This window comes from Miscanthus floridulus, chromosome 8 (genome assembly GCF_019320115.1).
Source record: "Miscanthus floridulus cultivar M001 chromosome 8, ASM1932011v1, whole genome shotgun sequence".
Lineage (NCBI taxonomy): Eukaryota > Viridiplantae > Streptophyta > Magnoliopsida > Poales > Poaceae > Miscanthus > Miscanthus floridulus.
The window spans coordinates 80,507,300-80,579,388 of NC_089587.1; the positions used below are offsets into that span (position 1 = coordinate 80,507,300).

Below are 72,089 nucleotides of genomic sequence, written 5' to 3' on the forward strand. Positions count from 1 at the left end.
GCTCCATTTTACATTTCCTCTGCTCCTCCTTCATCCTTGCGCGCAGCCGCCGAGCTCCTGCAACACCGAGCAGCTCCGCTGTCGCCATAGCCAACGCCAGCTCGCCCTCGTCACTTCTCTTCCACTGCAACACCTCTACCCAAGCTCCCGTGACTCACCGCCTCGGCCCGCGCTCGCTGACCGCACTTGGTAAGCAATAGCGCCATGCGCTAGCTCGCCGGAGCATCCCCGTCGCGCCCGTCACCGTGGCTGGGGCACCTCCCTCCACCATAGACCGTGCAACCTTGTGCGATAGGTTCGCTTGAGCCCATGGAAGCTCGTCTGCGCCTTTTAGTGCCTCGCCATGGTCTCCGTCGGCGTAGCGCCATTGTCTGGCTCTGCCGTGCCGCCATGAATGCCGCCACCGTACTTAGCTCCGACAATAGGCTCGGTCAAGTAGGTCACTAGGTTCGGGAGATAGTGGGGGTCATGTTGTGAAGACGTCACCACCGGCAGACTCGCCGTCGACGAGCTCCAGCCGCGCAGCGTCGAGCGGCACCGTCGTGCTCTGTTTTGTCTCGCTGACCGGTGGAGTCAACTGACCAGTGGGTCCCGCGTGTCAGCGACTCCATGTTTTAAAGCTAGTTCATTTTGAATGCAGATTTCATATGTTTTGTAATTTTTGTATCTTCGGTTTGGTAGCTTCAAAAATTATGAAATAAATTTGTTAGTGTTCCTTAGGAAGTGTAGTATTTAGGAAAAATATGTTCTTGACATTTACAGTGGAAATTTTTGGAGATTTAAATAGAGATTTGAAATGTGCTTTTGAATGCATTCAAATTTGTTTATTTTATATCTAGAGTTCCTGTGATCCAAAAATTATAAAATTTTTGTGGTAAGCTAGTCTTAGCATATATGAGCTTTGGTAAAAATTTGAAGATGAGTGCATGTGTAGATTTGTAGTTATAGATTTTTCATTTATAATTAGGAGATCTTTATGTAAATTTTTATAAATTATTTAGGAATCCAATACTCATGAAATTTGTTGGAGGATATCCTAGTAGTATATGGATGCTAAGAAAAATAGGAAATCTGTTGCTTGACACTTTTCAATAGGGTTTTCTAATTATGCTATTTCAAGCATTGCTGCCTTGTCATTTTTGTATAGGATGTTCTACTTGGCAAAATGACATGATATTTTTATAGTAGTCCTTTGATAGCATTAGTAAAGCACTGTAAATTTTTTAGAATTTATGAAGTACATCTGGTATATGTTTATTATTTAACCTAAATATCTCAGTAAAATAATATAGGCATTTAAATAAATAGTTTGGGCTTCACCATTATTATCTTAAATGTATTTGGTATGCTTAAACTGTTGGTAGATTTTATGTTGTCAAATTTTGACTGATTACATGAAATAGAAGTATTGTTACTTTGTATTGCATATTGAATAGTTTCCGGACAGATTCGGGAGTTTGATGAGTTGCATGTTGAAAATGATGTGTACTGTAAAAATGGTTAATAACAAAGTTGTAGAGAATTTGATAAGCTTTCTAGAAAGTTCAGGATCACTGGATTTGGATTAGTAGAACTCCAGTTATGAGTGAAACAAGTAGCTGCTATTTTGTGGTATAATCGATGCATTATGGAAGTAGATAATTAAATAATTGAGAAGAGATATGCACCTACTCAATAAACATGATGCACTTGTTAACATATATGCATTCGTAATACTTATGCCATATTCATGCATCTAGGATCGGAGGAAGAGATAACGTTGCTGGAATTCGAAGAAGCAGAGGAAGGGGACCAGCAGGAGAATCCGCAAGTCGCAGCTCTCGAAGGCGTGGAGCAGAATCCTGATGAGCTTCTAGAGTGTCTTGACCATTGCCCTACTTCCTTTCTACGAGGCAAGCCCCGGAGCATTCTAAGTCTCCTAGTAATTTACAACTGTTTACTTAAGTACTTATGATTGATGCATTAGGTTATAAGAGTTGAATGGAACCACTTGATGCATGTACATTCCTTGTCCAGATATTACACCTTTAACCGGTATAGGTCCAGGATCGAATATATGCTTAGCCATGCTTAGACCGGTAGAAGTCGAGTGATATCCTGTCACCTGCGAGATATAGGTAGATACCGGAGCACGGTTGGCTATATCTGCTATCGTGGAACAGAACCATGAGGTAAAAGTAAATCAAGACCGGACGGGAGGTCGATAGAGAAGCAACAAGACATGGAGGTCTTAGGTGTGGATCTATCCCCGTCTGTGTCGGTTAAGGACCGTACCGTTGTTGGAACTTCTGACAAGATTGAACGCATGCCTCTCACTTAGCTGGCCGGATAACTCGTTTCGACCGCGAAGCCGAGTAATTCAACTCAGGCCGGGACCCGTTCTGTTGTGCACTCCTTCTGAGGAACAATCAGACTAAGCTCAAGGGCAGGCTGGGCCTGAACATCTTGGCATCTGGTGTTCCAGATTATGCGGCGCGGTATGGACCCATGAAATGTGTACCTGAGTTGTACCAAAGGTGACCTAAGGCTATCGTGGCTGGTAGACCTGGGTTTGTGTTAGGAATAAATTCCCAGCTGGTTGAAATCGATTCGAATCGCCGTCTCTCCCGGATAGTGAGAAACTTGACTAGCTCCAACATCGTAGTAACTGTGTTATGAAACATGATGGTTCGGATGAATATGGAATTACAATACCTGCTATGGTTACTATTGTATGCTTCTAAATGATATACCACATGTTTGGCACAGGATAGTTACAAATCTAGAAATGAATAGTTATAATTAACTTGATAAAGGAATCGTAATTGTACAATGGGTCAATTGCCTTTTACGCAAAATGTTGTCAAGTGAGTCCACTTATACAGTCTTGCATAATCCTTGGAGTCATTTTATTTCTGGTTCATGATGGGTAAGTCTAGCTGAGTACCTTCTTGTACTCAGGGTTTTATTTCCCATTGTTGAAGATGGCACTGTGTATCATGGTTATTGCAAGAGTTGCTTCTATCCCGCCGTGGATGAGGAGTAAGCCTTGGGTAGGCTTCTTTATTAATTCCTATCTTTGCTTTTGTGGACCGTGATCCAACTTGGCACTGTATCAAACTATGTTGGAAACTTTATTTTCGAACTTAATTGCTTCCGCTTTATTTATCAAACTCGGTTTGTAATAACTTTTATTCGTACTCTGATGATGAAATGTATCTGTGAACTTTATGTAATATGTGGCATGTATGTTGAATCCTATATGATCTTGGTTGTTGTAAATCATTTATCGAGACCCGTCGTGGTACTCGACGGACTACCGGGTTTATATGGGTTCAAGTATGACAGTGCGACCGCTTGCGGGCTGCCCTTGTACTTGTACTCTTATAAATTGGTCGGTTCTGCGACAGTGCCTGGGGTGCGTTTCACCACTCCACATGATGGTCCAACCAGGGTCTATGTCGCCTGCCATCACTACCGCTCGATGGATGCCATCATCATGCCGAGACCGATGTCGGTTGCTGATGACGCTGCGAGCGTCTTGGTTCGGTTCGAGCCACTCGCGTATAGGTAGTCGGTGCGGAGCGGGTGCCAGGTCAAGCCAGGGCATAGATGCGGTCTCCTGTGCTGTGCTCGGTGGCTATAGCGGTGAGCGGGTGGAGCGATTCATTTGGTGCGTCCCCACTCCCCTGGTGGGGAGAGAGGCCGCAAGTCGGTGTCATGATGCGAAGCTCTTCACCTGTTGAACGGTGGCGGTTTCCACCAGTGCTCGGAGGTTCCGGTGGATCGCCTGTTCTTAGGGGTCGTTCGTCTCTGTGACAGAACCGCCCAATTTATACAAGATCAAGTATGGCTGTCCCCGCTTAACACGTTGACACGCGCATACTCTCACTTATATAAACCCGGTAGTCCGCCGAGTGTCACGCAGGACCTCGGTAAATCAACATCACAACCAAGATCACATGATTAAGCAAATACACATCACATACGCAGAGTTGCAGCGGAAATAATATTACAAATAGATTCATAAATAATAATACAAGTTTGGATTTCAAAACCGATTAGTGAAAACAACATTTGCTTTCGAAGGATTTCATTAATATGAGTTCCAAATACATTGCTAGCATAAGTGACATCCTCAGACAAAAGCATGTAGATGAGAAGTGAATATGGAGTCACCGAGCCCACCGGTGGTTAGCCACCATCTTCAACAGGCCTAAACCTCACCTGCAACATGGTGGGATAAACCCTGAGTACTTGAATGTACTCAGCTAGACTTACCCGTCATAACCAGAAATAAAATTGACTCCAAGGAGTATGCAAGGCTTTATAAGTGGAGGTAGCTTGACAACATTTTGCATAAAAAGCGATTAACTCAATTATACAATTATAATTCTGTCATCAAGTTAATTAGAACTATCCATCTCTAGATTAGCAACTATCCTGTGCCAAACATGTGGTATATCTTTTTAGAGCATACAATAGTAACCATAGCAGGTATAGTAATTCCATGTTTATCTGAACCATCACATTCCATAATCCAATTACTACGATGTTGGGACTAGCCAAGTTTCTCACTATCCGGGAGAGACGGCGATTCGAATCGATTTCAACCAGCTGGGAATTTATTCCTAACACAAACCCAGGCAGACCAGATCAACGGTCACCTTAGGTCACCTTTGGTACAACTCAGGTACACATTTCGCGGGTCCGTACTGCGCCGCACAATCTGGAACACCAAATGCCAGGATGCTCAGGCCAAGCCTGCCCTTGGGCTCAGTCCGATCGTTCCCCGGAAGGAGCGCACAACAAAACGGTTCCCGGCCTGAGTTGAATTACTCGGCTTCGCGGTCGGAACGAGTTATCCGGCCAGCTAAGTGAGAGGCATGCGTTCAATCTTGTCAGAAGCACCAACAACGGTACGGTCCTTAATCGACACAGACGGGGATAAATCCACACCCAAGACCTCCATGTCTTGTCGCTTCTCTATCGACTTCCCGTCCGGTCTCAATTTACTTTTACCCCATGGTTCTGTTCCACGATAGCAGATATAGCCAACCGTGCTTCGGTATCCACCTATATCTCGCAGGTGACAGGACATCACCTGACTTCTACCGGTCTAAGCATGGCTAAGCATATATATTCGATCCTGGACCTATACCGGTTAAAGGTGAAATATCTAGACAAGGAATGTACATGCATCAAGTGGTTTCATTCAACTCTTATGACCTAATGCATCAATCATAAATACGTAAGTAAACATTAGTAAATTACTGGGAGACTTATAATGCTCCGGGGCTTGCCTGGGATCCGACACAAGTCAGTTCAGTTAGCTTGCACCAACTTGGTGACATCACAGATCCTAGCACTCGCTTAGTCCTTTCATCTTCGGGACAGATCCATCAAACACCGTCTCCGGGTTTGGCTCCAACATCTCATCCTTCACGTGGTGCATCTAGCGTACCTAGATGAGATGCAATATGCAAGTGTATGAATACACGGAAGTGCAATAGACAATGCATCGCATGCAGTAAGTAAGACAAGCACAAGGTTACATTAACATGCACAAGCACTTCGCATTGCTTACTTTAAATATCGCACAATTTATAATGCCACGATAGCAAAGATGACAACACCAAGCATGACACAAGTTTCCCAAGATCTCAGGTACTCTAACTCAACCATCATCAAAGGTATGAGCCACACTTAGCAATATACAAGCAAACAACTATAATTGGAATCTGTCAATTTCTGGACATGCAAACAGCAGCTACAAGATTTAGCTATAACTGGAGTTACACCAATCCAAATGACTTGCAAGAAGACATTCTGGAAAGCTTATGAAATTTTCGACAATTGATATTTAATCATCTTAGCATGATTCTCAAGTTAACTCAGCCAAATATACCCATTTACCGAAACTGGTCTAAACAAGGCAGAGAGTAATCAATTCTATAACCCAACTTTAAACAGGCATAACTCACAAACTACTCAGCCAAATACCACCAAATTTTAACAAAATCTAGATACATGAATTATATACAACTTTGTTATTATCACCAAAAACTCATTCAAATCCTAACTAGATCAAACACTAGCATCTTTCAGATCTGCTCAGAATAAAATCAAAACTTGATAGAGGACTTAAAAGTCATGTAACTCCTAAACTATCAGGCCTATGGTCTTACAATTTGAACACAAGCAATATTACGAAATTTTCTACAACTTTTGTATTCACTACAATCATAGCAAACATCATTTACACCACGAAAATAATTGCACAAGCAAAACTGCAAATCCAGCCCAACAGCAGTGGTATAGAAAACTGATAGCATCTTCAGAGAAGCATAACTGGAGTTCTGGACCTCCAACAAATATGAACCATAACTTTGTGAAAAGCTTAGGAAGTTACCTACCACTTTCTTATTCTCATATTAAGATGATTCTACAGTTAGAAGGGTCAATTAATCCAATAATTGCATCTCTGTCCAAAACATAGACAGAAACTGACATGCCACTTTAAACAGCTATAAATGGAGTTATCCATGTCCAATAAATGTGGTTCTGGACTTTTTATAAAGCTTAGAAAATTCTAAACAACTTTGTTGTAAACACCTAAAGCTAATTCTACTAGTAAGAAGGCCCCACAGTGAGAACAAGGAAACCCTGTCTGGGTTTGGGCAGAAACAGCCACAGAGATTTAAGCAAGTATAACTCAAGATCTACTTAGCCAAAAATCATGATATTTAACTTTTTGGAAAGCTTAAGAAAAGTACTAAAACTCATGTATTGTCATCAAATCATGATTCATAACTTAACTGAGCCAATTGATTCAAACATGCAGAACTGTTCAGAATAGGAGCAAATCAAAACAGGGCATTTGTTATTTTTATAACTCTTAAACTATAAATCCTAAACTCATGAAATTTTTACCAGACAACAATAATCACCTTAGTAGCACTCCACAAAAATTTCACATTTATTTGAGCACATCAACTGCAGTTATAAAAAAAACAAGTAAGACTAGCATTCAAACCCTGACTGCACAAATCCATTTTTACAGCTAAAACTTTAAACTAAAACCTGACATATTATAGATCTAGTGCATAGAGAATTTCACAAGGATTCCAAAAAGTCCTCATTTACTATTTTACGAATTTTCTACGATTTACTATGAATTTCCAAAGTTTCACCCGATTTAAAACAAATAGGTCCCTCGAGGGTACTATTCACTTGAGTCAATGACAATGCAGTTAGGCCCTTCCCTTTAGTCGAATTCTAAGGCGAGGTCCCTGACGCGAATTTTTGAAGGGCAGCGCAGGAGCTCGCTGTTTCCGGCCGGAGGAGGCTCGTCGGCGGCGATGGGGCAGCGGCGGAGCACCAGGGGCCTCGCGCGCATCCATGGGACAACTCTTCTTGGCACGAGGCGGCTCGTGGTGGCCCGGCCACGTGCGCCGGCGGCTATGCCCGCAGCTCCACCGGCGGCAGGGCACTCCGGCGACCACGGTGGCCAGGAAAGGGGCGCAGGAGTGGCGGCTCTAGCTGGAGATGGTGATGACGCGCTCGGTTGGGACGGAGAAGGCCTGCAGCAGCGGCAACGAGCTCGGCTCGGGAGCTCCACGGCGGCGGCCATGGTGGCTCCGCTCTGGTGCAGCCAGAGCGCGAGCAAGAGAGCGAGAAGGGACGGGGCAGCACTGGCGCGCGATTATGGATGAGTGGGGCGTGCGGCAGCGCGTGGCACAGGGGGTAGGACGCGCGTCGGCCAGCTGCAGCCACGCGGCAATGGTGGGAGCGCGCCCCGGGTGCATGGCGGACGCGTTGACCTGCTGTCGAACACCTGGCGTGCGTCGGCGTGGGCAAGGTGGGGAGCCGATTTGGGCCACTTCCAGGCCGAATCATACCTTGGGCCAAAAATGAAGTTTGCTCACCTCGGCCTGCTCTACATTTCTCATTTAAGTTGCCAAGTCATTAGAGCTCTGGATCAGTGGATAATTAGTGTCCTAATAGCCAGTGTCAATGGATTGACAACGATTACCAAACTCCAAAAATCGATGGTCAAGACAAGGTCCAACGAGTGCCATCTTTATACATGCTCTTCGCCATCATGTACACTCCAACTTTTATATTTGGACCAAATTGAGTTGCTTAACAAACTTTGGAGAACGCGAGACGTCAATGCCGATGTCGATGAATCGATGAATTTCTAGACTTAGAATATTTCTAAGTGCTGAAATCAGCAGCAGGTTCCAACTTCGAGCCTCTGTTTGACTTATTTCCAAGTTGATCTAGCTCTTGGTCCAAAAACAAAGTTTGTTCTACATGATATGGACTACAACTTTCATTTAAGGTCCAACCTCAAAACTAGTATAGAACCTGCTGTTCTACTTTGACCAAAGTAGGATCACGATGAAGCTTAAATTATTCTTTTTGATCCATTGGAGCATTTTCTTGGCATTTGCCCAACATGAACCTTTCATGACTTTTGTTGTAGAGTTCATCTAGAGTCATTTTGGCAAGGTTGCAAGGTTTGGTTGATGACCTATAATTCCATTCACTTAATAAGACAATTCCGGCAAGGACATAACTTTCATTTCATGTGACTTCTTGATTCCAAACTTCATGAAACTTTTCCAATCATCCATGTGGGTGGAAATTGATGTGAGGCACATGAAAGAAGTAGATCCAACATTACTCAAGCATACTTTTTGGAAAGGGCAACATGTAAGCAATGGTGCATGGTCCAAGTTTAAGTGGTCGCTCATTTTGTAGATTTGATCTTGAAACTTTCATCACCACTTAACATGTCATGTTTGAGTTTAAACCCATTGCTTAACTGGTGATAAACACCTAGGGTGTTACAGCCCTCCCCCCTTAAAGGAATCGCGTCCCAAGATTTGGTGCAATAGACTTTTAAGAGAAGAGAAACATGTCAACCAGTTTCCAACATCAGTGATAGCATTAGGCTACTTAACTTTGGAGTATCAAAGAGGCTAATTTGGTCATGACACTTTCTGATACTTGCTCTTCGTCATAAGCTGTTGTCTGAAGAATTTCCTTCATTGGCCTTCATGAAGTATTGTTACTTTGGGAGGAATCCAAGATAGCAATGTCCTACGTACTTCGTCCAATAGAGCCTGGGACAAATCCGTTCGTGGTACCTAGGGGCACAATGATGCTGATCAAAACTAGGGACATGCTTTCTCTAGTTCTTTACTTAGCTGATACAACATCTTTCACTACATACGTGATTGTCCAAGATGGAATTGACTTGATAGCACATTTGGAGAAGAAGTAGCACTTGCATTGCAGGGCCAGGTTTGCTGTTTCCTTGATCAACATTGTTCTGTGAGATCTAGTCTTCATAGTTACCAACTAGTCGTTACCTAACTGAAGACTAACTTTCCCACTGGTAACTAATCAGTTGTCCCTCAACACTAAAAAGGTTCCAAATCTTCACTCTTAATACTAAAAATTGTGATCGAAGCATACAAATGGTCGCCATTGAAGTCAGCAGAAAGGGGTCACACCAAAGAAGGTCGGTTCGTCTACGTGATCCTTATGCACCTAAAGATTGAGAACTTGGACAGGAACTCATATATACCAGGTGACCTATTACAGCACATAATATCTTGGTCCCTTTATCATCCGACTAATAACTTGTTCAACCTTAAGTGTGGTGCACCTTTCTGATCCAATGAAAAGGACATAAGTTGCTCACTAGATGACCGACGTCATTACTGGGACAGTCACGTCGAGTAGAGTCACTTGTCTACCACCTCTTGCAGTCTGTTTATGTTCCTATTAGTGACCTGTTCTTCCAAGGTTAACCGTTGGACGACTCCAGAAGGAAGTCCTATTGCATCTACTTCAACATATAGATCTCTTGACAGGATAAGGAGAGATAACCAAGGAAGAGCTCACGTGAAAATAACACATTGGTGCAGTTCTGCAATGGATCAAGACTAGAAACCTCAATACCAGCGTGTGCCGAGCAGCACAGCCTTGTGTGTGCACCCACAGGAGGCTCTCGGTTTTGTCGCGGCACCGTAGATCGCTAATCGTGGCACCATTACTGAACATACAACCCACAAGAAATCTCACATGGCACAAATTGGGTTACATAGGAGCAAGCACTATGCGAAGGAAGGATAGCAACAAAGGTAGTTACAAGGTTAGGAGTCAACAAGAAGGGGATCCAAAGATCAAAACACAACACAAGAGAACATAGCTTAATTGCCAAAGACAACTGAGCAGGGGACTTCTTGCCGAATTTCCATATACGTCTTGTGTCCACCCAAGTGATTACCAGATAAAGATTAACATGAGATTTGGTCTTGTCGAGTAGCAACATGAGATCAAGACTGATAAATACTCAGAGACTTGAAAGGGTTGGAGACAAAACAAACAAGATTCAAGGGACAGAGTCATTGCACTAACTAGGGATTCAGTTGATAAGGTAATGATAGGATCTACGAGGAAAAAGGTTCCAAGCCAGGGTAGGTAGCGATTAGCGTTGCACCAGATCATTAGTAGGAGAAGGAGCAATGAAGTCTGACAAGGATTTTGGAACAAGGTACTTCCACACAAGAGGGGGACAACCACGACACATGCAAGCATTCAAGGGAACTAAACTTGGGCCTAAGGTCAAGCAAAGGCATGGATAAAGGTCTTCATAGCACAACGTTCAATGGCTAGAAACCACATGTACAGGCTCAGGCTCCTAAGAGAGAACTTAATTGAAAACGACAACCATGAGATTACCAAAACTTGGACGTTGTTCCAGGATAGCGCTCTTCAACACTCATATGCTTTCCGAGGACAAAAGAGTGACAGCTACGGCACTACCTAGATAACGAGCATCCACACCTACATCCTGGCCTTAAACACACCTTTCGAAACACTCAATCCAATTAGCTTAAATGACTATTATTAAGCACAAAGCTCGCACCTAACAAGTGGTCACCTACAGCAACACTACTACACATATCATGTAAAACATGGTGGTAAGGTACTATTGTCTGTTATTTCCTTTTTACTGAGTAGGTGGATATCTCTACAAAACAAGTTTTACCTACATTAAGCAATTTAGTTTTCAAAGAGGTGAACTTTTTGCTAACTATCATCTTGTCATCTATTTCCTTTGGAAGCAAACATACCAAGCAAAGCTAATCACATCCTATCTTCAAGCACAGCTATTCAAGCGACATGGTACAAGGCATTTTATCTATCTTCACATAGGGAAGATAGCAACATCACATTGATCACAAGTTACTTAGTATTAGATCAAGGTGAGGGAAGCATATTTATGCACAAGCACAATCATGATGCATGCTCGTCCTATTCGTCCTCACAAAATTGCCAGCCTAAGGTGGTAATCACGTTCTATGTCGGTGGCATAACATGTACTCTCTCTATATATAGCTAGTCGTCAGCTACATTCAATCTACGCATTCGTGGTTAGCATACCTGTAGGCAAACTCATTGCAGCCCATCCCCACAAGAGATAAATAAGCACACAATGAAAGCGGTAAACTAAGATACTCTCTATATACACATCCCCAGATGTATATACTTTGATATCCATAGCTACCCGATAAATATACCCGCAATTAAGTACCTTCATATATACATGTGTGTAACATGTAAATATTCTAGTAACCATAGCTAACTCTTCCCTAGACCGATAGTTGGACGGTCATGCTCTCACAACTCACACTTACCTGGGCGTAGAGGCAATTGATCCATACATTACCATTCAAGTGAACGGCATCCATACAATAGCACGCCGTATGGACGACGAAAGTAAAATTTGCAAGAAGTAAACCCCCACAGTTAGTACTTAGATAGCCACCTAATAGTCCTTAACTGGGCATAAAGGAGGATGTCGCTAGCATAGTTTTGCGAATAAGTTTTGACAAATTTGTCTGTAGCTAAAGTTTTAGTTAAAATAGGCTTTTTAAAACCAAAACTTGGCTTTTAAAACTATGTACACGACAGTATTATGCTTAATCTCGCTCTGATACCAGCTGTGACAGAACCGCCCAATTTATACAAGATCAAGTATGGCTGTCCCCGCTTAACACGTTGACACGCGCATACTCTCACTTATATAAACCCGGTAGTCCGCCGAGTGTCACGCAGGACCTCGGTAAATCAACATCACAACCAAGATCATGTGATTAAGCAAATACACATCACATACGCAGAGTTGCAGCGGAAATAATATTACAAATAGATTCATAAATAATAATACAAGTTTGGATTTCAAAACCGATTAGTGAAAACAACATTTGCTTTCAAAGGATTTCATTAATATGAGTTCCAAATACATTGCTAGCATAAGTGACATCCTCAGACAAAAGCATGTAGATGAGAAGTGAATATGGAGTCACCGAGCCCACCGGTGGTTAGCCACCATCTTCAACAGGCCTAAACCTCACCTGCAACATGGTGGGATAAACCCTGAGTACTTGAATGTACTCAGCTAGACTTACCCGTCATAACCAGAAATAAAATTGACTCCAAGGAGTATGCAAGGCTTTATAAGTGGAGGTAGCTTGACAACATTTTGCATAAAAAGCGATTAACTCAATTATACAATTATAATTCTGTCATCAAGTTAATTAGAACTATCCATCTCTAGATTAGCAACTATCCTGTGCCAAACATGTGGTATATCTTTTTAGAGCATACAATAGTAACCATAGCAGGTATAGTAATTCCATGTTTATCTGAACCATCACATTCCATAATCCAATTACTACGATGTTGGGACTAGCCAAGTTTCTCACTATCCGGGAGAGACGGCGATTCGAATCGATTTCAACCAGCTGGGAATTTATTCCTAACACAAACCCAGGCAGACCAGATCAACGGTCACCTTAGGTCACCTTTGGTACAACTCAGGTACACATTTCGCGGGTCCGTACTGCGCCGCACAATCTGGAACACCAAATGCCAGGATGCTCAGGCCAAGCCTGCCCTTGGGCTCAGTCTGATCGTTCCCCGGAAGGAGCGCACAACAAAACGGTTCCCGGCCTGAGTTGAATTACTCGGCTTCGCGGTCGGAACGAGTTATCCGGCCAGCTAAGTGAGAGGCATGCGTTCAATCTTGTCAGAAGCACCAACAACGGTACGGTCCTTAATCGACACAGACGGGGATAAATCCACACCCAAGACCTCCATGTCTTGTCGCTTCTCTATCGACTTCCCGTCCGGTCTCAATTTACTTTTACCCCATGGTTCTGTTCCACGATAGCAAATATAGCCAACCGTGCTTCGGTATCCACCTATATCTCGCAGGTGACAGGACATCACCTGACTTCTACCGGTCTAAGCATGGCTAAGCATATATATTCGATCCTGGACCTATACCGGTTAAAGGTGAAATATCTAGACAAGGAATGTACATGCATCAAGTGGTTTCATTCAACTCTTATGACCTAATGCATCAATCATAAATACGTAAGTAAACATTAGTAAATTACTGGGAGACTTATAATGCTCCGGGGCTTGCCTGGGATCCGACACAAGTCAGTTCAGTTAGCTTGCACCAACTTGGTGACATCACAGATCCTAGCACTCGCTTAGTCCTTTCATCTTCGGGACAGATCCATCAAACACCGTCTCCGGGTTTGGCTCCAACATCTCATCCTTCACGTGGTGCATCTAGCATACCTAGATGAGATGCAATATGCAAGTGTATGAATACACGGAAGTGCAATAGACAATGCATCGCATGCAGTAAGTAAGACAAGCACAAGGTTACATTAACATGCACAAGCACTTCGCATTGCTTACTTTAAATATCGCACAATTTATAATGCCACGATAGCAAAGATGACAACACCAAGCATGACACAAGTTTCCCAAGATCTCAGGTACTCTAACTCAACCATCATCAAAGGTATGAGCCACACTTAGCAATATACAAGCAAACAACTATAATTGGAATCTGTCAATTTCTGGACATGCAAACAGCAGCTACAAGATTTAGCTATAACTGGAGTTACACCAATCCAAATGACTTGCAAGAAGACATTCTGGAAAGCTTATGAAATTTTCGACAATTGATATTTAATCATCTTAGCATGATTCTCAAGTTAACTCAGCCAAATATACCCATTTACCGAAACTGGTCTAAACAAGGCAGAGAGTAATCAATTCTATAACCCAACTTTAAACAGGCATAACTCACAAACTACTCAGCCAAATACCACCAAATTTTAACAAAATCTAGATACATGAATTATATACAACTTTGTTATTATCACCAAAAACTCATTCAAATCCTAACTAGATCAAACACTAGCATCTTTCAGATCTGCTCAGAATAAAATCAAAACTTGATAGAGGACTTAAAAGTCATGTAACTCCTAAACTATCAGGCCTATGGTCTTACAATTTGAACACAAGCAATATTACGAAATTTTCTACAACTTTTGTATTCACTACAATCATAGCAAACATCATTTACACCACGAAAATAATTGCACAAGCAAAACTGCAAATCCAGCCCAACAGCAGTGGTATAGAAAACTGATAGCATCTTCAGAGAAGCATAACTGGAGTTCTGGACCTCCAACAAATATGAACCATAACTTTGTGAAAAGCTTAGGAAGTTACCTACCACTTTCTTATTCTCATATTAAGATGATTCTACAGTTAGAAGGGTCAATTAATCCAATAATTGCATCTCTGTCCAAAACATAGACAGAAACTGACATGCCACTTTAAACAGCTATAAATGGAGTTATCCATGTCCAATAAATGTGGTTCTGGACTTTTTATAAAGCTTAGAAAATTCTAAACAACTTTGTTGTAAACACCTAAAGCTAATTCTACTAGTAAGAAGGCCCCACAGTGAGAACAAGGAAACCCTGTCTGGGTTTGGGCAGAAACAGCCACAGAGATTTAAGCAAGTATAACTCAAGATCTACTTAGCCAAAAATCATGATATTTAACTTTTTGGAAAGCTTAAGAAAAGTACTAAAACTCATGTATTGTCATCAAATCATGATTCATAACTTAACTGAGCCAATTGATTCAAACATGCAGAACTGTTCAGAATAGGAGCAAATCAAAACAGGGCATTTGTTATTTTTATAACTCTTAAACTATAAATCCTAAACTCATGAAATTTTTACCAGACAACAACAATCACCTTAGTAGCACTCCACAAAAATTTCACATTTATTTGAGCACATCAACTGCAGTTATAAAAAAAACAAGTAAGACTAGCATTCAAACCCTGACTGCACAAATCCATTTTTACAGCTAAAACTTTAAACTAAAACCTGACATATTATAGATCTAGTGCATAGAGAATTTCACAAGGATTCCAAAAAGTCCTCATTTACTATTTTACGAATTTTCTACGATTTACTATGAATTTCCAAAGTTTCACCCGATTTAAAACAAATAGGTCCCTCGAGGTACTATTCACTTGAGTCAATGACAATGCAGTTAGGCCCTTCCCTTTAGTCGAATTCTAAGGCGAGGTCCCTGACGCGAATTTTTGAAGGGCAGCGCAGGAGCTCGCTGTTTCCGGCCGGAGGAGGCTCGTCGGCGGCGATGGGGCAGCGGCGGAGCACCAGGGGCCTCGCGCGCATCCATGGGACAACTCTTCTTGGCACGAGGCGGCTCGTGGTGGCCCGGCCACGTGCGCCGGCGGCTATGCCCGCAGCTCCACCGGCGGCAGGGCACTCCGGCGACCACGGTGGCCAGGAAAGGGGCGCAGGAGTGGCGGCTCTAGCTGGAGATGGTGATGACGCGCTCGGTTGGGACGGAGAAGGCCTGCAGCAGCGGCAACGAGCTCGGCTCGGGAGCTCCACGGCGGCGGCCATGGTGGCTCCGCTCTGGTGCAGCCAGAGCGCGAGCAAGAGAGCGAGAAGGGACGGGGCAGCACTGGCGCGCGATTATGGATGAGTGGGGCGTGCGGCAGCGCGTGGCACAGGGGGTAGGACGCGCGTCGGCCAGCTGCAGCCACGCGGCAATGGTGGGAGCGCGCCCTGGGTGCATGGCGGACGCGTTGGCCTGCTGTCGAACACCTGGCGTGCGTCGGCGTGGGCAAGGTGGGGAGCCGATTTGGGCCACTTCCAGGCCGAATCATACCTTGGGCCAAAAATGAAGTTTGCTCACCTCGGCCTGCTCTACATTTCTCATTTAAGTTGCCAAGTCATTAGAGCTCTGGATCAGCGGATAATTAGTGTCCTAATAGCCAGTGTCAATGGATTGACAACGATTACCAAACTCCAAAAATCGATGGTCAAGACAAGGTCCAACGAGTGCCATCTTTATACATGCTCTTCGCCATCATGTACACTCCAACTTTTATATTTGGACCAAATTGAGTTGCTTAACAAACTTTGGAGAACGCGAGACGTCAATGCCGATGTCGATGAATCGATGAATTTCTAGACTTAGAATATTTCTAAGTGCTGAAATCAGCAGCAGGTTCCAACTTTGAGCCTCTGTTTGACTTATTTCCAAGTTGATCTAGCTCTTGGTCCAAAAACAAAGTTTGTTCTACATGATATGGACTACAACTTTCATTTAAGGTCCAACCTCAAAACTGGTATAGAACCTGCTGTTCTACTTTGACCAAAGTAGGATCACGATGAAGCTTAAATTATTCTTTTTGATCCATTGGAGCATTTTCTTGGCATTTGCCCAACATGAACCTTTCATGACTTTTGTTGTAGAGTTCATCTAGAGTCATTTTGGCAAGGTTGCAAGGTTTGGTTGATGACCTATAATTCCATTCACTTAATAAGACAATTCCGGCAAGGACATAACTTGTCATTTCATGTGACTTCTTGATTCCAAACTTCATGAAACTTTTCCAATCATCCATGTGGGTGGAAATTGATGTGAGGCACATGAAAGAAGTAGATCCAACATTACTCAAGCATACTTTTTGGAAAGGGCAACATGTAAGCAATGGTGCATGGTCCAAGTTTAAGTGGTCGCTCATTTTGTAGATTTGATCTTGAAACTTTCATCACCACTTAACATGTCATGTTTGAGTTTAAACCCATTGCTTAACTGGTGATAAACACCTAGGGTGTTACAGTCTCAGGAAGGCCGCGCAGAAGTATTGCCGCAGCGGTGATGTTTTGGTCAGTTCGAGTGAACTGTGGGGGATCATTCTCTCCGTCCATGATGTTGCGCTAGACCTGGCGGGCATGACCCTAGGCGTCACTCGCTGGTTTATGCGCACGAGGCATAGTGCGATGCGCCGAGCACGCCGGTGCAGGTGGCAACTAGTTTTGCCACCGTTGTCATAGCTCCTCACCGTGCTCCCGTGTGAGCACAAGGGTCCCTATACGAGGGTCTAGAGGGGTGAGAGTCTACAAGGACTCTGCTACCATCGGTGGCTGTCCCAGAGCGTCTGTCATAGCGCACTCCTAGGATAGACGGTGGCTAGGTGTCACATCGCCAATGCTAGAGTTGTCACTCTCAACATCGTTATCCATGAGGTCGAGAAAGCAGTTGGGAGCATAGCTCGCCATCCCCATGAATTTGGACGTGAGAGGGGGCGGCGCCGGCATCCTTCGGAGCCCTCGAGCATACGCATCCATAGGGGACGCGAGGCCATAGGGGAATCGGTCGCATGGCGGTCATGGTAGGGACAACGGGGTCCCTCCAGATAATCGGTGGAAGATAGCAAATAGTGAGTAAATAACAGTATGTATATTACTCACAGCGGGGTTTGAGCAGAGAGTTTGGTTGGAATGAAGCACAGGCGCCTCATCGTTGAAGTTGTCATGCGTCCCAGAGCCGAGGGAGGGCGCCCCTCCGATGGGCACCAGAACAAGTGCCTCCTCGCAGAGGTGTAGTACGCCGAGTCGGTTGGCGATGTAGTCCAAGCTTCCAAAGAGGAAGGCCTAGGATGGCTCGAAGACGGGTGGAACCCGCATCCCAATAGGTGGGAGTGCGGGAAACTCTAGTGAGCCAAAGCTAGTCGTATCGCTTGAGCCCGCCATGGCGAGGGTGGCAGAAAAGTAGGCCATCCGATGACCAAAAAGTGTTGAACGTACAACGTCTTCCCCATGGACGACGCTAACTATTGGTGTAGAAAGTGACTAACACGTAAATATTTGTAGTTTTGCTGTATGTTGTGATCGGAGGTGGCCTAGCACTCAATGACACAGGGTCTATACTGGTTCAGGCAACATGCCCTACATCTAGTTTGAGTCGATCGGTGACTTTATTTCTAAGCCTAGGTGCTTGAAGTTTGCTGTGGGTTACAAACGGAAGGGAGAAAGATGAGGGGTACAAGAGGTCCGATCAAACTCTAGTCCGAAGGGCCGAGAGTGACAGGAGCCCCGCTATGTGCTAAGTGTTCGAGAGTGTGTTTGTGGTTTGAACCTAGTGGTTCTGTTGTTGTGTACTAGTGAACTGATCGATCCTCTTATTGGGAGAGAGCGCATCCCTTTTTATAGATGAAGGGGATGGCCTTACAAGTGAGATGGAGAGAGTACATATGCTACTAAGTCTTGTTGCCCACACCGATGGGTACAAGATGATGGTAGGGGCCCATAATACTGTTTAATGTCAGATACACATGGGAGGTTGCGTTGTCTTCTTCTAGTATGGCAGACATCGGTGCCTACCATACTGTTGATGCTGAGAGGCATGCAGGGGGTTTTACCATGTTCACTTGGTATGGTAAATGCCGGTGCCCACAACACTATTGATGCCCAGAGGCATGTGGGGGAGCCTTACCCTATTTGTCTGGTACGAGAGTTGATGGCGCCCACAACACTATAGGAAAAATGTCAGCGCCTACAACACTGCTTGGGTTCTGTCATGCCAAGGAGGTCGTAGAGTACTGTCCTACAGGTGTATAGGGTACATTCCTCGGTATTGTGGTTGACTTGGGTGCCCTACCCTACTTTCTCCATCTATTTCCTGGTCCTTACCGAGCGGGTGTCTCCGATCGGTTGGTCCCAGTCAGCCCTGATGCGCTAGTTGGAGAAGAGCAGTGAGCAAGGGTTTGGCGTATCCCCAGTTAGAGATGCGGGTTAGAGTCGGAAGTGGTGTTTGGCCAGGCCTTCTGGTCGGAGAGGCCATCTAGAGGCGGGCCAGAGTTGGAAGCGAGGCCTTCCAGTCGGAGAGGCAGGCCAGAGTTGGAAGCGGGTGCCATTCCTCCTCGGCCAGGCCTTCCGGTCAGAGATTGGATTGTCCTTCTAGCCTATCGTCTAAGTATCTTGGGCCGGCCCATGAGCTGCGTGTTGTTTGCAATATTGTCTGCTAGGCCAAGCCTTTGTTGGGAGGCCGGTCTATGAGGGACCCCGGGTTTATGAACCCGATAGGTACTCTCTTGTATTGCAGTACGATGGCCGATCACAAATTAACGTCAAGGTCTTGAACTTTACCAATGGCCACAAGCAGTACCCGCACGATTTCAAGGTCGGTGGTAATCAGCTCTCCCTGCCCATCACAGAGCCAAGGAGTTTTGAAGTGATCCTAAAGAAGTACCACCTCAAAGCGAAGTATCTAGTGAGCACTCGTGCGAGACGTAGAACATACCAATGATGTCGCAAGTTACCATTGTCCTCTTTGTCATTAGTCTTTTTTTGTGCGAGGGGAAGAATGTGCTAGTGGACTTCGAGCGAGCACACAACTACAAGCAGTGGTGCATCATCGAGCTATAGATGGCTGGGTAGTCCTAGTGTGTGGGCTTGGAGAGGACCTTCACGAACAAAGTCTAGCGAGTGTCGTTCAAGTATGAGTGGGGCGCCTTCTGCGCTGACAACAACCTCAATGTCGGTGGCACCTGCTTCTTTAGCGAGATCCACGTGGCCACCTATAGCAATGATGATGAGGAGGAGGAGCTAGAGGAATGGGAGGAGGAGCTGAAGGACGATGAAGCTAAGCTCAAGGTGGAGGTGCGCAAGACAAACAGGGGATGGAGGCGGTGAACTCGGCGCAAGAGTTGACACCAGCTGTATTTTGTTGTTTCATCAAAAGTATTATTCAGCATGTGAAGATTTCTTAATACCAGACTGTCTTAGGCCCTGTATGGATGGACTGCGGCTAGTTAGCCATGGCTAAAAAATAGTCAATTAGTTATTTTATTAGTCCGTACCTGTTTGTATCCTAAACTAATTGTTGGGTTCTATGGACTAGTTGGATGGCCCCTGATAGTTGTCATCACTGTACTTCATTGTTCATCGACTCACAATGATCCGACTATCTATATTTCCTAAGGTCGGACTGTCTTAGGCTTCAGAAAATTTCAACATCTATATGCCCACATCCTCTGATCAGAAAGGGCAAACATCGTTAGTATACTACAGATCAGAAAGAGAACCAGAAAGAGAACTACAGGCAAAAGCAACCAACAGGGGCTAGACAGAGTTTATCCCCACCTAATACAATGTTCAACAAAATTTAACGCAGACATAGCGATTGCGTGGGTTAAACTCTATTGAGCGTGGTGTAGATCAGGTCCTTTAGTCATTTGGTAGCCATTTTCTAGCCCCTGTTGGTCGGTTTTGCCTGCTGGTTTTTTCTGGTTCTCTTTCTGATCTATAGTATGGTAAATATACATAATGGAATACATCCAATCAAGTCTCCCATCGATCTAATGCCTAGCGGAGGAGCCACATAGCTATTCGAAGTTTACTGCACACATAAGAAAGTGCGAGCATTGTAAATCTAACCGGGCCAGACACATCTTAAGTTATATAGGGAAACCTATTTCGTACTAGTACTTTTGTTGAATCCCTAAAGGAAACAAATATAATTAAAACAAAACAACAGAAAAGCAAAAGCAACAGGAAATTAAAAGCTGTAGAATACACTATATTTAAGGACAAATTTCAAATGCCAGAATACACTATATTAAAAAAGAGTGAATTACTAATTTCTTATTCCAATTTCCTATTCGAAAAAATGGATTTCTTGGCAAAGCCTACAGTCCTCACTGCAAATACAGAGCCCTTCTTTCCCATCCATCTGCATATCCGCAGACGCAGCCTGCGCATGGAAGATCACCGCGCACCTGTGCTGGCGGCGGTAGCAACTTGCCCCACATCGTTCGGAGGACCACCTCGATGGCTAGGAGGTGGAACAACACACACTCCTTGATGATTGGCCACCTACTCATTGGACAGCGATACTTCCTCACCCTCGACCCATCTTATGTACCGCCTCACAGTGTCGTCGTCGCCGGCATTGCCATTGTGCCTATAGTGCAATAGGATGACCAGATAGGCCACTAGATTGTGCTTGCCATCAGTGGCACATACGAGATTATCGAGGCATGGTCGGGGGCTGTGCTTTTCAATGAATACAGTTTGTAACCCGATGAGGAAACAAGCCTCCGGGTTGCCTACTTGGTGTGGCAGAACCACCTCATCTAATGTCTCCTAGGAGTATTTGTCTTCCATTAGACACTAAGTACTCAAGAGAGGACACTAAACTATGTAGTTCTGTCGAGCACACCCCCAGGGAGAACTCAAAAATTCACATTTTTCCATTAGGATCATAAATGAGATAATAAAGCTTACAACATTCTTAAGTTATTTCTTACATCACTTTATTACACTACAGAATATTACCTCAATTTATTATAACAGCAGAGTATAACAATGTTATCAGAGTTTCAGAGAAAGCAAGATTAATTTAATGACATGGTGGAGCATTAACGTAGTGGACATTTTTATACAAGAGATGCTAGCAGATTTTACATCTTGTCTTATAAAAACCTTTAGCGAGGGTTATAAATAAACACTACGATCATAGCGGGAAAGGAATCCTCTCTGAGCCCACCAGGAGACTTCCACACACAAGAGTCAACTCTACATATCCTCCGGTCATCTACAACAGGGGGGATAAAACCCTTAGTACTCGATTGTACTCAGCAAGACTTATCCAACATGAGAAAAATAAAAGACTATAAGGATATGCAAGGCTATCTGTGTGGGGGTATGGCCCCCCAGTATCCATAAGATAAGACATGGGCCACACCACCAGTAGAGGTCTAGCCCATAAGATCATGGCCTATGGTGCTAGGCTCTGGTCGGCGTGCACCGCAAGGCAATCAGAAGAATCTTGAAGATAGAGAAGGATTTGTTCTGATATGATAGATATCGTATTCCTTGTAAATACTTACCATATAGCCGAATACATCTAGATCTAACCGACTTTAACCCTGCCCCCCAGACTATATAAGACGGGCAAGGACCCCCTCGAAATCATATCATATACAATACAATACACCAAAGACATAGGACGTAAGGTATTACGTCGATCAGATGACCCGAACCTGTCTAAATCGCTGTCTCTGCGCCTTGTATTACCATCTAGTTCCTGATAACGTGCACCTCTATGACAAATCTACCATTGCAGAATACCCCTCGGTGGACTGCCGATCATCTTTTGTCGACAATTGACGCGTCAGGTAGGGATGTGCGTGCTGTTTCCATGATGAACAAGATGACGTATCTCAAGATCAACATCATCCGTGGCGACACGACATCACGGCGGTGACACGACGTCACGGCATGACTCGCCGTGAATTCACAGCAGCAACGCATGAGTAGCACGACAACACTAAGCGATCTTTGCCAAGGCCCCTGGGTTTTGTTGAGATCAGAGTGACTTGGTGGGGAAAGGCACGATGATTTCAGCCGTTGCAGCATGTTTCAGATCCAATCCAAGACCTCACGCAGAGCCAGAGGGCAAGCCAATCTGCAACGCCACCTTCTCCGTCTCTTAGCAATCAAGAAGTCAATCCGACAACATGAAGACGCGTGTGTAGCAACATGCAAGCCAAACCAATCTTAGGCTTCTTGTATGTATGCTTACATCTTACAAGCATGAGCGGCACGATCGTGAAGATTCACTCCAATTAGGAATCCGCCAATACGGCCTATACAGGCTACGCGGATGCTACAAGCCACCCGCACGAGCTAAGATTGGATCATCCAGAGCAACATATTATCGAATTATCAGGGCGTCGCAATCACCAGGCAAACAACAAGGACGTATGATCTACAGCACCATGAACATGACGCAAGCAAGACCAAAAGCCATGCAAGCTAACATGCAAATTAGGCCTGCATGTACGTGCATATGCCTGAGCCATGCAAGGCGCACGCACACATTGCATTTTTTTGCTATAAGGACGACATCGCTCGGACTACTTACTCCGACCACTTACCGTGTTGTAATGATGATCACCGCGAAGAACAGCGTCATGACAACAGCGACCGCCGCCATGACGATAGTTCGGAAAGCTTGGGGGCCGAGCAATTTCATCAACGCCGACTAGATAACGCCATACGCCACCGACCAGATGTTCTGTCTAAAGCTAAGTCATGCTTTAATATTCTTCTAAATATTGTCCAATCTTCATATATCACCATGATGTTTCTCCGAACGGTTTTCTACATCAATTAAACTTAAGCCTGCCAAGGTGTGGCACGGTTTTGCTTGAAACCGAAGCTCATCACATAAGGTCCGGTTCGCTCGTTGGTTTCAATCAAAACTTATTAGTTATGTTATAGTATTTTTTTTTTTACAATAAATCAGCACCACCGAACTTTTTGTACCAGAATTCAACCGGCCGCTGTTTGACTTGACCCTTGCCATCTGTTCTCTCCCGTCCCATCCTGGTGATCTGCACTGCACGATCTTGCCAGGAGTCTGTCCGAGGCTCAGAGCCCAATATTTTTGTTCACGCACGCAGAGCGAGCGAGCGCACGTTCCCCGTGGCCACACGACCTCTTTTTGTTCTCCGCTGGCCACGTTTCCCTTTCGCAGCCGTGTCAGCTCCACCTCCACACCGTGGGGACTCGCGACCCCGCAGCTGCGAGAGCCAACTGGAGCCAGCAGCCGCGTCAGGGGTCGAGGTCGAGGGCGCAAAAGCCGCCGCCGACTGGGACGACGGCGAACCCTGTCCCACTCCCAGTCTCCCTTCGTCTCGTTTCCCCCCAAGACAACACGAACCACCCACCCGCGACTTCGCACAAGGAAACCCAAAATCACAGAACCCCACCGCATCCAGCCTGGCTCATGCCATGTCGCAGCCCGACGCCGTCGCCGTCGCCGCCGCTGCCGCGGCGACGGATCCCTCTCCAGCCCCGGCCCATGCCATGCCGCAGCCCGACGCCATCGCCGCCGCCGCCGCGGCGACGGCGGATCCCTCCCCGGCCCCACCGGTGGTCGAGTGGCCCGAGGGCGGCGCGCTGACGCGGGACTGGGTGGCGGGGCTGGAATCCACGCTGGACTGGTGCTCGCGGCACCTCCCCGCGGACCGCCTCCCGGTGGTGCTCCCGTCCGCGCTGGTCCAGCGTCTGGTCCTGGCCGCCGCCGCCATCCTGCACCGCGAGCCCAACCTCGTCCGCGTCGACCCGCGCCCCGGCCAGGCCGTCGTCGTCGTCGGGGACGTCCACGGCCAGCTCCACGACGTCATCTTCCTGCTCCGCGACGCCGGCTTCCCGTCCGAGGACCGCATCTTCGTCTTCAACGGCGACTACGTCGACCGCGGCGCCTGGGGCCTCGAGACCTTCCTCCTGCTCCTCGCCTGGAAGGTGAATTCTGCTGCGGATTTTCCAACTCGCTGTTAAGCTTCATGCGTATCTCGATTTCATTTTGTTTTGTTGGATCTGCGAGATTTATGGGAATAGATTGATACATAGCTATGCAGTTAATAGATTTTCCATAGGTAGTGCAAACTGGCTCAGTTAACTAATATTGGTGTCTCCCCTTTGTTTGGATTGGACTTAATAACAGTTATTATAAGTTTCATCATTGTGCGAGATATGCAACTAATTGAAATCAACATAGAAATTATGAGTCATGATCCACACGTTATTTTATTTTTGGGAGTACTTGTTATCGTTTCCTCGGCATTCAACGGCTGAAATATCAATGATGTGATATATATTTAGACATTTGACTGTTATTAACTCACACAAGTATATTTGGATTCCATTTTGTTTTGTTGGATCTGCTAGATTTATGGGCGTAGATTGATTGATAGCAAAGGCAGTTAATAGATTTTCCACAGGTAATGCAAACTGGCTGAGTTAATGAACAATGATGTCTCCCCTTTGTTTGGATTGGACTTATATAACAATAGATAGCTAGACAGTTAATAGATTTTCCATAGGTAATGCAAACTGGCTGAGTTGTTTTCATGGCAGTGCTGACTCTAACGAATAATGATGTCTCCCCTTTGTTTGGATCGGATTTATTAACAGTTATAAGTTTGCTCATTTTGCACAATATGCAACTAAATGAAATCAACATAGAATTGTGAGTCATGATCACACATTATTTATTTTTTGGGTACTTGTTCTCGTTTCCTCAACATTCAATGGCTGAAATATCAATGATGTTATATATTTAGACAGTTGGTGTTAACTCGCACAAGCATAAAAACTTTCAGTTTAACAACCAAACAGTGTAACGACATAAATGGTTGCTAATTTGTGGTTCTTGTTTTCTTTCAGGTGCTACTCCCAAATTGTGTGTTCCTTCTTCGGGGAAACCACGAGTCCAAGTACTGCACGTCAGTATATGGTTTCGAGAAGGAGGTAATGACTAAATACAAAGATCATGGCCCTCAAGTTTATCGGAAGTTTTTAAGATGTTTTGAGGACCTTCCTCTAGCGACAATAATAGCAGGATGCGTGTACACTGCACACGGAGGTGTCTTCCGTGGAACGATTGTAGTGCCGTTAAAGAGATCAAAAAAGGGAAAGAAGGGTCACAAACACAAAGCGGATTCCACTGTTGATCCCACTTACATGAAACTTGGATCCTTGGATGAGTTATTGAAAGCAAGGAGGACTGTTCTTGACCCTCCTTGGGAAGGCTCAAATTTGATACCTGGGGATGTGCTCTGGTCTGACCCTTCCTTGCAGATGGGTCTTTCTCCAAATAAAGAACGAGGCATCGGATTGCTTTGGGGTCCTGATATCACTCAGCAGTTTCTGCGGACAAATCATTTGAAGGTTTGTTTTGTTTCATTTATTACTTTTTCTGTTATGTTTCAAATTGTTTGATCCGTAGAGTTATTTCTTACTTAACAACTAATGCCTAGTGATAATGAAGTGTTAGGGTGCCTGTTTGTGCCTGTTTTAGTACCTAAATGCTTGCATTTTATATTACTGTGTGAATTTTAAAATTATTCTAAATTTCATCTTAAGAAAGTGTTTTGGTTGTTTGGATTACAGAGCTATAATTTTAAAATTATTCTAAATTTCATCTTAAAATTATTTTTAGAATATCCAATTGATTGAAATGTGTGGTTGGTTAGTTGAGGATTATATAGAACTTCTTAGTAGCTTCAAGCGACAAGCATGCAGTACCATCCAGTGTTTGTCTTTTTGAAAATTGGTGTGTTGGTATAGATGTCACCTAATATGTGGATGCAGTGAATGTGAGATAATACTTATTGAATTGAATTACATGATTCTAATTTCTTCTGTAGTTCTGTATTAGTGTTCAATGATATATCTTTGAACTTGGTCAGTTGGTATGTTTTGTCTTGTAGCCCGTTGAGCATTTAGTTCCATAGTATTTGAAAGTTAGCATCATGGTAGAACTATATTTATTTTAAGTTCACATGCTTACTTCATCTTTTCATTCAACAAAGCTAATCATCAGGTCACATGAAGGTCCAGACGCAAGAGACAAGCGACATGATCTCTTAGGAATGGATAATGGATTTACAATTGATCATGAAGTAGAATGTGGGAAACTAATTACTCTCTTCAGTGCACCAGACTACCCACAATTTCAGGTGATAATTTTTTTGCTGTTCATCTTCGATATCGAATCCCTTGGTTTTTGTTGTTCTGTGAGAGATTTATTCAACTTCTAAAACTTTAAAAAGGGCATACCAGCTCCCGCTCTGTGCGGGGTCTGGGGAAGGGTGTTAGTGGCAAGCCTTACCCTCGCCTGTGCAATGCGAGGAGACCGCGACTCGAACCCGGGACCTTCCGGTCACAGGCGGTAAGACTCTACCGCTTGCACCAGGCCCGCCCTTCAAACAACTTCTAAAACTTTGTGACTAATATATAAGTTCTGCCTCCTTCGCATATTATGGTGATAATGTGGTGTTAACTCTTTGTTTCTGGACCTGGTATAGGCTTCAGAGGAGCGACACAACAATCGTGGAGCATATATTGTCCTTAATCCACCTGATTTTGCTACTCCTGTTTTCCATAGCTTTGAAGCTGTAAAGCCTCGACCTGCGGTATGTGACTCAATCCTCAATAATATACTCAGGACTACTTGATTTTGTGATGTGAGACATATGGAAACAATCAATCTGGAGTGGGGGGGAACAAATCAACTGACTCGAGTATCTTTTTTCTTTTGTTTTCCTATATATGCAGGCGGCTTGGGACTGACAGGCTTTGTTGTTGTTGTTGTTCCTATATATGCAGGCCCATCCGTTCTATGATTTCGAAGAAGTGATAGACTCAGATGAAGAGTTGAATTTGGACGCCATGGACAGCGGCACGTCGAGCCTGTCATGATGACTTGTCATGTACCTTTTGTATTTATCACTCCAATTGGCAATTGTTGCCAAGGAAGCGTGGCAACAAGGTTCTTGTTGTAGCTAATGCCAACGTAGCAACGTTGCAGGTTTCTGGATGGCCACCTGTCATGCACGCCAATCTGATTTGTTGGTTCAGTTTAGGTTGATCTGTATCAAAAATTAAGTGACTCTGAAACATGGCATCGTCCAAAGATTGAATGTGGGAAACCAGTGGCTGCTAAAATCTTAATCTATAAACCTTCTTGTTGCTGAAAATGCTGATGCATTCGATCATTCAAAGGAAGAGGAAGATTTGTTGTCCATGCATCTCATGTTATCTGAAGAAGCGTATATCTGCCTTTAGAGCATACATGTGACATGCTTGTAAATAAAATAACGCATGTTTGGCCAAAACCTAATACACTGTTAGAAGTATGCTTTCCGTTTTTTTATCATTTCCATTGTTTTCCAAGAAAAACATTTCCAGCTTTTCTCGAATCGTGAAAGAAAATATTAGTCCGAAAGGATAAGCATGACTGTATGTACGAGTTAAAGAAGCCAAATGCATTTTGTGAACTCAGAAGAAGTGGCTCTGCGTTTTCCTCGATTAGTCCTCCCAACTCATCAGACAAATCTTACCGCTGCCAATCAGGCAATGTCCCCGCGGGAGCCGGAGCCGGCTTGCGCCGATCGCCGTCCTCCGTCCACCCGTGGCGCCATCACCACCAGCAGCGGCAACAGCAGGCGAGGCGACTGGTGATGGCGGCAGCGGCGAGGCGGCGGTACAGGGGGACGGTGGGGAGGGAGGCGGCGCTGGTGGAGCGGAAGATTGCGGAGGCGATGGAGGCGTGCGGGGAGCGCGGCCAGGACGACGAGGGGTGCTGCGTGGCGTGGGACGAGGTGGAGGAGGTGAGCCAGGCCAGGGCCGACCTCCGGAGCCGCATCGCCGAGGCCCCCGGCGACCCGCTCGAGCCCTTCTGCGCGCACAACCCCTCCGCCGATGACTGCGCCGTCATCTACGTCGACGACTGACTGACCGCACGCCGTCCGTGCGCGCGCCCATGACGATGGTCCGTCCGCCAACCGCAGGTCGCTACTGTACGTTCTAGTAGGGGTCTGTTCACCGTTTGCGGATTGATCGATCAGAGATTCGAGATGAAACATGTTTCAGGCTTTCAGCTTTGCGTCCAATTCAATTATCACGGACACGTTGGTAATAAAATGACATGACACGATTAGTCATCGTTAGCGTCTATTCATCAGATCAGAGAGCGCAAGCAAGAGTTTATTTCTGTCATAATTCGTCTTGTTTTTCCAACTAAAACAATATTTTTCTCTTACAGTAAATCGAACTTGTTTTTTCAGCGAAGCGAAGCGGGCATCGGCGTTTCGGGCATCGGCGTTTCAACTGCCCTGTACTACTCTGCATCTGAACCTGAACATGACGAGCATTTGTACGTGTGCGTGTGGCCTGTTCCTGAATGTGACGAGCAATTTTCTACGTGTGGCCTGCTTCAGTGGTTCTTTAATCCTGAACGATAGTGGTGTGGTTCTTTAATCCTGAACGATAGTGGTGGGTGACCGCTGGTGCTGGCGCTGAGCAACTTAGGCTGTGTTTGTGTTTATGTCAAGGGCGGTGTGCGGCAGGGACGGCAGGGACGCCGGGCCTCGACTACGGAGCTCGTACCCGCGCTCCGTGGTAAGCACGACGGGGTTATGCCCCCACGTCGCTCAACACTCGCCGGGTTTTGCCCCCAGGCTCGTGGCTTAGAGAAGAGGTAGGAGATTAGACTGAATGATTCTTGCTTAATCTCTCAATGTGTGGTTACAGGAATATATGGCCTCCGGCCCAACCACTCTTCCTAAACTTAAGGACTGCCAAAGGAAAATAACAAAAAAGGAAACAACCAATTACTCTCTTCCTTCTAATCTTAGCCACTTGACGTGATCACCGGCTGACTCAGGCGTGCTGCTCGATCAGCAGCGCGGCGCACATCGCGTGCCCTGCGATGCTGCGTGTACGTGTGCCCGTACATTACATCTCTCCCCTCCTCGAGAGGCAGCTCGTCCTCGAGCTGAAATTGGGGATATCGGGTGCGGAGCGAGTCGACATCCTCCCAGGTTGCTGAAGCTGGCGACGCCCCCTTCCACTGAACGAGGACCTGGCGCACTCCGCGCGCCAAGCGTGACTTGACAGCCCGCTCCGGCTCTGGAACGATCGCGCCATGGCGAACAGGAGGGAGGGCTGGTGGTTCCTGCGGTGGGTTGCCATGGAATTTCTTGAGCAGCCCAACGTGGAAGACATCGTGGAGGCGAGCTTGGGGAGGCAGGGCCAGGCGGACTGCGACGTCGTTGATGAGCTCGACGACGCGGTATGGCCCGTAGAAGCGAGGCTTGAGCTTTCCAGCCGATGCTTGGGGCATGGATGCAGTAGGCCGCTGACGAAGTTGAAGCAGGACCCAGTCGCCTGCCTGGTAGGTGACCTCGCGGTGGAGATGGTCGTAGTGGCGCTTCTGTATGGCCTGGGCCTGCTCGAGCCGGTGCCGAATGTCCTCCAGGAACTCCGTGCGTTCCTCCAGCGTGCGGGCCACCGCCGGCACCCTGGAGTCACCATGCGCGTAGGTGCGCAGGGATGGTGGATCGCGACCGTAGACGACGCGGAACAGCGTGTCGCGCAACGACGACTGGAAGGCGGTGTTGAAGACGTACTCCGCCCATGGAAGCCAGCGTAGCCAGTCGCGTGGACGATCACCTGTCAAGCATCGAAGGTACATGATGATGACTTTGTTAGCGGACTCCGATTGCCCATCCGACTGCGGGTGGAAAGCCATCGTCATCCGCAGCTTGGTGCCACTCAAGCGCATCAGCTCGTCCCAGAAATTGGAGGTGAACACGGAGTCGCGGTCGGAGACGATGGACTGCGGAATGCCGTGCAGCCGAACGATTTCGGAGAAGAAGGACTGGGCCACAGTCTCCGCCGAGTACGGGCGCGCCAGGGGTATAAAGTGCGCGTACTTGCTGAAACGGTCCACCACCGTCAAGATGACTGACTTGCCCCGTACGCGCGGCAGCGCCTCGACGAAGTCCATGGCGATGTCCGACCAAACACCCTGTGGCCCTGGTAGTGGCAACAGCAATCCGGCCGGGTGGAGATGTTCCGGCTTGTTGCGCTGGCACACTGTACACGCACGAACAAGGTCCTGCACCACACGTTTCATGTTAGGGAAGTGGAAGTCGCGGCGGAGTCGGTGCAGCGTGCGCTGGACGCCCTCATGGCCCTCCTCATGGACCGCCCACAGCACCTCCTGCAGCAGCGGTGAGTCAGGCGGCAGGTACAGCCGTCCGCCGTAGTGGACCAGCCCGTCGGTGAAGGCCCAGGGCTGCGACTTGGAGCCGCGGCTGATGGCGTCCTGTAGGGCAACCAGCTCCGGGTCGGAGGCATGAGCTTGGCGAAGGCGGTCGAGGAAGTCGAAGCGCGGTCCGGACAGCAGCATCACCGAGCCCTCCTCCGGAGTATCGCGGCGCGACAGGGCGTCTGCCACGGCATTTGTATGCCCCGGCTTGTACTCAACAGTGAAGTCGAAGCCGAGGAGTTTCCCGACCCAATGGTGTTGCGGGATCGTGGACAGCCTCTGATCCAACAAGTACTTGAGGCTGTAATGATCTGTCTTGACCTCGAAGCGCCGCCCCCAAAGGTAGGGCCTCCAGTGGCGCACGCCCTGGACGAGGCCGATTAGTTCGCGCTCGTACGCCGCGAGAGCTCGGTGCCGGGGAGCCACAGGCCGGCTGAAGAAGGCCATCGGGTGGCTATCCTGGACCAGCACCGCCCCGAAGCCATGCGAGGACGCGTCGCACTCGACGACGAATGTCTTGGAGAAGTCCGGCATGGCGAGCACCGGGGCCGAGGTGACCGCCGCCTTTAGCGCGGTGAACGCAGCAGCCGCGTCGGGCGACCAAGCGAACCCGTCCTTCTTGAGCAGGGCGGTGAGAGGCGCGGCGATGGTGCCGTAGTTGTGCACGAACTTCCGGTAGTACCCGGCAAGTCCCAGGAAGCCGCGCACGGCGCGCGCGGATCGTGGCTGCTGCCAGTCCCGCACAGCCTGCACCTTTGTCGGATCCATGGCGACGCCCGCGGCCGACACCACGTGGCCAAGGTACGCGACGGAAGACGCCGCGAACGCGCATTTGGAGCGCTTCACGAAGAGCTGGTGCTGCTAGAGCGCCCCGAAGACGGCGCGCAGGTGGCGTAGGTGATCCGCCCATGTACGACTGTAAATCAGAATGTCATCAAAAAACACAAGCACAAAGCGGCGGAGGAAGGGCCGAAGGATGTCATTCATCAAAGCTTGGAACGTAGCGGGGGCGTTGCACAGCCCGAACGCCATGACCAAGAACTCGTACAGGCCGTCATGAGTCCTGAACGCCGTCTTGTGTATGTCAGCCGGACGCATGCGGACTTGGTGATACCCTGAACGCAGATCGAGCTTGGTGAAGAAGCACGCCCCATGGAGCTCGTCCAGCAGCTCGTCGACGACGGGGATGGGGAACGCGTCCTTGACGGTGAGCGCGTTGAGCGCCGGTAGTCGACGCAGAAACGCCACGACCCGTCCGGTTTCTTGACGAGGAGGACCGGGGACGAGAACGCGGAATCGCTGCGCGCGCACGATGCCCTGCTCGATCATCGCGGCGCATTGCCGCTCCAATTCATCCTTGTGGGCCGCTGGGTACCTGTACGGCCGGACGGCCACCGGCAGCGCGCCCGTCTTGAGGACGATGCTGTGGTCACGTGCACGTGGCGGTGGTAGCCCGGTGGGCTCGGCGAAGAGGCCGCCGAACGCGGTCAGCAGCTCCTCCAGCAAGGCTGCCGGCGCCGTGATGTTGGAGAGGCGCGGTGCTCGCTGTGCGGCCACGTCCTCCCAGCAGATAGTGCGGCCATGGCGCGTAAAGGCCACGGTGCGCGTGGTCAAGTCCCACACCATCTTGCCCAGCGTGACCATCCACTGGGTGCCGAGGACGACGTCGTAGCCGGCGAGCGGCATCACGTAGAGGTCGACGCAGAAGTTCTCGCCAGCAATGGCGATCGAGGCCTGACGGAGGACGCCCGGGCATGCGATGCGTTCGCCATTGGCCACGGTGGCGGTGAGGCGCGGGCTGGACTAGACGGCGAGCCCTGTGCGCGCTGCAGCCGCCTCTGCGATGAAGTTGTGCGTGGAGCCGGTGTCCAGCAGGGCAGTGAGCGTCACCGCGCCCACTGTCACGCGCACCTACATGGAGTCACAAATGGGCATACCAGCCACTGCGCGAAGGGAGAACAGCGGTGCAGCGAGGTCGGCATCGGCGGCCGCCGGAGCCGCGTCCTCCAACTCGATGCTGTCAATGTAGAAGGTGCGGCGGCACACCCGATTGTGCCCTCGTGAGTATGGCTCGTTACAGTTGTAACACAGGCCAAGGCGACGTCGCTCCGCTTGTTCCTTTGTGGAGAGCCGCTCGGATGGCCCAGCCGCGCCGCGGGGTGGGGGCGCGCGGAAGGGCCAGCTGCTGCTGTGGCGCTGGGAGGGCCGGCACCGGGAGCACTTGCGGAGGGGGCGCGGCGCCCGCTGGCAGCACTGGTCGTGGAGGCGGGGCTGGCAGGATCGCCCGTGGAGCCGCCCGAGGAGGCAGTTGGCTGAGCCGGTCCAGTTCGATCAGCTCCAACGTCCTGGCCAGACTCATGGCCGCGGCCAAGGTTTCCGGCGCGTGGATGCGCACCCGATGGCTCAGCGGAGGCAGCAAACCTCCGGTGTACAGCTGTACACGCTGGCTTTCCTCCAGTCGACCAGCCCGCGGAAGAAGAGCCTGGAAACGGTTGGAGTATTCCTCCACCGATCCGGTGTGAAAGGACCTAGGATGCCGCCTAGAGGGGGGGTGAATAGGCGTTTCTGAAAAATCAACACCTTTAAAAGCGGAAACGATTAGTAATAGGAGTTTCCAAAATGGAAACTCCAAATTAGAGTAATACCACCCCTCACAAGTTAGCCACAAAGTATATAAAAGATACTAGATAAAACTAGGGAGCCAAATAGCAGCAACCAAAGAGTTGAATCAAAATGCACTAGTCTGTTAATGTCGGAAGTCCCGACGTTTGTGTCGGAAGTTCCGACGTGTCAGAAGTCCCGACGTTTGAGTCAGAACTTCCGACGCAAACAATCAGCACTTGCGACCCCTGCGGGAAATGAACTACAAGTGCTAAAATGAACTTTGTGATGCCGATAACTTACAAACCCACTTCCTAGTGGTAAGGTAAGGTGTTGGGTCACTCTCTTGACGTTGATAAGCCACCACTCCGTAAATCGAGGCCCAAACCCTAATGAATAGCTAGAGAGAGGAAGACAACCAAATACATGTAATTTCGAGCAAATCACAACAACAACAAGCACGCGGGAGACAAGAATTTATCCCGAGGTTCGGCAGCCCCACAAAGGAGCTCCTACGTCCTCGTTGTTGAGGTGACCACTTAGGTCGGAGTCTTTTCCACCTCCTTTCCTCACTCAAGGATACCACAAAGGTCACTTGAGTTTCTTCACTAGAAAACAAGGGTAATACAAACTTCCCAAGGCTCTTCCACAAGATGGAAGCGCTTGGGCGACGCCTAGCCGGCTAGGGGAAAATCCCCAAGAGTAACAAATGCAAATCAAACCGGCTTGACGAAGAAATCAAGTGCTCAAGCTTGCTCAAAGTGTTTTTCTCACTCAATCCACTCTCCAATCACTCAAACCCTTTGGGAATCAAAGTTGGAAGTAAAGGAGTGAAGAGAGGGGAGCCTAGAATGCTTGGGGGCTGTTTTGGCCGAGTGTTTGACGCAATGAAATGAGTGGGCAACGGTTAGAAGTGAGGAGAGGGGTATTTATACCCCAAGTGAAAATCGAACCGTTCAGATCTACGTCGGAAGTTCCGACGCAGATCCCGGGACTTCCGACGTATGAAGAAAACACTGTTCACAACAGGTCAGAAGTCCGTGTGTGCAAGTCAGTGTCGGAACTTCTGACAAACGTCGGGACTTCCGACGGTCATCACTTCCGACGTACGTCGGGACTTCCGACGGGCACAGTTAATCAAACAGCCAACACCGCTGAGGCCGGGACTCCCGGCTTGGGTCAGGTCAGTGTCGGAACTCCCGGCGAACGTCGGGACTTCCGACGGTCGGAACTCCCGGCGAACGTCGGGACTTCCGACGTGCACAGACAGCGAGCAGTCAGAAGAACCAACGATGCTGGGACTGCTGGCTTGGGTCGGGACTTCTGACTGTCGGGACTTCCGACACACGTCGGGACTTCCGACTGTCGGGAGTTCCGACACACGTTGGGACTTCCGACGTCCACAGTCACCGCACAGGCTGTGACTGAGAGTCAGCACTTCCGGCAAGAGTCATGACTTCCGACTGTCGGGAGTTCCGGCTTACGTCGGGACTTCCGACACCGACAGTCACAGAAAATTATTCTATGTGCTCGTGAAGTGCGAGAGTGTCTCATTATTGATTTAGTTATTATGCTTGAGCACTCTATCTTCCTCAGACCACCTAAACTTGCATCCCTCTTAATAGTACGGCATTCCTATTAACTCAAATTTAAAAGTATAAGGAAATTAAACCTTTTGAGTTGATCTCTTTGAACCGAAGCCGTGTTTTCCAATCTTCATCAAGTGAGGGTGCCAATCATATTGATATTGATCTTTTCACTTGAGCATAGCCATCTTGAGCACGTGACTTGATTCCATTCATCAAATATGAATAACTCCAAATGCATCAAGTCACTTTCAACGCTTTGTTCAATATAGGTTTGATCCTCCACATCAATATGACCGTCGCAGCTTGATTAGTACCTCAACTAAATGCAAGTACTTCCTTCTTCACCCTAGCTAGGTTCTTCGGCCGCCAAGCCGTCGCTTGCCCTTCACCCTTGCTTAGTACCTCGAAGCCTTTCCTTGCTATCTTCACCATCTCAAGCCATCAAGTCACATCTTGTGTTGAATCATCCATTCATTTGTATTGTTGTCTTTTTCATTTCAATTTAGCAAGCTTCAAATATGAGACCATTCCATATGCAATCCCTCATGTCTCATTAATTAATTCTTACTAGCTTGCTTTCACATAGATCATTGAAATCTCACAATAAATAAGCCTTTGCATGAATTCCATTTGCATTGTTGTCTTGTGCTTGAACTAGATTGTTTATACAACAATACATCATTTTGGCTTTATACAATTTCATCAAGTATCTGTGAGATAATCAATTTCCTGTCTAACACTTAGCAAACATGTTAGACCTTTAATCGTGTTGTCATTCAATCATCCAAAACTCACTAAAGGGCTAGATGCACTTTCAATCTCCCCCTTTTTGGTGATTGATGACAACCCGATTAAAGCTTACAAAAAGATATAAACAATTAGGCTTTTGGATTCAATGATTTATGAGAGGCTCCCCCTTAATGTGTGCAATATGAATTGAATTCATAACTGACCTCAAATGTCAATTTGCACATACTAAAACACATAGGAGACCCCCTTAAATCATTGATCCGTGGGGTGCAAGTGTGTGTCAAAATTAAAAACCGTGATGCATATGACATGATATTTCACACAAGACTAAACAGAAAGCATCACACCATACAAAGTCACTCTAAACCATGCATGGTCCTTATGAAGGTAAATACATCATATATATCACACACATAGCACTCATCACAAAGATTTCTCAAGTCATATCTCTTCCCTTGTCATAGCTACTCTCCTCCTTTCATAGCTAGACACAAGGTTGCACTCCTGAAGCTCTAAACATATCTCTCCCCCTTAAGCTTTCATCTCTCTCCTCCTTAAGCTTTAATCATATTTCTCCCCCTTTGTCATCTATCGCCAAAAAGGGTCACACAAAGCACAAAGGGTGCTTAAGGTTCAAACTTAGTACTAATCTCTCCCCCTTTGTATTAACCTCTCCCCCTTTGTCATCTTAAAGAGGTTGTACTTGTCACTTATTTGCAATTCAAAATAGATCAAGTACATGGGTTCACTAGCTCATGAACAAACTCATACACTAACCACTAGATCATATAATCATTCAAGCAATAGTGGTAGTCTATGAATCTAAAAATTTTCATTAGTAATGCATGATCTTATAAGCATGTACTATATGCACTAACCGCATACTAGTAAGGGATGAAAATGATCATGCACAATACAATGATACCTTTGCTATGTTGGAGAGGAAGATAGTCATATAGATTTCAATTCATTTCTCCAATAGCATCATGAAGTCCAATTATAAGCTTGGTGAAGACCAATAGATACCAATTCTTTGAATTCCTATTCTTCACCCATATGAATTGAGAATCACTAATGATCAAGTGCACTCTTCTTGTTGTGGTTGGCTTGCTTCTTCTTTGATCATTGCTTGCTTGAGAGAACTAAAAGATGCACCACTTGTAATACCACTTGAAATTTCATGATATCACTCAAAAATTCATGACTTGTTCTCTTTTGGGTGTTGCTTGCGTTCTAGACCAATATCCTGATTTTCTTGAACCAAGTACCTCAAATGTCCCTTTAGATTACCACTTCGATTTTAGCCATCCAAGCCTAGAGCGAAGTGACATCTCTCCAAAGAACCATCCTTGATACTCACTTGAAATAACTTGAAAGAAAATCACTTGATCCACTTGAAAGATTTTGTTTGATTGATCCATATTTTTGGACTTAATTTGATGAATAACTTTGAATCATTCTTTAAGTCCTTTTCTTTCTACTTGTTTAAGTCCTTTTCTTTCTATCAAAAGATCTCCAATTATCACTAGAATTTAAACTCCATCTTCATCTTGATCTTGGTCTTGATCTCTAGCTTGAGTACCAAATGTGTACTAGATACACTCTTCAAACATATTGTGTTGTACTCATCATTTGTCATGCTTCTATCTCAAACCAAAACCAAAACATAGGTACCTCAATCACTTATAGATATGATTCTAATTTGAGGACCTTTGAATCTAAGTGACTTTTGATCAATCCAATAATTGTCACTTTCCTGGCAGATTCTGTACTCTTCAAAGAATAAATCATATCTCCCAAATTACATATCCAAAAACCATGAAATTTGGTGAAGATGTGACACACTAAGTCTTCTAGTAGCTGTAAAAATTTGAGATTCTTTTGACTTCTATATTGCTACCAGATTTCACATCTTTCCACACTGCTACATGCTGAAAACTGCTGCACTATAGCTGACAAGATCTACTCCAAATCCGAAGTATCACTTATCCAAATCTCATGAAATTTGCACAGCAACTAATACCATAAGTGTAGAGCATGCAGATCAAATTTCAAGCCAATACAAATAGATTTGATTACTTAAACAGGTCTATGATCACTGCTAGCTCAGATTTTCAATATTGGACAGATTTGAATAATTGAGCTATTTTTCTCCAAATTGAACCAAACTTGAAATCAACTTGTTTGAATACTCTCACAAGACATATGTTCATTCAAACCACTTACTAGAAGAAATCTTATGAACATATCCAATCAAGCCAATTTCAAACTTGATTACTTAAGCATTTAATCCATTCAAACATCTCATAGCAAGCAACATATGCATATATATCCAATTCAATTAACTCATATGCACCCAAATAAACTTTGATCAACAAGAGATATACCTTGATAGCTTGTGATCATCTTTGCAAGCTTCAACTCCACTTATTTGCAGGCCTTCAAAGATATCAATAAATTCCCACAACTTGAATATGACACTTGTATGTTGATAGCATATGGACTTCACTCAATTTTGACTTGCCATTGGGATAGAATTGCACTAGGCTTCAATACTTGACTCAACATAAGATGAACAATAATAATTCCATTGAATCAAGTCTCCAATGCCATGGTACCTACAAACGATCATCCACTTTTCGATGGTACCCAAACTAGTTTGGGTCCTCCCATGTTAGACGCAACATACTTAGGCATAGCCTTAGTATGAATAGCGGAATATTTTTGCAAAACTAACCAATAGGGTACCATAACAAACCTTCCTAGGCATAATATTTGCATCAATTGAAATAGGCTTAGGATTCTCACTTAGGGGACATAAATTAGCCAAGAATTGATTTTCTCTTTTTTGAATATTTGGCAAATTTATGATTTTCAAAACTTGAGAGAGATTTTAGTGGGACAAAGGGATATTTGTAGACTTGAGAGAACCATGTCACATGTGATTAGGCAAATAATCAACCAAGGGTAGCAACAATCACAATATGACATGACTAGGTCACAAAGACCCAAAAACCACATGATTTTCAAAAACCACACCACCTACACATGCTAGTTAGGGATTTTGTAAAACATCTATCCTATATCACACAAATGCACACACTAGCATATAAAGGGCCTTAGATGCACTTACAATGCACGTATGTAACTACATACCTTTGCCTTGAGCCCACAATATCACCATTGAGATAATACATGGCATGACAACATCATGTTGACCTCACTTGTCAAATAATCATACCATATATGAAATCAATTTTCATCCAAAGGACTACGAATAATGCTAGATAAATTTGTTAGTCCACAATATCATCACTGAGATAATACATGGCATTACAACATCATGTTGACCTCACTTGTCAAATAATCATACCATATATGAAATCAATTTTCATCTAAAGGACTACAAATAATGCTAGATAAATTTATTAGTCCACAATGGTGCAAAATAGAAACTGAGCTCCCCCTAAATAAGTACCACAAGTAATTTGAATGACTTTCAACAAGCACTTTATTCTTTTAAGAATTTGGGAGTCAATTTTCTATTTTGACCAACACAAAGTAATTTGCCATATTTAAATTTTGTTGAGACATACTCACAACCCACTTAGGTTTGATAGATCACAAGCTTCTGAGTAAATTAAGGATATATGAAATCATATGGATCAAACCTTAATTGCATCCCAATTAGTGCTCTAGTTCCTACCATACCGGACACGTCCGGTATGTGAAGAACATAAACACTTTTCCTTTCTGTCCTGGCCATACCGGACATGTTCGGTAAATGCAGGACAGAAACAATTGAAGCGCTGCTTGTGATTCTTCATTTTAGCTCTAGTACTTCTTGTATGCCTGCATCTGAACAAATGCATTGCTCTACTAGAGAGCCATTAAAAGCATCGCATGGCAAACATGATAATTATTAAATGAAACTAATTAGCCACTTCCAATTATTTCACAAATATGCTTATTTGTGAGCCATTGAGCACTAAACACAAAGTGGCTATTCTATAAGGTTTTTAGGTACTTGTTACCAATGGTAGAGATGAAGTAAACGATATGGTCATTGATTTATCTTCGGGTCAACCATATATGAGATTATGATAAGAATTGATTGATAGATTGAGTGAATATTTTCAATTTGCTTGCTCAACCACCCCGAAGCTTTCATCTCACCACCAAGTACCTACATTATCAACCTAAGCACATTTTGGTACCCAACTCTTGTTGGGTCCTTTTGGGTTAGTCAACAAGTGCTTAGGCACCCAAATGGCCTTAGTACTAGTTTGTGGTGAACACATCACCTTGCTAGTGCTAACTCCATTTGAGGTCTTCCTAAGCATATTATCATAAACAAATGTGTTCGGCTTAGGGACGTTACCTTTTGGGCAATCATAGCTTAGATGCCCCTTTCTTCCACAAGCATAGCATATGCGACCTTTGTTTGCTCTATGCTTGTTTTGCTTGTATGGACATCCATCAACCTTGTGGCCCATCTCATTGCATCCATAGCATCTTCTTGTTGCAACTTGGGCTTCCTTTCTTGACTCTTGATATATAGGGCATTTCTTGGTAGGATGCCCCAATTTCTTGCTCATGAGACAAGCGCTTTGTCCATCACTCTTCACTTGCTTGGCCTCCTTGATTGAAACCTTTTGAGTGACGGCTTCAACCTTGTCGGCCCAATTCTTATGTGGACACGTAGCCCACTCATGTCCATACAATCCACAACCATAGCACATCCTTTTTTCATATTTCTTGCTCTTGGTTGTGTTGGCCTTGCTTGACATGTGATTCTTTTGTTGGGTTTTGGAGGAAGCAAGGTTTGAACCCTTCTCAAGCTTCTTCACCATGTTATCACGGTTATCTTGAGAAGGTTGTGCTTTCTCCTTACCCTTCAATCGAATCACATCTTTCTTTAATCTTTTCACCTCTTCTTTGAGCTCTATGTTTTCTATAAATTTTTGCTCAATCGAAGATTGGCTTGCTTGAGAAGCACACTCATTAGCACAAGAAATATTCAATTGAGATTGTGTACAAGTGAGTGTGTGAGTGGGAGGTTGAGATGATTTTACCGTTGTAATCACAACCTCATGAGCCACCTCAAGCATGATGCTTGATTCTACTAATTCTTCATGAGAGCACTTGAGATGAACATAGTTTGCTTGTAGCACATTATATTTGCTTGAGAGTTCATCTAATTTTGCCTTGAGCTCAAAGTTTTCCTTCTCTAGTTGTGAAACACTAGAAGAGGAGTTAGTAACTAAAACATGCTCAATTGATAATTTTTCATACCTCTCATTTATGGCCTTTAGCTCTTGCAATTTGGAGATGAGAAACTTTTCTTGATTTTGAAGTGATTGCTCTTGTTTCTCATTCTCTTCCTCTAGCTCATCATTCTTCTCAACTAGCTTCATGAGAATGAGCTTGTCTTTGTTGCTTAGATGATCAAGAGTGTAGCTATCTTCAATTTCAACATCACTCTCTTCTTGATCATCTACTCGTGCTATCTCCTTGGCTTGATCTTTCTTGCTAGCCTTCTTCCTGCTTTTCTTGGCCATGAGACACAAGTGATGAGTATCATGAGATACTGAGGTTGACTCATCACTTGGCCGCCACCGGGCTTGAGCCTCATCATCACGGACTGTCTGCTGTCCGGTTGCCTCGGCTTGCACCTCTTGCTCCGGCTCGGCGCTCTTGAGGTCTTGTGAGGCTTCTTCGCTGCATGAAGACATAATGGACATATTTTCCATTGACTCGACCTCAAGTGCATCATCGCATTTGGATTTTCCATATAACTCAACAAGTTTGGTCCAAATGAGATGAGCACTCTCCGGAGGTTGTTGTCCATTGAATATTGCCTCATCTTGAACCTCTGCACTCAATGTACTCAAAATGATATTAATAGCATGAGCATTGAGTTGCACGCATATCTCTTCCTCTTTTGATAAATTCTTATAGTTGCTCCAATCAACTATAGGAAGAGGTATGCTTGCAAACACAATATGCTCAACAAGAGGACTAATATCTCTAAAAGCATTGAGTACATGAATTGACCAAGGTAGAAAGTTTGAACCATTATTTTGGAGAAGCACCGGCTCCAACTCGATAGGCGTCGACATCCTTTTCTCACGGCGGTGAAGCTTTAGGTGAGAACCTCGCTCTGATACCAATTGAAAGGACCTAGGATGCCGCCTAGAGGGGGGGTGAATAGGCGTTTCTGAAAAATCAACACCTTTAAAAGCGGAAACGATTAGTAATAGGAGTTTCCAAAATGGAAACTCCAAATTAGAGTAATACCACCCCTCACAAGTTAGCCACAAAGTATATAAAAGATACTAGATAAAACTAGGGAGCCAAATAGCAGCAACCAAAGAGTTGAATCAAAATGCACTAGTCTGTTAATGTCGGAAGTCCCGACGTTTGTGTCGGAAGTTCCGACGTGTCAGAAGTCCCGACGTTTGAGTCAGAACTTCCGACGCAAACAATCAGCACTTGCGACCCCTGCGGGAAATGAACTACAAGTGCTAAAATGAACTTTGTGATGCCGATAACTTACAAACCCACTTCCTAGTGGTAAGGTAAGGTGTTGGGTCACTCTCTTGACGTTGATAAGCCACCACTCCGTAAATCGAGGCCCAAACCCTAATGAATAGCTAGAGAGAGGAAGACAACCAAATACATGTAATTTCGAGCAAATCACAACAACAACAAGCACGCGGGAGACAAGAATTTATCCCGAGGTTCGGCAGCCCCACAAAGGAGCTCCTACGTCCTCGTTGTTGAGGTGACCACTTAGGTCGGAGTCTTTTCCACCTCCTTTCCTCACTCAAGGATACCACAAAGGTCACTTGAGTTTCTTCACTAGAAAACAAGGGTAATACAAACTTCCCAAGGCTCTTCCACAAGATGGAAGCGCTTGGGCGACGCCTAGCCGGCTAGGGGAAAATCCCCAAGAGTAACAAATGCAAATCAAACCGGCTTGACGAAGAAATCAAGTGCTCAAGCTTGCTCAAAGTGTTTTTCTCACTCAATCCACTCTCCAATCACTCAAACCCTTTGGGAATCAAAGTTGGAAGTAAAGGAGTGAAGAGAGGGGAGCCTAGAATGCTTGGGGGCTGTTTTGGCCGAGTGTTTGACGCAATGAAATGAGTGGGCAACGGTTAGAAGTGAGGAGAGGGGTATTTATACCCCAAGTGAAAATCGAACCGTTCAGATCTACGTCGGAAGTTCCGACGCAGATCCCGGGACTTCCGACGTATGAAGAAAACACTGTTCACAACAGGTCAGAAGTCCGTGTGTGCAAGTCAGTGTCGGAACTTCTGACAAACGTCGGGACTTCCGACGGTCATCACTTCCGACGTACGTCGGGACTTCCGATGGGCACAGTTAATCAAACAGCCAACACCGCTGAGGCCGGGACTCCCGGCTTGGGTCAGGTCAGTGTCGGAACTCCCGGCGAACGTCGGGACTTCCGACGGTCGGAACTCCCGGCGAACGTCGGGACTTCCGACGTGCACAGACAGCGAGCAGTCAGAAGAACCAACGATGCTGGGACTGCTGGCTTGGGTCGGGACTTCTGACTGTCGGGACTTCCGACACACGTCGGGACTTCCGACTGTCGGGAGTTCCGACACACGTTGGGACTTCCGACGTCCACAGTCACCGCACAGGCTGTGACTGAGAGTCAGCACTTCCGGCAAGAGTCATGACTTCCGACTGTCGGGAGTTCCGGCTTACGTCGGGACTTCCGACACCGACAGTCACAGAAAATTATTCTATGTGCTCGTGAAGTGCGAGAGTGTCTCATTATTGATTTAGTTATTATGCTTGAGCACTCTATCTTCCTCAGACCACCTAAACTTGCATCCCTCTTAATAGTACGGCATTCCTATTAACTCAAATTTAAAAGTATAAGGAAATTAAACCTTTTGAGTTGATCTCTTTGAACCGAAGCCGTGTTTTCCAATCTTCATCAAGTGAGGGTGCCAATCATATTGATATTGATCTTTTCACTTGAGCATAGCCATCTTGAGCACGTGACTTGATTCCATTCATCAAATATGAATAACTCCAAATGCATCAAGTCACTTTCAACGCTTTGTTCAATATAGGTTTGATCCTCCACATCAATATGACCGTCGCAGCTTGATTAGTACCTCAACTAAATGCAAGTACTTCCTTCTTCACCCTAGCTAGGTTCTTCGGCCGCCAAGCCGTCGCTTGCCCTTCACCCTTGCTTAGTACCTCGAAGCCTTTCCTTGCTATCTTCACCATCTCAAGCCATCAAGTCACATCTTGTGTTGAATCATCCATTCATTTGTATTGTTGTCTTTTTCATTTCAATTTAGCAAGCTTCAAATATGAGACCATTCCATATGCAATCCCTCATGTCTCATTAATTAATTCTTACTAGCTTGCTTTCACATAGATCATTGAAATCTCACAATAAATAAGCCTTTGCATGAATTCCATTTGCATTGTTGTCTTGTGCTTGAACTAGATTGTTTATACAACAATACATCATTTTGGCTTTATACAATTTCATCAAGTATCTGTGAGATAATCAATTTCCTGTCTAACACTTAGCAAACATGTTAGACCTTTAATCGTGTTGTCATTCAATCATCCAAAACTCACTAAAGGGCTAGATGCACTTTCACGGTGCGTCGGCACTCCGTGAGCTCGAACAGCGGCGCGGATCGCAGCGCCGGGCCGAACCGAAGATTGAGGAGCTCCTTGAAGCGCCCCCACGGCGGCGTGCCTTCATCCTCCTGGAGTTGGAGGAACCACAATTGGGCCACATCCTCTAGGTTGTACGACGCCATCCACACCTTCTCCTCCGGCATGGTGCGCTGCTGACGGAAATAAGACTCACACCGATTCAGGAAGATCAGTGGGTCGGACTTGCCGTCGAATCGCGGGAAGTCCATCTTCTGGAATCGCGGAGGGCGATCCGGTGGGTGCTGGTCGTGGGAGTGGACGCTGGAGTCGGCGGAAGAGCCGATCTTCTCCTGCATGGTCGCCATGTCGTTTTGCATCTTGGACATATCGGTGGTGAGTGTCTGGAGCAGCTTCATCACGTCGGCAATGGAGGGCTGATCGCCCATGGCTGGCGATGAAGAGGTGGCTGTGGACGGGGAAGGAGGAGATGGTGGCGGCTGGTGGGCTGGTTGTGCGGCGGCTGTGGAGGATTGGTTGGATGTGGTGGGAGAGGATCGACGAGACTGTGATACCAGGTTGTCAAGGGCGGTGTGCGGCAGGGACGCCGGGCCTCGACTACGGAGCTCGTACCCGTGCTCCGTGGTAAACACGGCGGGGTTATGCCCCCACGTCGCTCAACACTCGCCGGGTTTTGCCCCCAGGCTCGTGGCTTAGAGAAGAGGTAGGAGATTAGACTGAATGATTCTTGCTTAATCTCTCAATGTGCGGTTACAGGAATATATGGCCTCCGGCCCAACCACTCTTCCTAAACTTAAGGACTGCCAAAGGAAAATAACAAAAAAGGAAACAACCAATTACTCTCTTCCTTCTAATCTTAGCCACTTGACGTGATCACCGGCTGACTCAGGCGTGCTGCTCGATCAGCAGCGCGGCGCACATCGCGTGCCCTGCGATGCCGCGTGTACGTGTGCCCGTACATTACAGTTTAGTTCGCGAAATGAAAATTTTTGGATATCATATTAGATATTTCGGGGATGTCGGAAGGAGTTTTTGGATACTAATAAAAAAAACTAATTACATAGCTCGCCTGGAAACTGCGAGACGAATTTATTAAGCCTAATTAATCCATCATTAGCGCATGTTAGTTACTGTAGCACTTATGGCTAATCATGGACTAATTAGTCTTAAAACATTCGTCTCGCAATTTCCAACCAAACTGTGCAATTAGTTTTTTTTTGTCTATATTTAATACTCCATGCATGCGCTGCAAGATTCGATGTGATACTTTGAGGTGAAAATTTTTTGGAACTCGACCAGACCTTACAAAAAAAAAACAGGGACAGAAACAATAGGCTTGTTGTTCCTTGTTGGGCATCGTCGTCACTCGCCTTGTTGGGCAACTACATAAAATTTGTGGAGCTGATGATGATACATGGGAACATTCTTTGCTTTTCCGCACAATGTCCAAATGTGTTTGGGCTCTGCTGGATGAGGAGGTAACAGATTTAATTGCTCATTTGGGTACCTCTGACCCAAAGCAATGGGTTACCTTTATGTGCTACACAATATTCCTCGAGCTGATGGGATACGAATCCTTGTTACTTGTTGGGCAATATGGCAGGCAAGAAGGAAGGCAATTCACGAGGGAGTCTTTCAGAGCCCTTTCTCCATAATGGTTATGATCAATCGACTGATTGAAGAGCTGGAATGGTAAGGGCAATGGAGCTTAAGAGAGGGAACCAACTTCAATCTAAACAAAAAAAAAACTCAGCGTTCGAAAGCACCAGAGCAAGGTAAATGCAAAATAGATGCTGCTACAGACCGAAGGAATGGCCTGCTTGGAGGCACTAGCTCTTGTTGAAGATTGTGGTATTCGAAGGATTATAGTGGGCATCAGATTGCCTAAACATTGTGAGGAACATTAATGAAATGCCTCTTTGTGCTTATGTGATGATCCTCAAGGATATTCAGGAATGGGCAAAATCCTTTGATTGTGTGTGTTTTGCATATGAAGGTAGGGAATGCAATAGGGAGGCTGATTGTCTAGCTAAATATGCATGTTCTCTTGGAGCTGGCCGGCATGTGTGGCTTAGCTCTCCTGTATTTTCTGAATATAAACATGTGAATTGAGCAATAAAAGCCCTATCTTTCGCTAAAAACGGACTTGCTAGCGTCCGGACGTCAGATCCGGACGCTACCCGCATAGGGAGCGAACGAGCGCCTAGCACATCGGGCTCGCGAGGGAGCGCACCAATAGTGGTCCAACGCCGCTGGCCGCTTCTCACGCGCATTCCATATGCAACACATGTTCTACTTTTAAAACATTCAGATGCAATAGTTATAACATACAAAAGAAGACAGATGAAACACTTGAAACAAAGCGTCTAAAACACTTTCGAAAACTCTAGAAAAACATTTGAAAACCATTTCAAACACATGCAACATCTGGATGAAACACTTGCAAACATACGTATGAAAACACTTGAAACATATGCTTGCAACATGCATGTATATGCAACATTTGCAACATTCGTCTGGAACATATGAAACATTTGGAACATACACTTGAAACATAAGTGTATAGCTATTACAACATGTGCAATATCCCGATATACTTGTGCACTATCGACATACAACACTTGCAACATACCTCGGAAAATATCCAAAATACTTGAAACATACTATTGCAACATGCACTTTCAGCGTAGCATCTGCTTGCTGCTTGGACGAATAGAGGCTCGTCGACGCGAGCTTGACGCCGGCACGAAGCTCGAAGCCGCAGAATGGCGCGGAGGTCGCCGGTGTGGAGCTCGTCGACGGCACGGACCTTGGCAGGGGCAGGGGCAAGCGGATGGAGCATAGCCGCGACGGGAGGCGTAAGTCCAGGAGCGAGCTAGCGAGTGCTTAGCACGTCGGGCTCGCCGTGCGCGGCACGGGCAGGCGGCGGGGGCACGAGCGAGGGCAGGGTCCATCCCGCGAGTAGAGCGAGCGGGTGACACGGGGCGGGAGTGGCGTGGGCGAGTGCCGGATCCACCTGGATGGCGGACGCCACATAAGTAGGGTTTCCGCTTAAAAAAAGGGCAACGGAGCAAACCGACTGAGTTTAGATGGGTCGTTGGGCTTAGATGGGCTGACTATCGTGCGGCCTACTAACCGAGTTTCAGAAGCTGCCGTTGGATGGGAGCGGACGGTCGGATGCCCTGACTGCAGCAGGCCGACGTCGCCCCGGGCGAAGTGACGATTTCGTTCCCATCGAAGGCCTCCGAGACCATCTCCTCCGCCGCCGCAGCCGCGATGCCGACGGTGAGCGTCGGCCGGGACCGTCTCTTCGCCGCCCTCGGCCGGACCTACAGTAAGTTTGTATTCCTTTACTCAGTTCCTCCCCAAAACCCCAGCTCTCCCTTCCGCGACAACTCGTAACCCATCCTCCTGGCAACAGCACAGGAGGAGTTCAAGGCGCTCTGCTTCGAGTTCGGCATCGAGCTCGAGTGCTCGACGACGTGGTGAGCATCTCTCTTTGCCGTATCCCCTCCCATTCTCTGTGCTGAGAGTGGCGTTTTCTGAATTTTGAGTGTTTTGGGGTGCGTGTGCAGACGACGGAGAAGGCTATTATCAGGAAGGAGAAGCACCTCGAGGACGACGGCGAGGTGGACGACGATGACGAGGTCATCTACAAGATAGAGGTTGCCGCCAACAGTTCAGCAAATCTTGTTTTCGTCAATTGAATCGATGTTACTACAATACTAGGTAGGTATACAGGATTTTGGAAACCCGGTGAAAACTTGGAACAATGTATGCAAATATGATTTGCTATGTCTTGAAGGATTAGCAAGAGCTCTCCGTGTTTTCACGGGGACTGAAGGAAGCCCTGTATTCCAAGTTTCATCTATCCCTCGTGGTTCAATTCTTCAGATGCATGTTAAACCAGAGGTAAGTTCATGTTCTTTGGTCTCGCAGTGCATTTCAAATAATTTCGTAGAAGAAAAAGCTAGATTTCTTCAGTTTTCCTTCTCTAGGTTGTAGAGAAAATTGTACAGCAGCATTGTTTGGTGTATGTTATAACCTGGCGATGCTCTTGAACCAGTTGATTCTTTTTGGGATTTTGCATTGGATATGGAATGTTGTGTCTCCGGAGTAATGGAGAAATGATGTGTGAAACTGTCGTTTTTGAAGGAAAAAAAGAAGCAATACCCTACTGACATTTTCCATGCCATTAAATATGTATAGTTTTTTGGTGCATGCTCTTTGTAATGTTTTATTATTGTCATGAAAGCGATTATAGCTTGAAGCTGGCGCTAAATGTTAAGACATTAACATATTCATGATTTTGATATTTGAGCTCTCTGCACTGGGTACGCCTGTTATTACTAATTCTAAAAGCTATGTATTAATGGATTAGTGTTGTATTTGCTAATGTTGATGCTGATCGTATTCTCCAGAATGGTATTATTTATGTTCTTATTTTCTTCCAATGTAAGCCTTCATTTGCTGTTTTTTTTTCAGACTTCAAAAATTAGACCATACGTAGTTTGTGCTGTCCTAAGGGGGGTAACTTTTGATGAAGCAAGATACAACAGCTTCATTGATCTTCAAGACAAACTCCACCAAAATATCTGCCGGTATAGCTTATCTTATTGCTTTTTGCTTTTCATTGTATTGATATCAGGATCGTACTCAATACAATGATTAATTAACTCAGACTACTCCATGATGGATAACAGGAAGAGAACTCTTGTTGCTATTGGCACCCATGATCTGGACACTCTGCAAGGACCCTTCTCATATGAGGTAAAATTATCACAGTGCTGCAATAAGCTAATTTTGTAGCTCAATCTTGGGTATTATCTTATTCACCCTGCGTTCATGGCAATCTCTGTCATAGACTTGCACACTGTTCCTATGTTTATTGGCTATATATATACTATATAGTATACACAATAAAGCAAGCATCATGACTACATTATTGGCTAGTTCATTTCTGCAATGTTCCACATCTACACATATACACAAAATAGCAGATTAGCAGTACAGCACCTTAGGATGGAGTACCAGCAAGCAGGCAGAGTAGCAGAGGGGCAGCACAGCAAGCAATCAGACTAGCAGAGGGGCAGCAGCACAGCAAGCAAGGAGACGGCATTAGCACTGCAGATTGAGAGATAGGGGAGGAGGGAAAGGGCACACTCACAATCAGCGTAGTCATCACGTAGAAGGGTGGTGGCTTCACCACAGGAACGGTGTTGGACAAAGAATAGCACGCAGGAGACGAAGAATGGTGTGTGGGCGAGGAATTGCGGCATCGTGGGAGAAGGAAATCAGTGCTGACTCCGTTCTCTGTGTTTTTGGTGACGTCCAGACACACTTATGCTAACCTAACGGGCCAAATGGGCAGCCCAATAGCACACCTCTAAGCCCAGTTGAGCAGGCCCGTGAATAGGACAGCCAGCCACATGATCCAGCTCGGACGACTAGGTTTCTAGTCGAGCTAGTCGCCTCAGTAACCCTGATTGACCTCCAGAGGCCGACTAGGCCGATTAATCGCGACTAATCGTGATTAGTCGGATGACTTGTAAACAACTGCTACTCCCTATGCTTTCGAGTTTATATTTGTTCAGAATGCATGACAGCATGTATACATGAAAGTATTAACTAGTTTTTTCTCATAAAAGGGATAAGAAATTGTTATTTTAATAACCTTTTGACTCGGAAAAGTAATAACCATCGGTGTATACTGCAGTCTGAATATCCAAACCAACTGTTATAAAGAAACTATTATTTAGCTTCTAGCATGGAGGAACCTTAAACAGTTTTAACTTAAGATTTGTGGCATTATAACTAACTTACAGCTGAATAATTTATTTATGTTGGTCAATATTTTTGGTGGAGAAGATAGATTTCTTAGGAATTGGTTGACTATGTTATATTTTGTACCATGCATATATGAACAAGCCTCTTAAATATAACATTTTTTGTTGTTAACCAAAGATATAACCATTGCTGACATGTGGCTATATAAATGAACTTTGTATCATCCTTTATATCTGACATTTGATTTTTTTTTTCTCTCCCTAGGCTCTACCACCACATGAAATCAACTTTGTCCCATTAAAGCAGGTAAAAGTAATTTATTTAGTTCAATCAGATGATTTTTATGTTATATTACTTGTTGTTTTCTGATCATCATTACAATTTTTAGTAGGTTGCTGAGAAGGCAACATTTTTGGACTCACTGTTCTAACTTTTGTTAAACTGATGAAATTCTATAAAGTAAGTAGCTACATCAGAGTGTTTGTTGTGTCATTGTACACTAAATTGGGCCATGTATCAGGATGGAAACTGTTAATTTCTCAAGCTTGACGCTTAATATCATAGGTTCTAGATCTTAATATATTCTTTTAGGTGCTATGTTCCTTGTATATTTTTATTACTGACATCTCTTGCTTTGTGGCAGTCAGACATGAAACTGAAGAAGTTCTTGCATATAATTGAGAATTCTCCAGTGTACCCTGTTATCTATGATAGCAACAGGTAAAATAATGACATGCTCTTATCATTTCATTTGTTGACCTCTTTCTTTCAAGGCCTATGATCTTTTCGAAAAAGACTAATAATTACTAGAGAGGACAACAATAATTAAATCGAAAGATTTCTGTTGGCACAGCTCTCTAGAAATTTGTCCATCTAGTTAAACTTCAAAAAACATTGTTCATTTTTCAAGGAAAAGCTGTTCTCTTAAATATATTCATTTTACTGATAAAGTGGCCCATGTTTCGTCATGAGTGCCATCCTTTCTTTAACGTTTATGATATAGAAACTGTTAATACTGGTGTCGCTGCACAGCTGACATTGCAATACTTTGCAGGACTGTATTATCATTACCTCCTATCATCAATGGTGCACACTCAGCTATCACCCTTGCAACAAGGAATATCTTTATTGAATGTACAGCTACTGACCTTACCAAAGCAAATATAGTGCTGAATACAATGGTGGGTGATTTTATGCTGTATTTTAGATGGGAACATGTCCTCTAGTTTAAGAAGTTGAAACTTATTGTATTGATGCGCTTGTTACTTATATTTCTAGGTTACCATGTTCTCTGAGTATTGTGAGACTAAATTTGAAGTGGAACCTGTTGAAGTGGTACATTATGATGGCAGGAAAACAGTTTACCCTGATCTTTCATGTTACAAAATGGATGTTTCATTATAGGGACAATTGTCTGTTGGACATCCAAAGTGATGGTCCTTTGCTGACGGACACCTATTTTGGAGCATTTTGCTAGAAGACACTCTGGTTCGGTGAAATTAGGCCACAGGACACCACGGGCCGGTTGCAGCCGGTTGAGGAGAGGGAACAACGGTGAAATGACATTCTTGCCCTGCCGCTTTCTTCTTCCTCTCTCCCTTTTCTCTTTTTTTTGTTTCCATCCAAACCAGAAGTCAGCCTCATACCCGACAGGAGAAAAATCCAGAAGTCAGCCGTACGTGCCTGATCTTCAGCGGGGTTCGCGCCAGCCATAGGGCGGATTTGGCCGACCGGCGAGGACGACACCACACCACAGCTTCGTTCGGGAATTGGAATGGACCGGCCGGCGACGCAGCAACGCATGGAGGCCGCGAATAAATTCACCCACTGCAGGACGAAGATGCGCTGAATCAAGCCAGTTGGTCAGCAGGCCTCGCCGGCGCCACCACTCCCGAGCCCGGCTGGCCGCACGGCAAGGTCGACCCGGTGGCCGACGTGGAGACGCCGGGTCCGTGGAGGCACGAGCAGATGGCGCGCGACCTACGACCTGCGGGCGAGCACAAGCGGACAGCGGCGACCTGAGAGCGAGCGCGAGCGGACGCACAGTCGTAGGTACAAGTGGACAGAGCAGGCGAGAGCAAGTGACGCGAGCAATGCGGGCACGACTCGGTGGCGCCGCGGCGCCGCCGCGGAGTAGACACGAGCGGACGAGTGCCGCCACCGTCGACGGCAGCACGCAGAGGCAGTCGGGCTTCACGAGGAAGTAGCCCTCGGTGCGCAGGGCCGGGCGCTCGGAGTCCCCCACTACCGCATCCTCGCCGGCCGGTGCCGCGTGCGCCCACCCAGCCGTGAGTTCCGACGCCGCCGCCGGTGCGTGCTTTGCCAGTGAGACAAGGGAGGGAGAAAAAAGGTGCTCCTTCACTATATTTCAGCGACAGCGGGTGCGGGAGGCGGAGAGGGTGGCGGGGACAGGAAACAGGAAAAAAAAAAGAGAAAGGGAGAGAGAGAGGAAGAAGAAAGCGGCAGGGGCAAGAATGTTATTTCATCACTATTCTCTCTCCTCAACCGGCTGCAACTAGTCCACGGTGTCCTGTGGCCTAATTTCACCGAACCAGAGTGTCATCTGGCAAAATGCTCCAAAGTGGATGTCCGCCAGCAAAGGGTCATCACTTTGGATGTCCAACGGACAATTATCCCTTCATTATATGACATTCTTGGGCCTATTGGCATCTCCCAGGACGAGAAACAGGTACCTGCAAGTTCCTGAAAGTTTTAGCAAGGATGTTTTCAATCTGAATTAACAACTGTGCATCTGAAACTGTAGGTTGTCTGTCTTTTGAATAAAATGCAACTGCAAGCTGAAAGTCACTCATTGAAGGGGGAGCCTCGCATTTCAGTGTCTGTTCCTCCAACAAGAAGTGATATTCTGCATGCCCGTGATTTGTTGGAGGTATATTTGCTATTATCTAGCTGTTTCAACTGTTTTTGTAGGTATTTGTTTGCTGTCATTGTTAACTGGTTTAATTTGTGTTTGGCTTCTACAAAGGACGTTGCTATAGCTTATGGATTCAACAATGTGCCAAAATCAAAGCCCAAGTGTATGACAATAGGAGGAAGGCAACCATTAAACAGGTTCTCAGATAAAATTCGTGCTGAGGTACTTTAGGTATTCGTTGTCTTTGTGGCATCTTGCTGATATTTGATGTCTTTGTGTTTCTTTTTCTTGTGTTTTTAACTTTTTATCTGTTAATCAGTTGATCTTTACTGAAAAATCCTTTGTGGCCAGGTTGCAAGAGCTGGTTATATGGAGGTGCTCACATTTATCTTGTTTTCACACGAAGAAAACTTTGACATGTTAAACAGAGCAGATGACAAAAGTAAAGCAGTCATTATCGCAAACCCTCGCACTTCTGAATTTGAGGTAAATTTTCCCCGATTTTATCGTCAACCACCCCAGTACTTGGTGCAGCCATCAGTCAGCTCTCCTATGTGCTCTCAATTAACTATAGTGCGAACAATAGTGTAAATTTTTGGTTGATTGATGCCTTTCTTGCAAAACCAAAAAAAGTTAATTCATAAACTAATTGCAGGATAATCATCTTTGCTGCGTTTATTTACTGATGCATCTTGCTGGTGTATCATGATTCTGTGTTTTCTGTTATTCTGTGACTTCTAGGTGCAATTAGCCGTACATTCTTGTAATCCTATTATTTAACTTTTGATTGTTCCTCATCTGACTTCTCAGCCTTATCTTTCATTTTAGTTCTGCATGTTCTACACAGGCAACTAGGGACAAGCATAATTGACCAAACCTGAGAAACAGAACCGAACTAACCCAGACCGAATCCGAAATGACAGGAACTGATTTTCTTTTTTTGTCTCTAATTCGGCCTCAAGAACTAACTAACTGAATTAAGTCCCGGTTTATTCGGTCTTAACCCGGTAACTGAAGAACCTGAAAAAAAAACAGCACTGCACATAGAAGCTGAGTAATACATTTGTCCTAGCCCAATAACCCTTCCCAACCCTCTCTATATAAGAGATATCTCACTCTGATTCCTCACCACCTGCCCCCAATCCGTCCACTTCCTCCTGGTCACCCACAACACCCCACCTGTCCTCTCTAGCATCGTGGCACATAGCGATGAGTCAGAGGCGCCTGCATGGCTACGCCCCCCTCCTCCTCCTGACTCGACCACTCGGTAGTGCCTCAGCGGGTGTGGTCTGCCTTCTCCTGCCTGTGGCCCGCGCCTTCTCTCACATATGTAGAGCTGTTGATAGGCGGCTGACCAGGGAGATGAGGTTGCCCTCCGAGCTGCAGCGACGGTTGGCGACCTCCTCCCCAGTCCCCGAGGACCAAGCCAGTGATCACGTCTAGCTGCCGCTGGCTGAGGCAGCCACCCGATGTCAAACCTAGCTGACGGCAACGGTTCCTCCCTGCTGAAGGCAGATGATTTATGCTTCATCCTTTGTTGATCTGTGTTTCATCATGCTCATTTGTGTTCACTTACAAAATCTACCATTGTATTACATAGGTGATTTTGTGATTTATTTTTCGATGTGTATTGCTAGCTTGGTTAGTTCAGTCATGGCCGAGACCAAACCGAACTAACCGAGACCAAATTTGCTACATCTTGATAATTTTTAGGAACCAATCAGTACCCAGTTTTTTATACCTGAAATTTGAGGAAAACCGATGAACCGAACCCATTGATTTGGTCTGACCGAATGCCCACCTACTGACAACTCATTTTCTCTCCATATTTGATTGCCAAGGAAATAAACATTGTTCTACAATGTCATTCATTTGCTATAATCATTCTTTTACTTGTTATCTTGTTGGTTTGTTATAATCATTTTTTTCCTTGTTACCTTGCAGGTTGTTAGAACTAGTCTGATGTCGTGTTTATTGAAAACACTGAAACATAATATAGACCATCCAAGACCTATAAAGGTACTTTTTGAAAAGAAGCAATATTTATATTTGCTATATAAGTCCAAAGGGCTATTAAGGAGAAGAAAGAGTGCTATCTGCTTGTATCATGACAGTAGTGTGGACAACATAGAGAAGTACAAGGGTGCAAAGAAGACTGCAAAGTGAGCTGTAAGTGTGGCAAAGGGTAGAGCGTATGAGGATCTTTACCAACGTTTGAGTACGAAGGAAGGAGAGAAGGACATTTATAGGATGGCTAGGGTTCGTGAGAGAAAGACAAGGGACTTCAACCAAGTTAAGTGCATTAAGGATGAAATGGAGCATCTCTTGGTGAATGAGGATGAGATCCGACATCGATGGCAAGAGTATTTTGACAAATTGTTCAATGGTGAGAATATAGACATAACCTTTCAGTTGGATGACTCTTTTGATGACACCAATAGGCGCTTTGTGCGGAGAATCCAAGAATCTGAGGTCAGAAGCGTTGAAAAGGATGAAAAGAGGTAAGGCGATGGGACCGGATGGTATCCCAATCGAGGTGTGGAGATGCCTCGGGACATAGCTATAGTATGGCTAACCAAGTTGTTTAACCATATTTTTCGATCGAACAAGATACCTGATGAGTGGAGGAGAAGTATATTGGTACCGATCTACAAGAATAAAGGGGATATTCAAAGTTGTACTAATTACCGGAGAATTAAGTTGATTAGCCATACTATGAAGCTATGGGAGAGAGTTATCGAGCATCGCTTGAGAGCAATAACGCGGGTCTCTATAAACCAATTTGGTTTCATGCCCGGAAGGTCAACCATGGAAGCCATTTTCTTAATAAGATAAATTATGGAGCGGTATAGGGAGAAGAAGGACCTACACATGGTTTTTATTGACTTGGAGAAGGCTTATGATAAAATACCAAGGGATGTTATGTGGTGGGCTTTGGACAAACATAAAGTCCCAACGAAGTACGTCGGGCTCATTAAGGACATGTACAACAATGTTGTGACTAGAGTTCGAACAAGTGATGGAGACACGGATGACTTCTCGATTAGGATAGGACTACATCAAGGGTCAGCTTTGAGCCTTATTTGTTTGTCTTAGTGATGGATGAGGTCACAAGGGACATATAAGGGGACATCCCTTGGTGTATGCTTTTCGCGGACGATGTAGTGCTAGTTGATGAAAGCCGGACAGGAGTGAATCAGAAACTGGAGTTATGACGGGAGACTTTGGAGTCCAAAGGTTTTAGACTCAGTAGAACTAAAACTGAGTATATGAGATGTGACTTCGGCACTACTACTCGGGAGGAGGAAGATATTAGTTTGGAAGGTCAAGTAGTACCTAGGAAGGATACCTTTCGATATTTAGGATCAATGCTACAGAGAGACGGGGATATTGATGAAGATGTTAGCCATAGAATCAAAGCAGGGTGGATGAAGTGGCGACAAGCATCTGGTGTCCTATGTGACAAAAGGGTACCATAAAAGCTAAAAGGCAAGTTTTATAGGACGGCGATTAGACTTGTTATGTTGTATGGTGCAGAATGTTGGCCTACGAAAAGACGACATATTCAACAGATAAGTGTCGCGTAAATGCGTATGTTGCGTTGGATTTGTGGTCATACAAGAAGGGATCAAGTTCAGAACGACGATATATGTGATAGATTAGGGGTAGCACCAATTGAAGAAAAGCTTGTCCAACACCGGTTGAGATGGTTTGGACATGTCCAACGGAGACCTCCAAAGGCACCGGTGCGTAGTGGAATCCTAAGCCAGGATAGTAACGTGAAGAGAGGCAGAGGAAGACCGAAGTTGACTTGGGTAGAGGCAATAAAAGGAGACTTGAAAGGATGGAATATACCCAAAGACTTAGCCTTAGATAGGAGTGCTTGGAAGACAGCTATTCACGTGCCTGAACCTTGATTGCTTCTGCTGGGTTTCAACTCTAGGCTACCCCAACTTGTTTGGGACTTAAAGGCTTTGTTGTTGTTGTTGTTGTTGTTATATAAGTGATAAGGATATTGTCTATGGAATGTTGTGTCACACATAAAACGCCAACCAAATAAAGAAGAAGCCAGGAAAAAAAAACTTCAAATTTCTCTTGCTGTCAGCAGTGTCATTTTGCCTATTGTTTTCCTTTCCCTTCCAACTTAATTGTGATTGCATGATAATACTCTCCTTCAAATTCTACATTTCAACCATAGTATAAGCCCATTTAGGATTTCTTGATCAAACCTTTTAAACATAGACAATGAATATCTAAGAAATCAAGTAGATTGGGTAACATAAGTTTTATGTTGCTAGATTAGTTAAAAAATACTTTTATAATATATAGCTCTTTCTATTTGGAACAACATGTTATTTAGAATATTACCTGCCAAAACATCTGTATAGGCATGTATTTACACAGCTTCTATGTAGGCCTATGCTAACTTGATTAAATTGTCCAGGAAATTATGGGATTGGTGGATAGTATTGTCAAAGTTGTCAGAGCTCCGCATGTCAACTTTGGCGAGAATTACTATGTACCTACAGATGTAAGAGTAACTTCATAAATTGTCTTGTCTTTTGCTGTTGTCAACATTTATATACTGATTTCATTTCTTTAGGAACCTGAGTTCTTCCCGAAAAGACAATGTAAAATTGTTACAAGTGATGGCAAGCAAGTTGGCTACTTAGGAATTGTCCATGCTGAGGTACTTACTCTGCCTCGCTTTTGAATGCTGTTATAACCTGTGTGCTGCTTAAGTACCAGTAGTTTAGCTGCCATAGGAATGAAGATTTCTGAGGATAAAATGAATAAAGTTAGCACCATATTAGGTAGCACAATCTTATACGCTTGAATTATGAGCTACTCCAATTCCATAGGTGATCTATACTAAGAGTAAGAGATGTACTGGCAGAAATAAGAACTTAGGAACACAAATGATATTATCCGAGAACAAGAAAATCATAACATGGATACACGTGATTTGTTTTGCCAAATTTATAGCACTATTCCTTGAGTTCTGCTAGTGCTTGCAGGTGCTAAGGAAATTTGGCATTCCGGATCCCTGCACTTTCGCTGAGATGGACCTCGAAGCACTGTTGTAATGCGCGTCAACCTGAAACAAAGAAATGCTTGAAGCTGATGCCTGCCACATATCGGTTTTGTTCAGTAAAAATGCATGGGGTACCAGCAAGAAGTGCATATTACCCAAGCTGGAATGTCTCAGTGTGCTTCTCAATTGCACTGGCGCCTTGTTTAGATTACCTCCAAATTCTAAGTTTTTTCACTCTCTCTCCATCACATCAATTTTTGGATGCATGTATAGAGCATTAAATGTAGATAAAAAAATAACTAATTGCACAGTTTGGTTGTAAATCACGAGACGAATCTTTTGAGCCTAGTTAGTTTATAATCAGACAAAATTTGTTAAATACAAATGAAACGTGCTACGGTGTCCAGATTGCAAAATTTTGCAATCTAAACGAGGCCTGGATTTTGCTATGGGAAAGAAGGTACGACGATACGGTACATACCCTGCCTAAAATTTGTTAGGGCCTTTCAATCAAAGGTGTACCTTATATCCTTTGGTAAACCATCGGGCGTCCAAAAGTTATTTCTGCAACTCTTTGCACCTCTACATGAGATGAGCATGATGTAAAGCAGCCTCAGAATATTAGACTTGCAACATCTCCTTGTTGAAACACATTGGGCAAGGTTCCAATGAAAACCATCTCTTGTGATCGTGAATGACATCAAAATTTGGTATTGTGTGTTTACATTGCAACTTTTGACGAATCCATGAGTCCATGGCATTTCATCTGCCCTTTACTCTGAAACCAAGCCTGTCAGAATGTGAGGAGCATTTCTGTTTCTGGCACTGACCCTGAATTGTGCGAATCCTCAACGGCAGTGGTGGGTGACTGACGACTGCGGAGCAACTCAGGCCCCGTTTAATTTCAACCCAAAAACCAAAAATTTTCAAGATTCCCCGTCACATTGAATCTTGCGGCACATGCATGAAGTACTAAATGTAGACAAAAAAAAAAACTAACTACACAGTTGGCCGAGAAATCGTGAGACGAATCTTTTAAGCCTAAATAGTCCATAATTGGATAATTTTTGTCAAATACAAACGAAAGTGCTACAGTAGCTAAAAGCCAAAAAATTTCGGAACTAAACGGGGCCTCAGAGAAACCACAAACCAACCAGTTGCAGAAACAATAGTGCTTTGTTGGGTATCGTTTTCAGCTGGAGCACTCACTCACGTTTCCAAAGCGATCATGTATACCCTCCCCTCCCCAAAATTAGGACATTGTCCATGCATGTGCATCGATAAGTGGCTAGTTCGAATGCTCCATCAACGGCGTGCGCTTTTTAATCAGTCAGCTCATCAGAGACACAGAGAGAGGTACGTAATGTGCAGCGATCGCTGAGACCGCGATAGGCACGTGAGGTAAACACGCCCAGTGCTCCATTTTGTGCGGTGGCAGGCAAAAGTTCAAGCTAGTGGTGGTGTTGTTTTCTCCGTCACAAGGCACCGAACAAAACGATCGAGCAGGGCAGCGAGCAGTGAACCATGCCGAGGTAGCCGATTGTAGAATACTGTTCTGACTGAATTGTTGTGAGAGAAAAACACTGTTCTGTCTAAAAAAAATAAGCCGGTTTATGGGTAAGCGGGGGCCCAGTAGGCTAGATTCCAGGCGCATTAGTCGCGGTGGGCATAGCATGGCCATGGCCATGGCCGTGGCATATGCACACCACCGCCGGCCCGCCGCCACTGATTGGGTACTGTACGTAATTTGGTAGGGAGTAGTATAGTATTGGTAGGAGCGAGTATACCCCCATGCTTTGCTCGTCCTCTCGGACTCTGCAGCATGTCGTATGTATTGTTGGCTTCCATTCCATGGGACGTACTGGACGTGGATGAGGCTGCTCCGTCCAGCGTGCACAGACTGAGAGAGCGGGGAGGACGGAGCTCAGGCCTAACATGTAACATGGCCGCACCCGCAAGTACGTGCAGTTTGTTGGTCTGGCCCTGTGGGCCCTGGCGCCCCGCCCGCCGACGTAGGGGTCCCGGGCCCGGCCCGGTCCGGGGGTACGAGTACGAGCGAATCGCCTCCCTATCCAGACGTACCACGCCGCATTGAATTTCTTGCAGGCATATATAGTTGGCCCGGCCACGTGGTCGTCGCTCGGAGATGTTCAGCCCAAAAAACTGATCGTTTCTGCGGCAATCGTTTTCGCCGCGAGATAAAAATACGTTACCACGGCATTCAAATGAAAGATAACATCATTTGGAATTTCATGCCGGATGAAAAATTCACAATAGGATCGGCCTACCACGCGCAATTCATTAGATCAACGACGACCAATTTCAAACGACTGATTTGGAAAGTCTGGACGCCACCAAAATGCAAGTTCTTTGGATGGCTCGCCATCAAAACAGAATCTGGACTTCGATAGACTACAAGCGCGAGCATGGCCAAATAATGGTGTGCGTCTTCTTTGCAGAGTCCATCTCTTTCAAGACTGTCGTTACACTAGACGTATTTGGGAGGGTATTGTAATATGGCTAGGCAACGAACACATGTGACCTTCCGCCTGGGTGTTAGGAGACTCCGTACAAATTTGGTGGGACAACTTAGATCGAACACCTTCGACGGCGAGGCGAGGACTGCGCTCCATTATCATTCTTTTTGTTGGGAGGTGCGGAATGAAAGAAATGCAAGAATCTTTGAGCGCAAAGCTAGAATCCGCACCAATGCATCTCCTCCAGAAAATCAAAGAAGAGGCTGACTTGTGGGCAATGGCAGGAGCAAAGCATATCTCCAATTTATTATTGCGCGTGTGATTTGAGGCCATCTGAGGTGGGGCATGTCAGGCTTTTGCCCTTTTTACACAATTGTATATGTTTGTACATTGTCTTTTTAGGCTTTCTTCTTTTTAATACAATAGGCAGCTCTCCGTGTCGGTTTCGTTTCAAAAAAAAAAAGCTCAAACGAACAGGATGGTTTTCTTTCTTTCTTTTTTATTCGAGTTGTTCTAGCTAGGTCTGGCATTGGAAAATTTGTTGAGAACAAAATTCGTTAAAAGGAAAGGAGCCAGGATGTCAACAGGCAACAGCCAACAGGCGAGTGATTGGGGTGCTGATACCCTCTAGTAGTAGTACCCTGGCTGAGTGGATGTCTCGCCTCTCGCGTACTAGTAGCAGACTAGTAGTAATGTAGTCAGGGGAGCTCGCCAGCCTCAGCATTGAGAACGGGTCGACGCGTCGACGACGGAGGTGAAAACGAAAACGAAAACAAAGGAAATCGACTTGTCCTCGGCCGAGCTCCACGACGACCGACTCCTGCTGCAGAATCAGTAGCGGCGGAGGGGTAGGGCACTCCAGTACTCCTACTACTTGTCAACGCCCCGACCGCAGCACGAACGCAAGTTGCACAAAAAAAAGGATATATGCCCTGTCATCGGGATCAGGCAGTAGCAGTTGTAGCGCTGTAGCGGCAGAATCGTGGAGCCGTCAACGTTCAAAGGCGGAGACGGACACCGGATCGATCAATCAGAAGGGAAAAGGATGCGCATGCACTGTGCCTAGTAGTGCGTACGGCGCGACGCCGGTCGAAATGATTGCGCTACCCCAGACGCGACGGGCGCTCGCTGGGTGGGCTGGCCGGGTGATGCGGAGCGCGCGATGCCATGCCACGCCGCACAGGGATACCGACGGCGACGCGCACGGCGTAGGCATGCGATGCGCTCGCGGATGGGTCCGGTCGATTGGACACGGGACGGGATAGCCTCCATCCCCTTCGGGGACTAGAAATAGAACAAATGCACGACTCGACGACAAGTGCAATCATGTATTATTATTTGTAAATAAAAGAAGGGCATCTGGAGCGCATTATACTCCTACTAGTCCGATCCTGTCTTGTACTAATAAGAGCAAGTATAATTATGCGGTAAGCCAACTAAATGCTCAGGTAAGAGAGAGAGAGGACAAGCGAGCTATAAACTTATTATTATTTGTAAATAAAGATGGGCATCTGGAGCGCATTATACTCCTACTAGTCCGATCCTGTCTTGTACTAATAAGCTCGTGACAGTCATTGGTTAAGTAAGCACAGGGAGGTGGGTGGGAGCCCAGCCCACTTGTGCTCGGGCGGGCGTCCACGTGCCGTGCGGCCGGCCAGCACCAATCGTCTTGTCTAAGGTTTACAGCTTCTTTGGATCTGTGGGCGCTACTACTTGCTAGTTTTATTTGGCTACGATTGCCGGTTGCAAAGGATTTAAGTTCGGTGCCGTTCGCTGGTCTGGTTCAGACCAGCCGGCTTCCCGTCTCAAGTTACTATTCATCAAAACAGTCGAACAGTATTTTTCTCCCGCAATAAACTAGTCGTAACAGTATTTTTCAGCCAAGTTTCAGCCAGCCGAACGGGGCCATGTAAAGCCATGAGGAGAAAAATAGGTTTTATTAGTTATTAGTTGACAGTGAAGAACTCAGCATCACATAGACGGTTAATCATCCACCTACACCTACTAGATAAGTATTTGATATGCTCATCAATAGCGAGTTGCATGTAGTTGATTAATTAGCCTCTTAGAACAGACTTTTTTTTAAACCCGAGTATATAGCATATATGAGCGGTGTATATAGCTAGCTTTCCGTACGTGTCTTATATATATATATATATATATATATATATATATATATATATATATATATATATATATATATATATATATATATATATATATACACACACACACTAGTATATTATAGTGGTTGTTTCTTTAGTGCACATGTGATGGTCGGTAAACCGTAAACACCTCACCGGGCTAGGGCCTCGATCATGGATGTGTACCCACAGAATTGAAACAGACGTGAAAGAAATATCCGTACGGACCACTTCCGGCCGTGTACTTTTCTATTCATTCCCTGCTGGTCTGCAAAGACTTCTATCGTTGCTTTATTGTATTCATTTCACAAGGCCTTGTTTAGTTCGCGAAATTTGGATTTTGGGTCTACTGTAGCACCTTCATTTTTATTTGGCAAATAGTGTCCAAACATTGACTAATTAGGCTTAAAACGTTCGTCTCGCAATTTCCCACCAAACTGTGCAATTAGTTTTTCTTTTCGTCTACATTTAATACTCCATGCATGGGCCGCAAACATTCGATGTGACAGGTACTGTAGCAACTTTTTGGATTTTGGGGTGGAACTAAACAAGGGCTGAATCAATGATGACGATAACCATGTAGCCTTAGCACTGTACTATGTTTTTTTTCTTTATAGCTACGTGCACGACGGCACTTCACACCTTACAGCGACAGCCTGTGTCCTGTGATGGTGCCGTCCCCAAACGCCGTTAATTAAACGTTGCAAAGGCCAAGCAAGCTCTACTAGGCCCTGCTTTATGCTTACAGCACAATAGCAGATACTAGGGTACCGTTTAGTTCCCTCCCAAAATGCTAAATTTTTCAAGATTCCTCGTCACATTGAATCTTTGGACGCATGCATGAAGTATTAAATATAAATAAAAAAATAAAATTAATTACACAGTTTAGACGAAATCCACGAGACGAATCTTTTAAGCCTAATTAGACTATGATTGGACACTAATTGCCAAATAACAACAAAAACTGCTATAGTCTCGTTTTGCCAAATTTTTTGGCATCTAAACAGGCCCTAGTACTACATACTCAGTTGCTTCAATGCACCTAGTACTAGGCCTTGTTTAGTTCCCTTCAAAGTTCCAAGTTTTTTCACTCTCTCTCCATCACATCAATTTTTAGACGCTTGCATGGAGCATTAAATGTAGGTAAAAAAAATAACTAATTGCACAGTTTAGTTGGAAATCACGAGATGAATCTTTTGAGCTTAGTTGGTCCACGATTGGATAATATTTACCAAATAAGACGAAAGTGCTACTATTCATCGGGTTGAAATTTTTTTCAATCTAAACAAGGCCCTAGTATTTGCAAGGAACTGTCAACTCAGTTGTCGGAAAAAACTGAAGAATTTACTTTCCCACTTTTAGCTGGGATAAATATTTGTGCTGTTGCTTTTAACTGTGCTCGATCAGTTTCGGTAAGGAGCTGTTGTCATCTTCCTAGATGAGTACCCAGTGGTACCAAAGCGTCCAAGCGTCACTATGGGCGTGAATGGTTCCTTTCTCTGCTGAACCTGGCTCGCACGACGGAGCCAGGCCCGACGCATGCACGCGGGCTGTGATTGGCTTCCATCTGCATCCAGCCAGGATAGGAAAGCATGGTGATTGGTTGGACAGTGTACCTGCACGCCTGCTCTCTCACTCGGGCTCAACCCGCGTGCTCGCGCTGCACAAAGCCAGCCAGGCCCGGTAGGAACGGAACTCACCCGCGTTTCCAGCGAGCCTGGCTCAGCGTCGCCTCGTGCATGCAGCTGGCCTGGCCCGAGAAGCAAAACAGCCTACCAATCACTTCGTTCCTGCATGCGATGGGCCATGTACGAGTGGAAGCAGCGTACCAATCACGCCCTACGCGTGTGATGAGAATGAGGTGGTGCAATGATGCCGGAATGCCGGACAGCTTCAAAGAATGAGGTGGTGCACTGATGCCGAAATGCCGGACAGCTTCAAAGTCACTGGAAATTTCCGAATTTCCACCTTCTTTTTCGAGGAAGCTGAGACTGACAGGCAGTGGTAAACTGGTAACTAGCCTGCGCTAATATGTCTTCTCCGAAAGTTTTTTTCGTTATTAAAATCCCGTCGCGATCGCATCTGTCACGTCTGGCTTCGGCAGCGGAGCACACTCCGAACCACAGGGCAGGGCTCTCCAATTGCAAGATGCGATCCGCACCTACAATTTCAATTTACAAAGCCACCAGGGCCGTCCTGCCCTGCCCGAGAGAGAAGAAAAAGAATCGGCGCAAAATGACGAAAACGTACCTGTATGCCGGGTCGGTTTCTTCTTTTCTTTGCTTGCGTGCTTGGGCTCACTCACATCCAGAGTTGGTGAATTTTAAGCGTACGTCTGCGTCCACACGGACTCAAGCTTTGTTTATTATATCTTTACTTATATTATTCAATATAGTACATAAGAGTAATATATAGTCGACTTGTTAGCTTATATAAAATTTAAGAATAAAACTAAAACAGCCTAACTGCTTACGTAAAAATTTTAAATATAAACGTATGAACCAGAAAGTGTATGATTTTAGCTATTCATAAAAGTTTTCTAGATACTTTTTATCATATTTTCTTTATTTACCAGATACAATATTCTTTTTTGAGACGAAAGAAGAATTATATTACATTATAAGTGGCTACATCATCACGTTACTACAAGCACTCTAGAATACACTACATATATTCAGAAACTGATTTTCATCTATATTTTACCCACACTGTGAATAGCTCCAAATCTCAAATCCAAACTTGTACGACACTTCTATGGATGACCGCAGAGGCAAACACTCCGTAAAAGGGCAGAGAACATATGTCCAATGAACGACGACAAACATTCCTGCTGACAGAGTTGAGAATCTTCTTCTTTCTTGTGTCTTCCCTTTTTCTTCTTTCTGCCACCGAAGAATGAGGAAGACTGATTTGAAACTTATTCTCCCTAGTCCTTCATCGTGACCACATCTAACCACAACAAAATGGAGAAGAGACTAGGAAAAATTATTCAATGACGGCGACATCATCTCCGCCTGAATGTCACCGTTCGGAAAGAAAGTCTCCATGTCGTCATGCCGAGGAAGTTGTTGACGTCGTAGTTGTCGCGCCTCATCTTCAACAGAGCTGCCACGGAGAAAACGAATCCATTATGCCTCTTCACCGTCGCCGGAGAGGAGGAGGAGATAAATCCCCAATACCAAGAGACTTGGTATGGAGAAACACTAACCCTGAGGACTTGATCTACTCGAAAAACATGTTAAAAATGATGGATCCACACTCCCTCCGTCCTCCGGTGGGATGCCGGAGGGGATAGGGAGGGGGACCCGCGGTGGTGGAGGCGGGGGCAGGGGCAATGGCGCTAGGGCAAGTCGCGAGACTTGATTTTGATGTACTAAAGAATCAAAGATGGATACAATATATTATGAGTTATTGTTTTAACTATTTTCAAGATGTCTTTAACCCTGTAATAAAATACTATTTTCAGGATGTGAACATTTAACGCTAATTTGTCCTATAGGACGTGTCATGTGAGAAAAAAAAAGGGAGGAGAGGGGGACATGTTATAGTAAAAGAAGTATTCCAATCCCTCCATTCTAAAATTTCTCAAAATAAGTGTCGCTGTCGTTTTATTATCGATCAAATTTTCTTAAATTTAACTATGTTTATATAAAATATTAGCAACATTTGTATCTTCGAAGAAGTTTATTATGAAAATATATTCAGTTATCTATCTAATGATACTAATTATATATTATAAATATTATATTTTCTTTATATATATTTGGTCGAAGTTAAAAGCGTTTGACTTCTCACAAAACGAGAACAACACTTATTTTGGAACGGAGAAAGTATCAGTGTCTGCCAAATATAAATAGTATAAAAAATAATTAATCTCTGGCGAGCCGCGGAAGTCGAATCCTACTATGTTGATGCCTAAGTTTTAGACACGAGCACTGTTGTGGCATAATAATGTATGGACATGGGGTGATATGTGGCCAAAAAGTGTTCGTTTTAGCGTATAGGCAAGCTACATGTAGGCATGTAGCCGGGGTGTTGGCTCTATGCCTCTATTACGCATTCCTCTCTTTTAGGATGATGTGTGGGTTAGCTTTCAGGCTAACTATGACATCTTAGCACATGGCACAATTTGCCAATAATTGTCCCACTACTGATATAGACTATAATTTTTTTTTGGAAGTAGCAATGTGCATACCATTTATTTGGTCAACCAAACTCTTTTCTTCTGTAAGAAAAGAGGACTTTCATTAGTCCCTATAGCTTGTACTACATCACCAAGGTTTCTTTTCAAATTGTAAAAATCAAAGAAACACACTATCCATTCTAAACGGTAAGTCGTTTCAGTGGCCTAAGTCAAAACTCTCTAATTCTAGTTAAGTTTATAGGAAAAAAAAACTCAAACAACTGCAACACCAAACAAAATTCATCAGATGCACCGCAAAATATTTTGATATAATATATAAAGAAAGTGAACAGTTTATTATTAACGGGCGCGGTGTGCCAAAAGGAATCAAGATTGATGAAAAGAATCCACCAGAGAAAAGTGGCAATACTTACTCCCTGATTCAAGTCTGGACAAAGGATATATGTAGTGTCAACGTTTCTCTATAAATGAATTGTAACATCAACCACTTTGACCATCCAAATATCGGCTAGATTAGGCACAACTTTTAGTCATTTATTACACTTGCTCTACCATTTCCTCGCTCCCTCCGCCAGCACCAGCATCACCGAAACATCGCCTATGCTATTTCTACTCCGGGGTGAGTACAGTGGCACCCTTTTCGTTGTTGGCGGTAAGGCATGTACAACAGAGAGACAATTGCTCTTTGTATGTTCTTAGAATTTACGAGACAGACAGCTAAACATATAGCTAGTATAACCTATAGATAGCTATTGTCTGTTTGGCTATCTACAATGCTTGGCATTTAACCATGATCAATCATGAATATCCTTTCTATGTACCACTGTGTTGCTAATTGATGCAAAACAAATTCTTCAAAATAAATCATGTATTATACTCCCTCCATACTAAAAAATAAAGTCATTTTGGACAGCGACACGGTCTCCAAAGCATATATTTGACTACTTATTTTTATAAAGATATTTATCAAAAAGTGATATATGTAAATTTTTTTGAAAGTATTTTTCAAGACAAATTTATACATATGATTTTCACATTTCTAATCTCAACAACTTAAAAGTTATTCATGATTTATATTCCTAATGTTTGACCCAAGTCTTATCCAAAACACCTTTATTTTTTTAGTACGGAGGGAGTATATATAGTGTAATAAATATATTTCATAAATCAAATATAACATATGTTACAAGTAGAATTTTTAGTGAGCTGAACAAGTGAATTCATAGTCTGTCATTAGAACTATTAGGCTGAACCATAGGAACCATTAGAACTAAACAAGTGAATTCCTAGGCATCAGAACAAGTGACCGTCAGCTGATTATACTAACAGACGGCCTGTTCGCTGGTTGGTTTCTGGGTTGGTTTGGGCTGGCTGGTGCTGGTTCATTGTGAGAGAAAAACACTGTTGGTTGGCTGGTTTGGGCTGGCTGAAACCAACAAGCGAACATGCTGAGAACTATCAGAATTTCCTTCCTGTAAGCAAAACACAACTCACCATGGCTCCCTCATTTTCCCTGCTAGTAGCAAAGAACATCCAGTTATCAGTAATCGAAAACATTCAGTCATCGCTAACCGAAAATAATGATCTTAGAACACATGGATCTTGCAAAGTTGCAAATGCTATCTAAAAAATATAATTGCAGTGCATGCCGAATTTCAGGGTTACAACTAAACATGTGACGTTCATAAGGAGATTACCTGGTTGCCGGATTCCAAACTTGACGATGCATCCATGCATGAGAGAACAACCAAGTCGGTACAAAGCCACTGATGGATTTCTGGACGCAAGTCAAGTCGATAGAAGAAGAGATGCTAGGGAATGGCGTTGTTCGATGGATTTCTGGATTCAGTTTCCATGGACACCTACGAAGCTCACCTCCGCCATATTCACCCTGCTCGCCCCGCCCCGCCGCGTGGCCCAGCTCTTCCTCGCCAGCGCGGCTGTGGTCCGCCACGCCCTCATCCTCGCTGTGCGGCTCTGCTCCGCCCCGCCCCGCCCCGGTGCCGACACCCTACTCGCCCTGCCCTTGCCCCGTTGCCGGTGCCGCCTGCTCGTTGCTCACCCTCCGTGCGTCGCCGGTGAGGACGAAGGGACACAGAAGACGGCTTCGATTTTTGGCGCGATTCTTTCACCTCGCGCGCGCAGCAAGATCCGCGCGGTGTCGGCTCAAGACGACGGCTCCGTACAACGCAAAGCCAGCCGTCGAGTCCATCTGGAAGCACGAGCGCTCGCCGTCGTCTCACGACGCGAGGGGCTTCGCGCTCTCTCCTCATTTACTGTAGCTAATGGAGGGGGATATTGTAAAATTAGCACTCGGAGACGACGGCCAGCCCGACCGTTCTACGAGCCCTAAGACTGTCTCCAACACGAAACTCATATGGACACCTAAACCTAAAATGGATAGCAAGAGACAAAAATTAGCCTCCAACAAAATATCTATATGGGAGATCTTTTTTGGTTGCCTGAGAGGCACAACCCAAATATGAACATCCTCTCTCCTGAAAACCTATTTACAGGAAGAATTCTCTTTTGAATTTTATTGTTAAAGAAGATGCTGAATTTGTATTGAATTTTTTTTTTTACGGACCAGAGCGTGGGTGCACGAGGCCTGGCCAGCCCCGGCAACCGCACGGCCACTCCGTCCGTGACACGCGTAGCGCCTGCGGCGACGCGCCAGGGTCCGGACTCCGGACGCCCGCCCCTGGGAAACGCGCCCGGAGGTGGGGGGCTGAATCGTCCGGCCGCGTATAGATTGATCCCGTGGGCGGCGGATAGGGCCGAAAAGCGAGGCGAGGACGAGGACCCGGCGCCGGGCCGCGGGGCAGTCGTCGTGGCCGCCTGCACCTGCACGGGATGATGGATCGGGTGGCCGTACTACCGTGGCGACATCGGCGAGCCTGCCGCGGGGAAAAGGATTCCTCCGAGAGGACAAATAACTGAGGCCTGACGCGGGCCCCGCCGCCGTCCCGTGGCTCCTACCACGGCAATTTCTATACCCTTTCTGCCCCTGCCCATCAGCAAGCGTCGTTCAGTTCAGAGTCTGTTTGATCAGTTTTGGACTCTTTAAAACCAGTTTTTGCCTCTAATTTTTAAAATATGGATTCGGAGGAAAAATCCGGTGAGATGTTTGGATCCCTACTTTTTAAGAATTTGGCTTCATTTATTGATGTGTAGGTCAAAAAAAAACTAATAAAAACTAGGTATCAATAGCTCTCTAGTTTTTGAAAATCTAGTAAAAATTGACAGTAAAAACTTAGGGTGTTTGGATCTCACCTAGTTTTTAAAAACCAGATACTTAAAAATTGACAAAAACTAGAAAGATTCAAACAGGGCCTCAGTCAGCTTGAGCGATTTTTTCCACAAAGGCCTTGTTTAGTTTCAAAAAAAATTCCCAAAAAGTGCTATAGTAGCCATCACATCGAATCTTGCGATACGTGCATGGAGCATTAAATATAGACGAAAAAAAAACTAATTGCACAGTTTGGTTGAAAATCACGAAACGAACGTTTTGAGCCTAATTAGTCCACGATTGAATACTAATTACCAAATAAAAATGAAAGTACTACAGTAGCCAAATTTCCAAATTCCTCCCGACTAAACACAGCCAAAGGTGAAAAATTACTAAGCTTATTGTTGCAGCTTTGGGATGCTATTTGCTACCGGGTGTAGTGACGCAACGAGCATCACGTATTGCCATATCGATATCATGTGTAGTCGCGTAGGCCAACAACATATGCTCGACTATAAAAGCATATAATAATAATAATATATAGCTGAAGGAATTTTTCTGGAAGAAATCTCTTCCACGAAGAGTGGACTGGTTAGGTCAAAGAGCTAAACATGTAGGTCAGGGATGGGACAACCGTGGTGAGGTTGATGATCACCCAACACAGGCCACAAGCTCCACGAGCATGTAAGAGCATCTTTAGGGCGTGTTTGGTACCGGCGGCCAGGCTCAGGCCAGCCACAGCTTGTCTGAGCTAGCGCAAGACGTCGTGTTTGGTTGCCTAACGAACCTGGGCCAATAGAGATTGTGTTTGGTAGGAGGCATGAATAGATATGGTCACCCTGGTATCCGGAATAGGTGGCGTTACCTCCCTTCTCACCCTTGTTGGCATTCCATCGAGCGGTTGGTAGGCGGCGGCGAGGAACACGAGTACGTCGCTGGCGAGCATCCAGAGCGGGAGTGGAAGAAGCTTGGCTCCACCACGGCCATGGCTGCCGCCTAGCTTGAGGCCATCGCGCGTGGATGCCATTCACGGGGCGCTCCGCGGTGACCCAGCCATCTCGAGCGACGACAGCCTCCCCGGCTGCGGCACGCGCCTGTTAGTTGATCTCCACCAAGAGGCCCATGCCTCTGCTCCCTGATCGGGGGAGCCCAACCCTAACTGGTTGGTGGGCCCCTGTCGCACAGCACATATATATAGAGGAGTGAGGAACTAGGCTCGGGTCACGAGGTTGAACGGAGCCGCTACCCACATACAGAGAAAACCCTAAACAGATCCTAAAGACATGCTGCCAGCGACGGGATGAGCCCGCCACCACCGCCGTAGCTCCTGCAGGGCCATCACCGTACCACTACGGACTTCAACGAGCCGGAGCTGCCTCTACACTAGCGTCCAAGCTGCTGCGGCGCCATGGACAGAGCGGTGAATCTTCACAAAGGGTGAGAAGGCTCACACCGGATCTACGGTTACACAGAGAGGTACACATTTATGATCCTAACATTGGTATCAGAGACATGTTGCCTCTGTGTGACTCTAACCCTAATCGGGTAAAAGAAACGAAAAAGGGACCGAGGGTGGCGGATGTCACTAGAACACCGGTCACCACCGCCACCGCACGGGAAAAGTGCCGCACTGACACGGCAAGAAAGAACAGATCCGTGTTTGGATCAAAGAAGAAGTAAAGGAAGGGGAAAAGAGGGATTTGGTACAAATAAGAAAAGAAACAAAATCAAAAGAAAACCGAACCCTAACCCTAGATCCCCTTTTCCGGTGAACAAGCGAAAAGAAAAGAAAGAAATGGGATTCGGCTTAGACCCGCTCAGATCCGAAGGGGAAGAAGAAAAGGAACCCTAGATCCAAACCCTAATTCCCCACATCAGTTCGGATAAGAGAAAAGAAAACTCAAATCAGAGAAAGGGAAAAGGGGTAGGTCAT

General features: G+C 45.3%; 2 protein-coding genes and 1 pseudogene across 3 annotated transcripts; all 3 read left to right on the top strand.

Moving 5' to 3' along the window:
• Window positions 1-23,716: 23,716 nt before the first annotated feature.
• Window positions 23,717-28,668, top strand: LOC136476805 (serine/threonine-protein phosphatase 7-like). Of its 2 annotated transcripts, XM_066474760.1 has the most exons (6): window positions 23,717-24,527; window positions 25,452-25,955; window positions 26,600-26,746; window positions 26,840-26,958; window positions 27,095-27,202; window positions 27,396-28,668. In XM_066474760.1, exons 1-5 carry the CDS (start codon window positions 24,015-24,017, stop codon window positions 27,186-27,188), a joined length of 1,377 nt encoding a protein of 458 aa, XP_066330857.1. In that variant the 5' UTR covers window positions 23,717-24,014; the 3' UTR covers window positions 27,189-27,202; window positions 27,396-28,668. The 2 variants fall into 2 exon arrangements, with proteins under 2 accessions (XP_066330857.1, XP_066330858.1); XM_066474761.1 differs by lacking the exon at window positions 26,840-26,958 and having other exon boundaries at window positions 23,730-24,527.
• Window positions 28,031-28,522, top strand: LOC136476806 (calvin cycle protein CP12-3, chloroplastic-like). The gene has a single exon (XM_066474763.1). The coding sequence runs from the start codon at window positions 28,031-28,033 to the stop codon at window positions 28,520-28,522; it is 492 nt and encodes a 163-aa protein (XP_066330860.1).
• An 18,919-nt stretch (window positions 28,669-47,587) lies between the features above and the next one.
• Window positions 47,588-57,563, top strand: LOC136476807 (phenylalanine--tRNA ligase beta subunit, cytoplasmic-like; annotated as a pseudogene).
• Window positions 57,564-72,089: the final 14,526 nt, after the last annotated feature.

What these genes read in the sequence shown, in the direction of transcription:
- LOC136476806 (XM_066474763.1), top strand. Translation starts at nt 28,031, where the DNA reads ATGTACGAGTTAAAGAAGCCAAATGCATTTTGTGAACTCAGAAGAAGT.
- LOC136476805 (XM_066474760.1), top strand. Translation starts at nt 24,015, where the DNA reads ATGTCGCAGCCCGACGCCGTCGCCGTCGCCGCCGCTGCCGCGGCGACG. An exon ending in TCCTGCTCCTCGCCTGGAAG is followed by an intron (nt 24,528 to 25,451) that starts GTGAATTCTGCT and finishes GTTTTCTTTCAG; the next exon opens with GTGCTACTCCCAAATTGTGT. An exon ending in CAGACTACCCACAATTTCAG is followed by an intron (nt 26,747 to 26,839) that starts GTGATAATTTTT and finishes AACTTTAAAAAG; the next exon opens with GGCATACCAGCTCCCGCTCT.